The following is a 72,089-nucleotide window of genomic DNA, read 5'->3' as shown; positions in this document are numbered from 1 at the left end:
TCTGGTCCAACCCCCTGCTCAAAGCAGGATTCGCTAAATCATCCCAGTTAGATGTCTGTCCAGCCTCTGTTTGAAGACTTCCATTGAAGGAGAACTCACCACTTCTCGTGGCAGCCTGTTCCACTCATTGATCACTCTAACTGTCAAAAAGTTTTTTCTAATATCTAATCTGTGTCTCCTCCCATTCAGCTTCATCCCATTGCTTCTAGTCTTTCCTTGTGCAAATGAGAATAAAGTTGATCCTTCTACAATGTGACAGCCCTTTAGATATTTGTAGACAGCTATTAAGTCTCCTCTCAGTCTTCTCTTTTGCAAACTAAACATTCCCAAATCCTGCAACCTTTCCTCATAAGACAGGGTTTGCAGACCGGTCACCATTCTGGTCGCTCTTTTCTGAACTTGCTCCAGTTTGTTGATGTCTTTTTTAAAATGTGGTGCCCAAAATTGGACACAATATTCCAGATGAGGTCTGACCAAAGAGGAGTAGAGGGAAATAATTACTTCACGTGATCTAGACTGTATGCTTCTGTTAATACATCCTAGAATTGCATTTGCCTTTTTTGCTGCTGCATCACACTGTTGACTCATATTCAGTCTGTGATCTATTAGTATACCCAAGTCTTTTTCACATGTGCTGTCACTTAGCCCTATTCCTCCCATTCTATATATGCTTTTTTCATTTTTATTGCCCAGATGTAGTACTTTGCATTTCTCCCTGTTAAAAACCATTCTGTTAGTTGCTGCCCACTTCTCCAGTTTATTTAAATCTTTTTGAATCCTCTCTCTCTCTTCTCTAGTATTAGCTATCCCTCCTAGCTTTGTGTCATCAGCAAATTTAATCAGTTTACCCTCAATTCCTTCATCTAAATCATTGATAAAGATGTTGAACAATACAGGGCCCAGGACAGAGCCCTGTGGTACCCCACTTGAGACATTCTTCCAACTGGATGTGCAGCCATTTACGACCACTCTTTGGGTCCGATCACTAAGCCAGTTATGAATCCACCTAACAGTTGCCTTGTCCATTCCATACTTAGTCATTTTTTCAATAAGGATTGTATGAGAGACTTTGTCAAATGCTTTGCTGAAGTCAAGATATACTATATCTACAGCATTTCCTTGATCCACCCAATCAGTAATACCGTCATAGAAGGAAATTAAATTAGTCTGACATGACTTATTAGTTACAAACCCATGCTGACTCTGTTTAATCACTTCATTCTTATCCAAGTATTGACATACATGTTGTTTAATAATTTGTTCAAAGATCTTTCCTGGTATAGAAGTCAGACTCACCGGCCTATAGTTGCCTGGGTCCACCTTCTTCCCCTTTTTGAAGATAGGAACAACATTTGCTCTTCTCCAGTCTTCTGGCACTTCTCCTGTTCTCCAAGAATTTTCAAAGATTATGGAGAGGGGTTCAAAAATTTCTTCTGCTATCTCCTTCAGTACTCTGGGGTGTAATTCATCTGGACCTGGAGACTTGAATTCATTTAGGTTAGCTAAGTGTTTCCTCACTATCTTTCTGTTTATAAATATCCTGGATTCTTCTATTCCCTTAATAGGACAGTGACTAACAGTTGATGTTACATTTCCTTTCTGAGAGAAAACAGATGCAAAATAGGAATTTAAAAGTTCAGCCTTCTCAACATCCTGTCTTACCATTTCATCATTTTCATCCTGTAAAAATCCTATAGCATCTTTGACTTTTCTTTTACTTTTGACATATCCCCAAAATCCTTTATTATTGCTTTTGACATCTCTTGCAAGTCTCAATTCATTTTCAGCTTTAGATAATCTGATTTGTGCCCTGCAGGTTCTGCAGACAGCATTATATTCTTCTTTAGATATGCCTCCCTCTTTCCATTTTATAAACATTTTTTTCTTCCTTTTTAGCATGTGCTTAAGTTCTGTGTTCATCCATCCTGGTTTCCTTAAATGCTTCCTATTCTTCCCTCTTTTCGGAATTGTTAACAACTGTGCTTTGAGAATTTCATTTTTCAAGATTTCCCATCCTTCCTGGACATTTTTGTCTTTAAGGATATCCAGCCATTGGATCCCTCCAATTCTCTTTCTGAATCCCTTAAAATCTGCCTTTCTGAAATCTAACCTTGACGTCTGAGTCTTCACAGGTCTTCCGCCTCTAGTTATCCAAAATTCTAAAATAGCATGGTCGCTACCTCCTAGGGTCCCAGCCACTTTTACCTCCTCAACCATTTCCTCCCTGTTTATAAGGATTAGATCCAAGGTAGCAGTTCCCCTTGTTTTCTCCTTTACCTTTTGGAAGATAAAGTTGTCAGCAAGAGAGGATAAGAATTTCCTTGACCTGTTAGTTTTGCCTGAGAGAGATTCCCAACAAATGTCTGGATAGTTGAAATCTCCCATGACAACTATGTCATATTTTTTGGAGAACTTGGCCATTTGATGCATAAAGAGTTCATCCATATCTACAGCTTGCACAGGCGGCCTGTAGTAAATGCCTACAATGGTGTCCTTTCCATTGTTCTGTCCTTGTATTCTTACCCTAACAGTTTCCACAGAACTCCCAGTCTCTGAAGCTTCAATCTCTGTGCAGATATACGCATTTCTAACGGGGGGTGAGAGCTGTGGGGGTCCAGGATTGGGGATATGTCGCCAGCAGTGAGGAGAAGCAGAGAAAGGGAGAGCAGATGGGAGAAGGAGAGTGGGCAGCTTGTTTTATGTTTCATTCGGACAGATTTGAGGTTGAGGAGCAGTTCAGCAGAGGAGTACAGGTGGGGAGGAAAGAGGGAAGGGGAGATGTTTATTTGGTTAGAGGGTGCTGGAGTTTGGGGATAGCAAAGGAGAGTGAGGACTAAAGGAGCAAACACTGTGAGGGCATATGTAAACATGGTGAAGGAGTAGGAGGGTGAATAGAAAAGCTGGATAGAAGTAATAAGAAGGGCTTACTCAGCAGACATACCCAAAAGAGACAGGTACATAGTGTGGGGTCCTGACTCCTGCCGAGACTAACTGCTGTAGTAATAACTGCATCTTCACGATACTTTTGTGTTATGAATTAGTCACCGAAGGAGGAAAAAGCAAAAATACAAGCTAAGTCCAGAAAACCGGAGAGGTTGGTAGCTATCGGATTGCAGACCCCTGATCCTATCTACAACAACTAACAGTAGCCGTGGGGGGTTCCTACGATGCCCTAGACCCCTCGAACACAGCCGGAGAACTAAATAGGCCTAAAGAAAGAAAGGGGAAATCTAAACTGCCCCAGAGCAGACCCCAAAGCAATAGGCAGCCCCCAACATATACTGACGGTGAAGCAAGATGAAAACACTAACACAGATAGAAAGATAGGTTGAGCAAACGATGGGGCCCAAGCTAACTAAAAGGACAGGATAGAAAAGCTGCTGTCTGCAATCCGTAAAAAACCCTACCAAAAAATGTCCCAACCGTCTGATAGGAAAAACAGGCCCTGAAGTCGCTAGGACTTCAAAAAGACTATATCAGCACTCAGGTAAATTCTGAAGACAGAGCAAAGAGACAAACTGATCAGAGACAAAAATGGAACTCAGCACACCCCCGAACGCGGATGGCTGAACTCCAAAAAACAAGGTAAACAAAACAAAACTAATAAGTTCAATAGCAGAGCAAAAACTTATCTTTGGGAAGAAGGAAACAGACTGGTCTCCAAGAATCCAGCAGAGAAATCACCAGCGACTCAGAAGGGCGTCGGCTGCCTTATATCCAGTCAGAATTTCCTGTTACCCAGTCATCATCTACCAGATCAGGTGTTTGGTAATCAGCCTCACTACCTTCCTTCACCAGAAGAGTGAGTTCATCAGACATCGACGGTGAAGGGGAAAATGAACTCACAACAGAGTCGCCTTAAGGCATAAACATAAATGCCGAGCCTGTTGACCTCACAGGTCTCAGCGGTGTGCACGCACGGTATATGGTCACAGGACTCGGGCCCAAGACACAGGGTCGGTGTCCGTCTAGACCTACCGTGCGTGCGGTGTCGCTACCACAAGTGCTGCTGACCGCAGCGCAGCAACTGACTCAGCCGCTATACCACAATGCCCAGGAGGGGCGCACTGTTGGACGCTAGCTCTGTGGAGATGAGCACTGTGGCTTGTAGCATGCCACTAACTGGCACTGACTATAAGGCTAAGTCCCTATCCACACACGTAATATCAGAGGGAGGGGATCTTAATGAGTCATTCGTAGGTTCATGCATCATCATCATTCACACAGTAGCAATTAGAGACTACACTAGCGCATGGCCAAGCGGCCATGTGGACGTTTTATAGCCATGCGGGACCTTCCAGATCTCTGGGATGGACCAATCAGATCAGGAGAAGGACCTGAGCACGTGACTCCCGATTTCCAATGGGAGATCGTCTCATGAGCATGCCCAGTAGCGTGACGAGAGGATTAAGCCACTGGAGTGGCTTGCTGACCCAGAGGTGGCAGCAACAACCAGTCCTACAGAGCTGGCCTGAGCAGAGCGCCTGCGACACTGAGATTGCTGTGAAGGCTCCTGAGTGGTCGGAGAAGAATGGGAGACCGCAGGATGCAAGCCTCTAGATTCCCGCTGTGAAGCTGCAGGAACCCGATGCCTAACAGTCAGTTCCTGCTGAGAGCAGCACCTGAGAAGCCTCATTATAATAATAATAATAATTTTATTTCTATATGATCATAAGCCTGTTAAATACATGTCCCTCAACATAGCCTAAGAAGAGAAATTAGTAGCACACAATTTTAGGGAAGATAAACCCATTCCTGGGTTGAAGTATGCTCACACACCAGAGTGAGGGTGGATCCTAGAGTCTGAGCCAGGGCCTTGGCAGCAGGGAGAAAGATGGTGTGGGATAGGTTCCCACGCGTATCGCCACATTGCCACAATTGTGGCTTCCTCAGGGAAAAAGATAGCATAAAATTGTGTGCTACTAGTTTCTCTTCTTAGGCTATGTTGAGGGGCCTGTATTTAACAGGCTTATTACTTTCTTCTCACATGCCTTTCTGTGTTTCTCTGGGCCCATATGGTACTATTGTTATGCGCTTCAAAGCCATTTAAGTTTCTTTTGTTATCTTTTATAAAATCTGTGCGCTATTGGTATTTTTACCTTTGGCCATTGCTGAGAGACTTGCATTCAACAGGTTAAATTACGCTCTTCTCATACGCCTTTTTTTCTGTGGATCTCTGGGCCCACATTGTATTTCTCATATGCACTTTATAGCCACTGAAGTATTATCTGATGCTGCTACATATATATTATATTTATGATGTGCAATACCTTTGACAGTGGCTTTATTTACTTATCTGGTTCTTTGGGATATTAGTAGGTGTGGTAAGTCATTGCTTCTATAATAAGGCATGACTCATTGTAGGTCCTTTTTGCATTTTAAGGCCTCATACCCATTGGCGATTTAAAAAACGGTCCGATTTCTGGACAGGAAAAAAGGGTGGAGTGTTATGCCAGTGTCATGCGATTTCTATGCGATTTTTAATTTTTCCATCCGTTTTACATCCGTTTTTTTCCCAGCAACTCTTTTTCTACAGTCATTTACAGGACCATTTACAGTGTTCTATACCACAGAATGGTGATGTATCCGTTTAAAACGGATGGAAAACGGATGGTCCGTTTTTGGTCCGTTTTTGGTCCGTTTTTGGTCCGTTTTTTTAATCGCACCCATTGACTTCTATTGGCGAAAATCGCTGCAAATCGCAGCATGCTGTGATTTTATTTCTCAGACCGATTTTGGCTGAGAAAAAAATCGCAAGTGAGATGTCACCCATTCACTAACATTGGTCAGAGTGCTGCAATCGTCCGATTTTATCGCCAGTGAGTATGAGGCCTTAGGGTGTGTGCACACGCAGCGGAATGCTCTGCGGATTGTTGGCGCAGATTTAGTAAAATCTGCAGGTAAATCAGAAGACCTGCGGTTTTACCTGCGGATTACCCTGCGGTTTATCACCTCTACAATGGAGCAGATGGCAAACCGCAGCGGAATCCGCAGAAAGAATTGACATGTCAATTCTTTCTGTGGATTGAAAACCACAGCAAAACCGCGTGGAAAAATCCGCACCGTCTGCACTGCGGTTTTCGTTTTCCATAGGGTTATAATGCTACTGTACACCGCAGCAGAATCCACAGCGTGTGCACACACCCTAAATGTTTTTAATATGCATTGTGTCTGTGTGCTTTTTTGCTTTTTGTGATATTGTCTAATAAAGTGTCATTATTCTTTATATATACAATTGAGGTGCTCCTTTGTATATGGGCATGATCTTTTTTCTTGCTCTTCTATATCATGTTTTTTCCAGGCCCTTAGTGAGCCCTCTTGTTTTGACATTTATGAGCGGTGCCCTCCACTTCTCCACTACAATAAATGCATTTCTTTATGTAAATTAAAAAAAAAACAATAAAAGTACAAATACTTGTTATCACCGCGTCCGTAATGACCCGACTTATAAAACTATCCCACTAAGTTAACCCCTTTAGTGAACCCCATAAAAAAAAAACAAGGCAAAGTAAAATGCTTTATTATCATACCGCCGAACAAAAAATGGAATAACACGCGATCAAAAAGATGGATATAAATAAATATGGTACCGCTGAAAACATCATCTTGTCCCGCAAAAAACAAGCGTCATCAGCAAAATAAAAAAGTTATAGCTCTCAGAATAAAGCGATGCAAAAATATTTTTTTTCTTATATAAAATAGTTTTTATTGTATAAAAGCGCCAAAACATAAAAAAGGAGGTATCACTGTAATCGTACTGACCCGAAGAATAAAATTGCTTCATCAATTTTACCACACGTGGAACGGTGTAAACGCACCCCCCCCAAAAGAAATTCATGAATTGCTTGTTTTTGTTCATTCTGCCTCCCAAAAATCATAATGAAAAGCGATAAAAAAAAGTCATGTGCCCGAAAATTGTACCAATAAAAACGTCAACTCGTCCCACAAAAAACAAGACCTAACATGACTCTTTGGGCCAAAATATGTAAAAATTCTAGCTCTCAAAATGTGGTGATGCAAAAACTAATTTTTGCAATAAGAAGCATCTTTTAGCGTGTGACAGCGGCCAAACATAAAAACCCACTATAAAAACCCACTATAAATAGTAAATCAAACCCCCCTTTATCACCTCCTTAGTTAGGGAAAAGTAATAAAATAAAAAAAATGAATTTATTTCCATTTTCCCATTAGGGTTAGGGTTAGGGCTAACGTTAGGGTTGAGGCTAACATTAGGGTTAGGATTGGGGCTAAAGTTAGGGTTAGGGTTGGGGCTAAAGTTAGTGTTTGGCTTAGGGTTGGGGCTAAAGTTAGGGTTAGGTTTGGGGATAAAGTTAGGCTTAGGGTTTGGATTAGGCTTAGGGTTAGGGCTTGTATTAGGGTTAGGATTAGGGTTAGGGGTGTGTTAGGGTTAGGGGTGGAGGTAGAATTGGTGGGTTTCCACTGTTTAGGCACATCAGAGGCTCTCCAAACGCGACATTGTGTCCGATCTCAATTCCAGCCAATTCTACTTTGAAAAAGTCAAATGGTGCTACTTCCCTTCCAAAAATCCCAGAACCAGATGGGAGACTTAATGAATAGCCTGCATAGAACTGGGACCACCGTAACAATGACTACCATCAGTAACGCACTACGCCGCCAGGGACTCAGATCCTGCAGTGCCAGATGTGCCCCTCTGCTTAAGCCAGTACATGTCCAAGTTTACTAGAGAGCATTTTGATTATCCAGAAGAGTACTGGGAAAATGTCATATGGTCTGATAAAACCAAAGTAGAACTGTTTGGTAGAAACAAAACTTGTGTTTGTAGGAGACAGAATGCTGAGTTGCATCCAAAGAAAACCATACCTACTGTGAAACATGGGAGTGACAACATCATGCTTTGGGGCTGTTTCTCTGCAAATAGACCAGTCCAGGACGACTGATCTGTGTACATGAAAGAATGAATGGGGCCATGTATAGTGAGATTTCGAGTGCAAACCTCCTTCCATCAGCAAAGGCTTTGAAGATGAAACATAGATGGGTATTTCAGCATGATAATGATCCCACAGCCAGGGCAATGAAGGAATGGCTTTGTAAGAAGCATATGAAGGTCCTGGAGTGGCCTGCCCAGTCTCCAGATCTCAACCCCATAGAAAAACTTTGGAGGATTTGAAAATCCATGTTACCCAGCGACAAGCCCAAAACATCACTGCTCTAGAGGAGATCTGCATGGAGGAATGGGCCAACATACCAACAACAGTGTGTGGCAACCTTGTGAAGACTAAAGGTACTGTCACACTTAGCGATGCACCAGCGATCCCGACCAGCGATATGACGCGGTCAAAATCGCTGGTGCATCGCTAAGTGGTCGCTAGTGAGCTGCCACACAGGCAGAGCTCACCAGCGGCATCGCAGGGGTCGGGGGTCGCTACTTACCTGTCAGACGAGGCGATGAAGATGTCCTCCCGCCCGCATCCATGCCTCGCTCGTCTCCACAACAGGAAGCTGACGACGAGAAACGGCCCAGGACGTTCTCGCGCAATCAGCGATAACCAGCGGGGGAGCGGTCGGAGGTAAGTATCAGACATAGCGATATCGCTAGCAATATCGCTATAACATCACAAAAACCAGTGACGTTATAGCGATATTGCTAGCGATATCGCTTAGTGTGACAGGCCCTTTACAGAAAACATTTGACCTCTGTCATTGCCTACAAAAGATATATAACAAAATATTGAGATGAACTTTTGTTATTGAACAAATACTTATTTTCCACCACAATTTGCAAAATAAATCTTACCGAATCAGACAAGGTGATTTTCTGGATTTGTTTTCTCTTTTTGTCTCTCATAGTTGTGGTCTACCTACTGTATGATGTTAATTACAGGCTTCTCTCAGCTTTTTAAGTGGGAGAACCGGCACAATTGGTGGCTGACTAAATACATTTTTCCCCACTGTATGTAAATCAAATACGTGACACGGGAGAATCCTCTCAGCGCACTGTGCACATGAGGTGAAGATTCACAAGTATGCCGTCACAGAGTAACTGCAGATTTGTAGCCTAAAGCCAAACAAGTCCTTTATCATAGCCCCTTCAAACCATAAGCCAACAGGCTACACATGCTGGCTGCCATTTATACGGACTTTGAACGCACTTTTTTAGGGATCAGTGTGGTTCTCAGCAGGCGGATGGCACAATTATCACCCAACCTGTGGATAGTGATACATGTTGTTCTCACTAGGCTTTTCAATCCGGATGTCACATTCACATGTTATTACGTATTCTTCCTTATGGGGTGATCTGATATCCTTGGTAGATATTATTATAATCAAATTGACTTCTCGATTTAATACAAAACTGTGTGGTCATAGTCTTGAAAATCCATCTTGAGCACGTTGAGCGCTTTCCTGTAGCCATAGACGTTTCAGTTTCCAGGGCTTAGAGTACAGCGCTCCCTCGGGGGCAGTTACTGCTTCCCTGTAGATTTTTATTATAGACACATAATGTATATGGAAAATAGGACTCTTCACGTTTCCACTGATAACTAATCTTCTTGAAAATGACTCTCACATCCCTCATAACCTGGATATTGACTGTATTCCAGATGTGCCATTTTATTTTTAGAATGTGCTGGCCAAGATTTTTTTTCCTTATTCCCATAAAGAATATTTTCCATGTTCTTCCCTCCACCTCTTTTTCCATTGACACATGTAAAGTTTGAACTTTTCTCATGTGTGATCTTATATCCATATGATACGGATACAAAGCATATTGTTGCCGCTGCTTGCCTAGCTTTCCGTGCTGATCAGATTTCCAGTCCGGTATTCACCATGAGTTAAATGCCATTAGCATTAGCATGCTTTCTTCTCCTTCTGCGTTTCCATCTTGACCCGCTTTAGAACGCTTGCCACTCCTTATGGCGTTACAAGACGTATTTCTTACATGCTCTAAATTAGATAGTGATGTTTCCTACTCAAAAATAGAAATAGTTCATGTCCTACTCTCGTCGGCTGCATCCAAAACGGAGACACTCGGAAATAATAATAACAATAATAATAATAATAATAATAATACAATTGCACAAACAGTTAAATGTGTGATAAAGTAATGACAGGAAGGTTTTCTGAAAAAAGATGCAAAAAGTTAGGAGTAGGAATGGGTTGCGCTATAAGGTTATCTACAAAAAAGCTTAAAAAAGGGTGCCAAAAAATGCCCTAATTATGGGATGCCTTAGCTGCCTTCTTATAATGGGGCGCAGGGTAAAGAAAAAATGTTTTATCACCAATATAAAGAGCCAAATTGATCTAATATATAAAGCTGAATGTGTGTGTGTGTATATGTTTGTATGTGTGTATGTCCGGGATTGGCATCTGCACCGTCGCAGCTACAGCCACAAAATTTTGCACAGTCACATGTCTGGACCCCGAGAGCGTCATAGGCTATATTGTGAGGTGAATTTTAACCCCGCGCATTCCAATTCACCAAACAATTTTGCTCCTAGGTACTGTACATAAGGGGGGAAAAGTGTATGTATGTATGTATGTGTGGATGTCCAGGATTGGCATGTGCACCGTCGCAGCTACAGCCGCAAAATTTTGCACAGTCACATGTCTGGACCCCGAGAGCGTCATAGGCTATGTTGTGAGGTGAAATTTTAACCTCACGCGTTCCAATTCACCAAACAATTTTGCTCCTAGGTACTGTACATAATGGGGAAAAAGTGTATGTATGTATGTATGTATGTGTGGATGTCCAGGATTGGCATGTGCACCGTCGCAGCTACAGCCACAACATTTTGCACAGTCACACGTCTGGACCCCGAGAGCGTCATAGGCTATGTTGTGAGGTGAAATTTTAACCTCGCGCGTTCCAATTCACCAAACAATTTTACCTGTTATTCTTATCATTTCTATGGTGTTATCGTCCTTCTGTAAAGCTGGAAATAACACAATTTATTACCATGCCAACACAGACCACCCACTGACACAGACTGCAGGGGGAGCCCAGTATCACACAGTATAGGATTAGATACACGGCTCAGTAGTCAGTATCACACAGGATAGGATTAGATACACAGCTCAGCAGTCAGTATCACACAGGAGAGGATTAGACACATGGCTCAGCAGTCAGTATCACACAGGATAGGATTAGATACACAGCTCAGCAGTCAGTATCTCACAGGATAGGAATAGATACACGGCTCAGCAGTCAGTATCACACAGGATAGGGTTGGATACACGGCTCAGCAGACGGTATCACACCGGATAGGATTAGATACACAGCTCAGCAGTCAGTGTCACACAGGATAGGATTAGATGCATGGCTAAGCAGTCAGTAACACACATGATAGGATTAGGTACACTGCTCAGCAGTCAGTATCACCCAGGATAGGGTTGGATACACGGTTCAGCAGACGGTATCACACAGGATAGGATTAGATACACTGCCCAGCAGTCAGTGTCACACAGGATAGGATTAGATGCACGGCTAAGCAGTCAGTAACACACGATAGGATTAGATACACAGCTCAGCAGAAAGTATCACACAGGAGAGGATTAGGTACACAGCTCAGCAGACATTATCACACAGGATAGGGTTAGATACACAGCTCAGAAACAGGATGTGCCAAAGGAGAGGTCATTTTCATTCCAAGAATTCCACTCATTCCATCTGATTTTTTTTTTTATTTTAAATGCCTCCAGTTTCCAGTTCAACTGCTATTTGCAATGTCCATTAACAATGCTCAGGGACAGTCCTTGAAAGTAGTAGGGATCGATTTGCAATCTCCATGCTTTTCTCATGGTCATCTTTACGTGGTCTGTTCAAGAGTTGGAACTGCCAAAAATCTGTTCATCTTTGCACCAAAAGGAAAAAACAAAAATGTTGTTTATCAAAAGGCTCTTGAATGAGTTGAAAATAAAATACTATCAACACTTGGGTAATCGTTTAGTTAATTCGTGTTGCAAATCTGTAGTGTTGAATATATGATGTGAAATGTTTTTATGTGCAATATAATCATTATAATTTGTTATAACTAACCACAGTTGGTTACTATGCCCAGGCAACGCCGGGCTCTTCAGCTAGTAAACAAGTAAAATCTAAATAAATAAAAATCACTTTTTCATAAATATATAAAAAAAACACACATATATATATATAGAGAGAGAGAGAGAGAGAAAGAAAGAGAGCATAATACGGACCACTCGGACGTTTAAAGTCTATGGTGGTCCAGAAGTAGTTAATTAAAAATGCAGTTTATTTCTATTTACATTACACCTATAGAATTTAATACTATATCTATGTCTACTACAGTATTTATATACATATATAATATTTATATTTAATTTATTTTATATTTTCTATTATATAAATATGTAATATATATAATATCATACAAAATAAAGAATAAATTAAATATAAATTTGTATGATATTATATATGCATATATATATATCATAGAAAATATAAAATAAATTAAATATATATATTATATATGTATATACAGTGGGTACGGAAAGTATTCAGACCCCTTAAAATTTTTCACTCTTTGTTTCATTGCAGCCATTTGGTAAATTCAAAAAAGTTTATTTTTCCCTCATTAATGTACACTCTGCACCCCATCTTGACTGAAAAAAAACAGAAATGTAGACATTTTTGCAAATTTCTTAAAAAAGAAAAAACTGAAATATCACATTTCCATAAGTTTTCAGACCCTGTACTAAGTAATGAGTAGAAGCACCTTTTGAGCTAGTGCAGCCATGAGTCTTCTTGGGAATGATGCAACAAGTTTTTCACACATGGATTTGGGGATCCTGTCATTCTTCCTTGCAGATCCTCTCCAGTTCCATCAGATTGGATGGTGAACGTTGGTGGACAGCCATTTTCAGGTCTCTCCAGAGATGCTTAATTGGGTTTAGGTCAGGGCTCTGGCTGGGCCAGTCAAGAATGGTCACAGATTTGTTCTGAAGCCACTACTTTGTTATTTTTGCTGTGTGCTATGCAGTCTCCATCGCCACTGTAACTGGGACATATATATATATATATATATATATATATATATATATATATATATATACTACTTACAGGGGATATAAGGTAAAAATATTTAAATGTTGAAATTTCCCTCCCCCAAAAAAGGTCTATTATGACATCTCAATATGTCAAATAAATGAAAAATGAGTCCAAAATGTAACAGTGATTGATACAGAAAGAAGAACAAATTTTAAAATGTATATTAGTGGTCCTTTGTTGTCATGAAGTAAAAAAAAGGTCAATAAAGACAGGTATTTCTTCTGTTTTCCCATTGCCATCACCCAATATTGACAAAAAACTAAAATAACAGAATGAAAATGAAATAAAAATGAATCCCCACGTATCACAAAAAAATGCAAAAATAATATGAATGTCCAAATGAGAATAAAATTTACAGTTCTTAAATGGGGTTGTCCGGGCTTTTCACATACTCTCAGTAGATATCTGGGCTGCAGAATTATGACAATAAGTAATTTACTTTCTGTCACTAGTTTGCACGGTTTTCCAGATATTCTGAACAGAACGTCCAAGGGGGGGTGTTATGGCATTGAAATGAGAACTAGTCGTAACCTCCTACTCTACTCCAAACATGCCCTCTATAGCAACAACCCCACCCTCCATAGCTACAGGCCCTCCCCGTCCACATGAAGCAGCCCTCATCACACAGTAACGAATTCTTCCCCTCCAGCAGCCTCAGTGGAGAGAGCTGCTCCTCCCCCCAGACACACACTGTCCTGTATTCTGGGACACTCCATGATTACAATACATAACTCATTATCAGTAATTCCTTCCCTCACTGTCCCAGGCTGCTGGCAGCAGTGAGAACAGACTGTGTGATGGCCAGTGATGGGGGTCTGCAGCTTCTAATCTGCACAGGGGATGGCAGTCACTGATGTAATCTGTTCTGTGACAAAGCCTCTGCTGTGTGAATGAGACAGCTCTGTGTCACTGATGTCTTCACACAGCAGCAGATTTGGTGCAGTGTATGTGTGAGCACTGTGTCTCTAATGACACAAATACTGATGGGAGCAGCCTGTCCAATCAGCAGCTGTAACAGTGTGAAGTGTTGGGGCGTGTATGTACAGTGGGGAAAAAAAGTATTTAGTCAGTCAGCAATAGTGCAAGTTCCACCACTTAAAAAGATGAGAGGCGTCTGTAATTTACATAGGTAGACCTCAACTATGGGAGACAAACTGAGAAAAAAAAATCCAGAAAATCACATTGTCTGTTTTTTTTTCATTTTATTTGAATATTATGGTGGAAAATAAGTATTTGGTCAGAAACAAGCAATCAAGATTTCTGGCTCTCACAGACCTGTAACTTCTTCTTTAAGAGTCTCCTCTTTCCTCCACTCATTACCTGTAGTAATGGCACCTGTTTAAACTTGTTATCAGTATAAAAAAACACCTGTGCACACCCTCAAACAGTCTGACTCCAAACTCCACTATGGTGAAGACCAAAGAGCTGTCAAAGGACACCAGAAACAAAATTGTAGCCCTGCACCAGGCTGGGAAGACTGAATCTGCAATAGCCAACCAGCTTGGAGTGAAGAAATCAACTGTGGGAGCAATAATTAGAAAATGGAAGACATACAAGACCACTGATAATCTCCCTCGATCTGGTGCTCCACGCAAAATCCCACCCCGTGGGGTCAGAATGATCACAAGAACGGTGAGCAAAAATCCCAGAACCACGCGGGGGGACCTAGTGAATGAACTGCAGAGAGCTGGGACCAATGTAACAAGGCCTACCATAAGTAACACACTACGCCACCATGGACTCAGATCCTGCAGTGCCAGACGTGTCCCACTGCTTAAGCCTGTACATGTCCGGGCCCGTCTGAAGTTTGCTAGAGAGCATTTGGATGATGCAGAGGAGTTTTGGGAGAATGTCCTATGGTCTAATGAAACCAAACTGGAACTGTTTGGTAGAAACACAACTTGTCGTGTTTGGAGGAAAAAGAATACTGAGTTGCATCCATCAAACACCATACCTACTGTAAAGCATGGTGGTGGAAACATCATGCTTTGGGGCTGTTTCTCTGCAAAGGGGCCAGGACGACTGATCCGGGTACATGAAAGAATGAATGGGGCCATGTATCGTGAGATTTTGAGTGCAAACCTCCTTCCATCAGCAAGGGCATTGAAGATGAAACGTGGCTGGGTCTTTCAACATGACAATGATCCAAAGCACACCGCCAGGGCAATGAAGGAGTGGCTTCATAAGAAGCATTTCAAGGTCCTGGAGTGGCCTAGCCAGTCTCCAGATCTCAACCCTATAGAAAACCTTTGGAGGGAGTTGAAAGTCCGTGTTGCCAAGCGAAAAGCCAAAAACATCACTGCTCTAGAGGAGATCTGCATGGAGGAATGGGCCAACATACCAACAACAGTGTGTGGCAACCTTGTGAAGACTTACAGAAAACGTTTGACCTCTGTCATTGCCAACAAAGGATATATCACAAAGTATTGAGATGAAATTTTGTTTCTGACCAAATACTTATTTTCCACCATAATATGCAAATAAAATGAAAAAAAAACAGACAATGTGATTTTCTGGATTTTTTTTTCTCAGTTTGTCTCCCATAGTTGAGGTCTACCTATGATGTAAATTACAGACGCCTCTCATCTTTTTAAGTGGTGGAACTTGCACTATTGCTGACTGACTAAATACTTTTTTTCCCCACTGTATGTATGTATTGTGCTGCTTTCACAAATACAGGATCACTGCTGTGTTCTTTCCAATGCTGGAATAATGATAAAGATGAGTGCTGGTGCAGTTTACTGCCTGCCAATGAGTGGGCAGTGGGTGGTGCTGGTCACTGGAGCTTGCTGGGATTTTGGTGGAGCTTGGCACATACACTTCACCAAATCTGCTGCTGGGTGAAGACATCATTGACACAGAGCTGTCTCATTCACACAGCAGAGGCTTTGTCACACAACAGATTACATCAGTGACTGCCATCCCCTGTGCAGATTAGAAGCTGCAGACCCCCATCACTGGCCATCACACAGTCTGTTCTCACTGCTGCCAGCAGCCTGGGACAGTGAGGGAAGGAATTACTGATAATGAGTTATGTATTGTAATCATGGAGTGTCCCAGAATACAGGACGTTTTTCCCTCCTCCTCACTAGTTTCACTTTCCATAGATAACCGTTCAGTGTGTGTCTGGGGGAGGAGCAGCTCTCTGCTCTCTGCACTGAAGCTGCTGTTGGGGAAGAATTCATTACTGTGTGATGAGGGCTGCTTCATGTGGACGGGGAGGGCCTGTATCTATGGACAGGGCTGCCACTAGGAATTTCGGGGCCCCATACTGGCAAAATTTTCTGGGCCCCCTTGAAACTCTGCCCAGGCTCCACCCCAGCCCCTCCTTCACCCCTCAAACTGTCCACAGTCCCACCTCTCTCTTGGAAAAACTGCACTTCTCATCAATCACACATTAACAGTTCCCATTACCAGATCACACATCTAGCCAGCAGCTCTTGTTTCGGCCAAAAGATTTTTTAAATCTGCCACCACGACAAGGTAGAGTCTTTTGGCCAGGCCCTACTCTACTCTAACCTATTAAACATTTGCTAAAATATCCAATACAATTTAGGGACATTTTTTATTTATTTTTCAATTTTTAAAATGACCAATAATCACATCCAAAGGGACAAATACCACTGCACCATGTCCCAAACACATATTACCACCACATGGTGACCAATAATACCACATACAAGTAACAAATACTGCCACACCATGACCAGACCACATATTACCACCAGTGGCAGAATAATAGCAGATACAAGGAACAAATACCATGGCACCATGCCCAGACCACATATTACCACCACATGGTGACTGAATACTACAATACTGATCATTAATAAAAAAAACATAATACTATCACCATAAGTGCTATTATACACAGGAGAGCTGTACTTAGCATGTTGTGTCTGTGTACAGGTACTACAGTGATCACCGGTGACATTATGCACAGGACCTCTGTATATAGTGCCAGTGTACAGGTAATACAGTGATCACTGGTGACATTGTACAAAGGCACTCTGTATATAGTGTATAGTGTACAGGTAATACAGTGACCACTAGTGACATTATACACAGGAGCTCTGTATATAGTGTCAGTGTACAGATAACACAGTGATTACTGGTGACATTGTACAAAGGCACTCTGTATATAGTGTATAGTGTCAGTGTACAGGTAACACACTGACTCACCATTGACATCTCTAAGTGAAGTCCTTCATCTTTGTTTTTCATCTTTCATCCAGCACACACCGCCATCACGTCTTCCAGCCAGGGCTCATCTCTGCAGGAAATAACAGATTTATCTAGAGCTCCGCTTGCAGAACACATTACTTATTTTTTCCCAACTTCTACACTATACCAGATGAAGAAAAAAGCGACATAGTGTTGTTCTGCACAGTAACAGGACCGCCCCCCCATTTAAGACAGTATCCTCAAAAAAATAAAATAAATACATCACTGCATTAATAATATCCCTTAATTAGCCCCTATGGTAATAATATCCCCCATCCTGGCCCCCGTGTGTCTCATTCCTGGCTTCAGCCATATTTTCTCTCATCCTGCCCTCATGAGTATCCATCCTGCCCCCATATGATCTCCCAATCCTGCCCCGTCTACATCGTATCCATCCTGCCCCATGATCCTGCACCATGTGTCTCCCATCCTGCCCCCTGTGTCTCACATTCTGCCCCGTCCTGTGTCTCACTGTCACATTCTGCCCCCTCCTGTGTCTTACTGTCACATTCTGCCCCCGTGCCTCACATTCTGCCCCGTCCTGTGTCTCACTGTCACATTCTGCCCCCTCCTGTGTCTTACTGTCACATTCTGCCCCCGTGCCTCACATTTTGCCCCTCCTGTGTCTCACTATCACATTCTGCCCCCTCCTGTGTCCTATTTTCACATTCTGCGCCTTCATGTGTCTTACTGTCACATTCTGCCCCGTGCCTCACATTCTGCCCCCTCCTGTGTCTCACTGTCACATTCTGCCCACTCCTGTGTCTTACTGTCACATTCTGACCCCCTCCTGTGTCTCACTGTCACATTCTGCCCCCTCCTGTGTCTTACTGTCATTTTCTGCCCCATGTCCATTCTGCCCCATGTCCATTCTGCCCCCGTGTCTCACATTCTGCCCCCTCCTATGTCATTACTGTCACATTCTGCCCCCTCCTGTGTCTCACTGTCGCATTCTGCCCCCTCCTGTGTCTCACTGTCACATTCTGCCCCCTCCTGTGTCTTACTGTCACATTCTGCCCCATCCTGTCATACTGGCACATTCTGCCCCCATGTCTGCATTCTGCCCCCATCATGTCTTCCATTATGCCCCATGTCTTGCATTCTGCCCCATCATGTCTGCATTCTGCCCCCATCATGTCTTGCATTCTGCCCCATTATGTCTGCATTCTGCCCCCATGTCTTGCATTCTGCCCCATCAAGTCTGCATTCTGCCCCCATCATGTCTGCATTCTGCCCCCATCATGTCTGCATTCTGCCCCCATGTCTTGCATTCTGCCTCCATCATGTCTGCATTCTGCCCCATATCTGCATTCTGCCCCCATCATGTCAGCATTCTGCCCCCATGTCTTGCATTCTGCCCCCATGTCTTGCATTCTGCCCCATCATGTCTGCATCCTGCCCCATCATGTCTTGCATTCTACCCCCATGTCTTGCATTCTGCCCCATAATATCTGCATTCTGCCCCCATCATGTCTGCATTCTGCCCCCATGTCTTGCATTCTGCCCCATGTCTTGCATTCTGCCCCATCATGTCTTGCATTCTGCCCCCATGTCTGCATTCTGCCCCATCATGTCTTGCATTCTGCCCCCATCATGTCTTGCATTCTGCCCCATCATGTCTTGCATTCTTCCCCATCATGTCTGGCATTCTGCCCCCATGTCTCACATTCTGCACCCATCATGTCTTGCATTCTACCCCCATCATGTCTGAATTCTGCCCCATCATGTCTGCATTCTGCCCCGATCATGTCTGCATTCTGCCCCCATCATGTCTGCATTCTGCCCCATCATGTCTGTATTCTGCCCCATCATGTCTGCATTCTGCCCCATGTCTGCATTCTGCCCCCATCATGTCTTGCATTCTGCCCCCATCATGTCTTGCATTCTGCCCCATTATGTCTTGCATTCTGCCCCTATCATGTCTTGCATTCTGCCCCCATCATGTCTCGCATTCTGCCCCCATCATGTCTTGCATTCTACCCCCATCATGTCTGCATTCTGCCCCATCATGTCTGCATTCTGCCCCCATCATGTCTGCATTCTGCCCCATCATGTCTGCATTCTGCCCCCATGTCTCCATATTTGCCCCTCTGTGTCTCCAGTCCTGCTCCCGAGTCTCCATTCCGCCAGGGAAACATATTGCCCCTTTCAATAATAAAATAAAATAAAAACTTTTTTCTTACCTGGCCTCGCTCCTGTGTTGAAGATGTGTCAGGATCCTGTCAGCGCCGGCGTGCAGCCTCAGCTGAGCAGGGACTCACCCGCACTGTAGGGGTACCGGGGTCAGGTACAGCCAGAAAGTACCGATACACAGGACCTGTGGACGCTGAAGTTAGCAAGCAGACACAGGACCTACGATCATGTGACTAAGGGGGCGGGGCTTAGCGTCCTGCTTAGTGAGATGGCAAGACACCATACAGGATTACTCAGAGTCAGGCAAAACGAGGTTCATACACAGAGATAGCAGAAACGTACCAGGGATGAGACAGAACGGATAGTCAGGGCCAAGCAGAAGTCAAAACCAAACGGACATAGAAGGTACCAAGCAGAATCCAAAACAATATCCAGAGAACAGACCGAGTCATACACAGAGAATCAAGCAACCAGAACACAGCACAAACACACTCAGGGGCCACCACACAATGCCAAGGGCAAGAGTATAACTGACAGGGATGGGACCATCCTGAGGCTATAAGAAGCCTCTCCCAGAACCAGGGAGAGGCCACAATCATAGCCCCAGGTGTGCAGGTAAGCCTGCACCGGGATCACAACCTTTAACCCCAGAAATGCCAGTCATCAGCACTGGTTCCAGACATTAACCCCACGTGTGCGAGTCAACCCAGCACTGAGATCATGACAAGATGGAGCTGCAGCTGTCTGAGCTGAAAGGACCTGTGGTGACGTCATCGTCATGTGATCAGGGGGCGGGCTGCTCAATGGTGAAGGCCTGTGGTAATGATGACGTCACCACAGGTCCTTCAGCTCTTCTATAGCTCTGATGTCGGCCGCTGTGGCGGCTCTGCTGATGTGTGCGCTGCAGGCTCAGCGCAGAGCACACTTGGGGCCCGACCGGCGATTGCAGCACACACTTGGGGCCCGCCTGGCGCCCCATGACACGCAGCACTTGGGGCCCGATGACTGGAAGCACAGGAGCGGGGCCCCTGATATGCGGGGTCCCCTTCTGTACTGCTGTTCACGGGCCCCATACAGCAGTAAGGGCTGTCATGCCCTGATGGCGGCCCTGGCTATGGTGGGTGGGGTTGTTGCTATAGAGGGCATGTTTGGAGTAGAGTAGGAGGTTACGACTAGTTCTCATTTCCATGCCATAACACACCCCCCTTGGACGTTCTGTTCAGAATATCTAGAAAACCGTGCAAACTAGTGACAGAAAGTAAATTACTTATTGTCATAATTCTGCAGCCCAGATATGTACTGAGATTATGTGAAAAGCCCGGACAACCCCTTTAAACTGAATGTAGGAAAAACACAGAAAATGTGCTTGGTCAGTGACAAATGGGGGGAGAAATGGACTGAACTAGTTAAAGAGAGGTGAATTACAAGAGATGTTCACTAAAATATTTTATAATTTTTTTAAAAAGGGCACACGGTCTGAAAATAAAAAAAAAACAAGCTAGGCATTTAATGGCTGAATTTTCCTACAGTGCCCCAGAAGGCAAAATAAAATATTACACGTTTTTTGGTGAAACGTATTTATCATGATTCCTCTGCTCAGTGTGTCTTGGCACCCAATGAGTGACAACTTAGTCGTCCAATCTGGTGCAAGGTGGTGCTGAGCTTTGAGTATTTGGATAGACAGCTCAGTCGTCCAATCTGAAACAGGGAGGTGCTGAGGTTCCTTCAGGTGTTCCAGATTCTAAGTGTTTACCCATCTACTTAGGTAAACTGTCAGTCCTAGATCTCTGCCAGTCATAGCATTTATTCGGTGGTGTATGTTTGCCCTATATTCCTGTGCTCTGTTTGTTGATCAGTTGCTGCCTGACCTTGAACTGCGTTCTGACCATCCATTTGCCTAGCACCTTTGCTCTGATCTGCAATCTTCCTGGTATTCTGACCTCGGACCATGATCTGACTGGGTCTTTGTCTTTCCTCTTTAGTTTACTACATGCTTTCTTGGTTTCTGACCTGAACGTTTGACTACCCTGACAGCTTTTCCATGACTAGTGATTAGAGTCACAGTATGGACTTCTGTTGTTTACAGTATATGACCATGGTCCTCCAGAGCTGCTGAGAACTCAACTATTATCTGTAGCTAATAAGACTAACCCATCTCTATCGACTAAACATGTCCTAAATAATTATTTTTCTTATCCCTTTAATATTGTAATTCTTTTTTTTATCTGTATTTGATTTATTCATTTTTGTAATGCAAATTTTACATGATTTCGTTTTGCTTTTTCTTTATTTCAATAATTTAATTTAGAAAATTCCACATTAACTTGAAGCAACTATCATGTTGTCTTGCATGTAAAGTATATACGCACTTCTTACCCTTTTGAGGTTAGGTTATTCAGATGGGTGGGTCCGGCACAAATACCAAGCCGAGATAAATGGAAAGAAATTACTTGTTTTTGTGTGTGTGTGCAACATAACATCTGAATTTTTGACATTTGGGAAACGTGGAAAGTAAGGAAATGAAATGAGAACTAAATGTAATTATCCCTTAATACAGCGACGCATAGAAAAGGGATGCTTGGCGGAGCCTTGCTCACTGCAAAATGCAAAGAAACCATATTCGAAACACTTGAAGCCAGATGTACATTCGGGTTGCTTAAGTTTAAAACATAAGAGTTGACATGGGAGTTATGTGCCACGTTGACCATTGCAGGTTTTCAACTAAAGCATCTTACTCTTACTTTTCCATAGTAAAATCAAAGGTACAAATAAAAAGGAATGGTTTGTATGGTTTGGATTCAGAAAACCAAGAAAAACTGTGAAGTGGGTGACTTTGTCCTAAATTATGATAGTAAAAAAATCTTTAATTGGGTGTCAAGCCCATTAAATTTTAGAAGAAGCACATTCTATAGTAAGTTCCCAGTCAATAGTGTCATAGGGGCCCACATTACTCTCGAATTTTGACTGAAAAGACTTCGAAGATTCATGGTAGCTCTTCTAGGCATACAGTCATACAATGTACTAATAATTACCATACAGTGCCTATTATACAATGTAGTGGCCAAAATACTAGTGCTATACGCTGGCCAAATAGCATTAGCTAAAAGTTATGCGACCTGCACTGCATAATTATAACCTACACAGTCTTAAAAGAGGGTGTGTCACTTGCCAGTAATATGTAATTGTTGTATCTGGTCTGAATGCCGCTGTTCTCCTGAATCGGATGTTGTTTTTCTTTTGTTCCTGCGTCTCTGCATTCCTGAGATATGGCTCCTCTTTCTGGTATGCAAATTTAGTCTTGTTAGCCAAGTGGACATGGTCCTCAGGAACACACCCACTAAGAAGATTTCAAGACCACACCCACTTGAGTTATCAAGACTAGATTGTGATACAAGGAAGAAGAAGCCATATCTTAGGAATGGAGAGTCACAGAAACAAAAAATGACCAATGCCGGATTCAGAAAAACAGTGGCCTTTTTTTTCCTGTTAAAAAAAATTAGATGGTGACCATAAATAACAACATATAGTGCTTGATGTTCTCTCCTCCAAAGCTATTCCCCTGAAGTTCTTCACAAACATGTCCCTTAGTTTGGTTGAGTATGCATGTGCTCCTAAAGCAGTGAGAAGAGTAAGCCACCATTAATGACATTTTACTCCCTGTGAAAACAAAGGATTGGACATGCTGAACTCCAACATGCCCCATCCGTCTTTATCACAGCACCTGTAAAGAAAAGTGGAAACACATCCGTATACATTTGATGGTTGGTCAGTACTGCTGAAAATGTCAGGTTCAGCACCGTTTGGCTAATGTGCATGGCTTCTTTTACAGAACTGCTCCCCTTTCACGTGGCAGTAGGGCTTTTGCGCCCTCTCTGGGTTCTGGAGGGATTACAACCTGGCTGCATAATGGCCTTCCTATTGCTGGCTTGCTCCTCCGATCTCATTAAATTCTTGACCAGATTTGGATCTTTTTGTATGGACACCACACTATTAGGGTTAATGTACTTTTTTTTTAGAAATCATGAATAATATCTTGACACATTAATTATTTTACATTCGGATATTTCACAAGAAGTATTTATGTAAAAAAAAAGTGTTAATGTAGAAGAAGAAAGCATTGATCTATTTCCCACAAGTTGGAAGAATCTTCTTGTGGATTGTGAGAACGATCCCTGTTCACTCTCAGCCATCCTTGTTCTAATTAAAGCTTAGTCATCGGCATACTTGGGGTTTTTCTAAATATTGTTTCTCTGTCTTTTGGTGCCAATATGAGTGTACAATTAAAATGTTAAATATGTAGGAACTTTGCCAATTTGTCAGATCCAGCACGTTACAATTTTCCAACAACACCCATGGATTGGCATGTTTGGGTTCACAAATGCTCCATCAACAGGAAAAGGTGGTTGAGGCGAGTGAGTGATTCAGAATTTAGAACAGCTTTGAAAATCTTACTTCATTGGTCAAATACCATTATTGTTATTACTACCAGGGATTGGCACAGCATCTTTTGTGAAAGAATTTGTATTAGTGCCAAATTTAGTTGTAAATACCATAGTGCTTCTCTTAGTCATAGGATTTTTTTACTATTAGCCCTCATTATTGCACAATGCTACACAACTCATAAAGGGTCAAACTTTTTCTATACAGCCATTCCTCATGGGCGGGATGAACCTGTATAGAGCTCCTCCCCTTCACTGACACTACAAGCGGGGGCGTGGTTGTAGGGTCATACAATAGTGAGGAGCACACAAGTATTAGTTAGACTTGTTCTGGGATGGTGTGAAACTGCTTCAGGAAGAGGCCCTATACAGATGAGCTAAAAGGGGCCCCAATAGAGATGAGCTAATTGATATGATATGAATGATATTCATTACAAAGTTTTAGAAATTCGCTTATTCCGGTAAGTTCAAACAATTTGCAATTTGCTTTGTGCTCCATTTTACATATTACAGAAGATTGTATCAGCCAGAGAAGGAAAACATGTCATCCGGAGTGCTTCTCCATCTTGCCTTACAGCTATCAAATCATATGTTATATCAAAATCAGTAGGGACTATTGTAGTCTCTATAAAAAAAAGAGGCAGGGAATGCAGCGGCCATTTTGTGGTGAATATGGATAGTGAGAGGATGTCACAGTTCACAGATCAGCCATAGAGACAGAAAAAGATATAAAACACTGAAAGAAACATATAGACAGCGCAACAGAACACTAATGTGTGAAGAAAAGAAAACAGAATCATACAAGTTTTTCAGGGCAATCAAGCTTTGAATACTTTTAAATCTTGTCAAAATTTTGCGAATCTGGTGAATTTGATTTTCAAAAGATTCACTCATTTCTAGTCCTTTATTCTGCTTTTTATTATGGGCTCTCATTAGGTACAGCCCCTGTTTATGGGGCACTGAAGTATTGTAATTTGAGGCACTGCACAAAACCGAATTGAAGTAGGTTGCAGAAGTGAGGGTCGCTGGAGAACCCCCTTTAAGAGGTAACCTAATAATATAAAAACATGATTGCTTTAAATTTTAAAGACAGCACCCCACCTGTCCTCAGGTAGTGTGTGAAATTGCAGGTCAGCTCCAGTTCTTTTAACCCCTTTCCAACCTTGGGTGTAATAGTACGCCAATGTCGGAATCCTTCCCTTTGTTGGGGCTTCGACACTGAGCCCACATCTTTCCTGGCACATGTCAACTGTTTTGAACAGCTGACATTTGGCTCTAACACTCGCGGGTAGAATTGCAATTCACCCGCGGCTGTTAACCTGTTAAATGTCACTATCAATCTCTGTCAGCAGCATTTAACTCACGCTTACCGGAAGCGCACCAGAAATCATACCCATCGGTGACACCGTCACATGATCATGGGTCACCGATGGGTTGGCATGATAACCAGAGGTTTCCAACAGACCTCTGTTTGTCATAGCCATATTGCTATGAGCGCCGCCCGGTGGTCGGCGCTCATAGGAAGTGAGCATTTCTGCTACACACAGGCGATCAGACAACTGCAGCTTCTAGTATCCCATGGAGACTATTGAAGCATGTAAAATGAAAAAAAAAAATTTTAACCCCTTTCCGACGTTGGACATAATAGTATGCCCATGTCGGACACCCTCCCTTTGATGTGGTCTCCAGCTGTTCTGAACAGCTGACATGTACTCAGAATAGCAGCGGATGGAATCGCGATCCACCCACGGCCATTAACCCGTTAAATGCCACTGTCAAACTCTGACAGCGGCATTTAACACGTGCTTCCGGCCATTGGGCTAGAGATCCACCCACCAGTGACCCCCATCACATGATCGCGGGTCACAGGTGCGTTGGCATGACAACCTGAGGTCTCCTGGAGACCTCTATGGCTGTCATTGCCGGCTTGCTGTGAACACCACCCGGTGGTCGGTGCTCATAGAAAGTGAGAATTTTTACTACATAGAGGCGATTTGACTTTTAGTCTCACATGGAGACTATTGAAGCATGCCGAAAGTAAAAAAATGTTTTTAAAAATAATAAAATTAAAACATACTGTATAAAAGTTCAAATCACCCCCCTTTCGCCTCATTCAAAATAAAATAATAAAAAGAAAATCAACCATACACATATTTGGTATCGCCGCGTTCAGAATCGGCCGATCTATCAATAAAAAAAGATTAACCTGATCTCTAAATGGCATAGCGAGAAAAAAGTCAAAATGCCAGAATTTTGTCGCCGCGTCATTGCATTAAAATGCAATAACAGGCGATCAAAAGATTGCATCTGTACCAAAATGGTATCATTAACCCCTTAATCCCATATGATGTACTATCCCGTCCATGTGCCCTGGGACTTAATTCCCAGGGACGGGATAGTACGTCATAGCGATCAGCGGCGCCTACATGGTGAGCGCCGCTGATCGCGGCCGGGTGTCAGCTGATTATCACAGCTGACACCCGGCACAATGTGTCAGGGGCAGTCACGGATCGCCCCCGACACGTTAACCTCTTGCACACCGCGATCAAACACGATTGCAGTGTACCGGGGGTTAAAGGGAAGCATCGGCAGGGAGGGGGCTCCCTCCATGCTTTCCTGAGCCCCCCACGGCAGCACAATGTGCAGCGCTGCTGCTGGGGGCTCCTTCCCTGCAGGCCCCCGAATCCAACATGGTGACGGGGACCTTCGGGGGCCTGCAGGGAGCCGGCTTCCTCAGTGCCTGCAAAGCGCAGGCATGAGGAAGCCTGCTGCACTGGGTGTGATGTGACAGATCAGCGATCTGTCACAGGACAGTGATGTCCCACCTGGGACAATGTAATAAAGTAAAAAAAAAAAAGTGTTAAAATACTTTAAAAAAAAAATCGCCAAATAAATTAGAAAAAAAAAAATATTCCCCCAATAAATTCATTTTTTGGAAATAAAAAAAATAAATAAAAGTACACATATTTGGTATTGCCGCGTCCGTAACGACCTGCCCTATAAAACTGTCCCATTAGTTAACCCCTTTAGCGAACCCCTTAAAAAATAAAAATAAAAAAGAAGCAAAAAATAATGATTTATTATCATACCGCCAAACAAAAAGTGCAATAACGCGCGATCAAAAAGACGCATATAAATATTCATGGTACCGCTGAAAACATCATCTTGTCCCGCAAAAAACGAGCCACAATACAGCATCATCAGCAAAAAAATAAAAAAGTTATAGCTCGCTGAATAAAGCGATGCAAAAATAATTATTTTTTATATAAAATAGTTTTCATTGCATAAAACCGACAAAACATAAAAAAACGACCTAAATGAGGTATCGCTGTAACCGTACTGACCCGAAGAATAAAAGGGCTTTATGAGTTTTATCACACGCGGGACGGTGTAAACGTACCCCCCCAAAAGAAATTCATGAAGCGCTGGTTTTTGTTCATTCTGCGTCCCAAAAATCGGAATAAAAAACGATCAAAAGATGTCACGTGCCCAAACGTGATACCAATAAAAGCGTCAACTCGTCCCACAAAAAATAAGACCTCAAATAACTCGGTGGGTCAAAATACGGAAAAATTATAGCTCTCACTATGTGGTGATGCAAAAACTATTTTTACAATAAAAAGCGTCTTTTAGCGTGTGACAGCCGCCAAACATAAAAACCCGCCATAAATAGTAAATCAAACCCCCCGTTATCACCCCCTTAGTAAGGGAAAAATAATAAAACTAAAAGAAAATGTATTTATTTCCATTTTCCCATTAGGGTTAGGGCTAGGGCTAGGGTTAGGGCCAGGACTAGGGTTAGGGCTAGGGCTAGGGTTAGGGCTAGGGTTAGGGTTAGGGCTAGGGTTTGGGCTGAGATTAGGGTTAGGGGTGTGTTAGGGTTAGGGTTGGAGTTAGAATTGGGGGTTTACACTGTTTGGGCACATCAGGTGCTCTCCAAATGCAACTTGGCGTCTGATCTCAATTCCAGCCAATTCTGAGCTGAAAAAGTCAAATGGTGGTCCTTCCCTTCCAAGCTCTGCCATGCACCCAAACAGTGTTTTACCCCCACATATGGGGTATCAGCCTCCTGTTACCCTTAGGAAAATAAAAAATTGGGGGCAAAAATATAATTTTTGTGGAAAAAAATGATTTTTTTATTTTCACACCCAGGCGTTATAAACTTCTGTGAAACACTTGGGAGTTCAAAGTGCTCACCACACATCTAGGTAAGTTCTGTGGGGGGGTCTAGTTTCCAAAATGGGGTCACTTGTGGGGAGTTTCAATAGTTTAGGTACATCAGGGGCTCTCCAAACGCACATGACACCCGCAGACCATTCCATCAAAGTCTGCATTCCAAAACGTCACTACTTCCCTTCCGAGACCCGACGTGTGCCCATACAGTAGTTTTCTCCCACATATGGGATATCAGCATACTCAGGACAAATTGGAAAACAACTTTTGGGGTCCAATTTCTCCTAGTACCCTTGGGAAAATAAAAAAATTGGTGACTAAAAGATCATGTTTGTGAAAAAAATACGATTTTTTTATTTTCACGCCCGGGCGTTATAAACTTCTGTGAAGCACTGGGGGGTTCAAAGTGCTCACCACACATCTAGATAAGTTCCTTGGGGGGTCTAGTTTCCAAAATGGTGTCATTTGTGGGGGGTTTCCACTGTTTTGGAACATCAGGGGCTTTCCAAACGCGACATGGTGTCCGATCTCAATTCCAGCGAAAAACGTCAAATGGCGCTGCTTCCCTTCCGAGCTCTGCCATGCGCCCAAATAGTGGTTTACCCCCACATGTGGGGTATCAGCATACTCAGGACAAATTGCACAATAACTTTTAGGGTCCTGTTACCCTTGGGAAAATAAAAATTGGGGGTGAAAAGATCATTTTTTGTGGAAAAAATATGATTTTTTTAATTGTACCGCTGTACGTTATAAACTTCTGTGAAGCCCTTGTGGGTTTAAAGTTCTCACCACATATCTAGATAAGTTCCTTCGCGGGTCTAGTTTCCAAAATGGGGTCACTTGTGGGGGGTTTCCACTGTTTAGGTACATCAGGGGCTCTCCAAATGTGACATGGTGTCCGAGCTGAATTCCAGCCAATTTTGCATTGAAAAAGTCAAATGGCGCTCCTTCCCTTCTGAGCTCAACCATGCGCCGAAACAGTGGTTCCCGCCCACATATCAGGTATCAGCGTACTTAGGACAAATTGCACAATAAATTTTGCAGTCCAATTTCTCCTGTTACCCTTGGTAAAATAAAAAAAATTGAACCTAAAAATTTTTTTGTGAAAAAAAGTTAAATGTTCATTTTTTTTTTTAAATATTCAAAAAATTCCTGTGACACACCTAAAGGGTTAATGAACTTCTTGAATGTGGTTTTGAGCACCTTAAGGGGTGCAGTTTTTAGAATGGTGTCACTTTTGGGTATTTTCTATCATATAGACCCCTCAAAGTGGCTTCAAATGTGATGTGGTCCATAAAAATAAAATGGTGTTGCAAAAATGAGAAATCGCTGGTCAATTTTTAACCCTTATAACTTCCTAACAAAAAAAAATTTTGGTTCCAAAATTGTGCTGATGTAAAGTAAACATGTGGGAAATGTTATTTATTAAGTATTTTGTGTGACATATCTCTGTGATTTAAGGGCATAAAAATTCAAAGTTGGAAAATTGCAAAATTTTCAAAATTTTCGCCAAATTTCCATTTTTTTCACAAATAAACGCAAGTTATTTAAATGAAATTTTACCACTAACATGAAGTACAATATGTCACGAGAAAACGATGTCAGAATCACCGGGATCCATGGAAGCGTTTCAGAGTTATTACCTCATAAAGGGACAGTGGTCAGAATTGTAAAAATTGGCCCGGTCATGAACGTGCAAACCACCCTTGGGGCTTAAGGGTTTAATAATGTAAGCTCGGCGTGGAAAGAAAATAAGCCCTCACCCAACCCAGGATCACGAAAAATAGAGACACCACGGGTATCGGAAAATGGCACAATTGTTTTTCTCTTTTTTTAACAAAGTTTGGAAATTTTTTTCACCATTTAGATAAAAAAGAACCTAGACATGTTTGATGTCTATGAACTTTTAATGACCTGGAGAATCATAATAGCAGGTCAGTTTTAGCATTTAGTGAACCTAATAAAAAAGCAAAACAAAAAAATAACTGTGGGATTGCACTTTTTTGCAATTTCACAGCCCTTGGAATTTTTTTCCCATTTTCCAGTACACGATATGTTAAAACCAATGGTGTCATTCAAAAGTAAAATTTGTCCCACAAAAAACAAGCCCTCACATGGCCATTTTGACAGAAATAAGGGAAGCAAAAACCAAAAACACAAAAACGAAAATTCCTCTGGTCGTTATTGGGTTAATATAGAGGAGCTTCAATACAAGACAACCCATAAACTGGTGAGGCCCTATTTTGGGAGGCAATCAGCCATATTTTTCTTATCCTGGCCTCCCTCTTGAAATGATACCAGACAACTATCAAATACATGAACGGGATGTATTAATTTACTATTGTTCACATATTTGAAGTTCAAGAAACGGCTGGATATTTTAACAGATGTAGTCAGTCCACTTCCAGTTCCAGAGTTATGTCTGACCAAACTTTCCAATTGGTGATGAGTAGCAACAAGACTCAAGCCACAAGTCTATCTCAAAACAAAGCTATTTCTCAGATGAGGTCAGAAAAGGGCAAAGAGGTTTTATTCTTCCCAATTCAGGTTTAGGTGTTCTCTTTAGGGAAGGGAGAGTAAGCTGCCACCAAACATCTGCCTACCACAACTGGAAAAAAAGGATGGATCATGTTGAAAGTCAACTAGCACAGTCATTATTTTCCTCAATATCTGCCATCAGCAGAGAGTCAGGAGAACAATTTACAGTGCCCCTCACGATTGTGTCAGGAGGTGAGCGGCGCACATGGAGTCACATTTGCACATGCCGGTATACACACAATACCTGCAATCGTGCCCTTGTCTGTGGCGGTATGTGCAGACATTATGAATCCCACTCACCTCCTGTTGTGGAGGTAGTTAGATAGTCGAAAGATCCTGCAGAAACACTTGGCTCTGGCTAACTTTCATACAATGTGTAGTTTTCACTTTTTTGTTAGAAGTGTAGCTCTGGAGCACAAACAGCTATTGATTGGTGGATAAAATATTATATAGTTTTTCTTAGTGTCTTCTGATATTTATATGGAGTTTACATTGGTAACAGGGTTTAATTTGCTCCTCGACCTTAGATATTGCAACCATTAAACCATAGCCTGGAAAACCCATTTCTCAAACTCAACATGCTCAATCCTTCCTTACAGCGGCATCTACCTTTGAGACTGGTGATCTCCAGATATACTAGATGGTTGGTCAGCTCTCCCTGAATCTTTGGGTTCAGACCACATTTGCATTTTGATGAGTCCCATACCTTTAGATAGAGTCATATAGGGTAATAAGTGGTAAGGTAACCCCTTGCACTACGCTTGGTATCCTTATAATAGACCTTACCCATTGCTTATATTTTTGTTATTTACTGTTATTCACCTCTCTGGGATCCTGCTGCGGGCACTGGGTCCTCCATCTGCCTCCGGTTCTTATTGTACTTGTGTGCATCAGGTTGCAATGGCAACCCTGCATATGCCTCTAATGTCATGCCCATAGGCATGATAGGTCATATCAGGATGTAGCTCACCACCAGAGTATTTAGGTAGTTTGCATCCATGCCTCTATTGAACACAGCTTTCCTCTGCCAGCTCTTCATTAAACTCCTCAGGTCTGACCCTGTGTTTTTTCTGCCTGGACTCTGTGACAAACTAAGCTCTGCTGCTGAGTCATCTCTGCTATACTGATGTGCCAGTGCGTACTCCCTTGACTCTGTGACAAACTGAGCTCTGTTGTTGAGTCAATGATGGTGTTCTGCTGTGCCAGTTTTGCCTGCACTTCGTGACTAGCTAAGCTTTGCAGCCATTTGTTGTATTCCTATACCAGCTTGCCTGAACTCAAATCTTCATCGCTGAGTCTAACCTATTTCCTTCTGAAATGCAATGTACAACTCTGCTATGTCTGCTACCATTGCATCAACTCAGCCCTAATGCACCAATGTCGTCTACCCTAATTGTGTACCAGCTGCTTTTCTGGACATGGGAGCTTCGAGGATACACCTCATCAGGTGAGAAATAATATCTACATTTGAAGGCAAAAGGGAAAGAACGAACTATTACCATCCCGCCTCACTCATAATTGCATCGGCACGTGCCAAGGACATCTTACAAGCTTTGAAATATTTTTCATACTGAGAACATCCCGCAGACTTGAACGACATCTAGACCATTATTAAAAATCTTTACTTTGGCAAGAAAACTGAAAAAAAGTATAAAAAAAACAGATGGAAAATGTGCGGTCTTTCCTATTTATTGTCCTAGTCCGGTGAACTTCACTACCTCTACAGAGTGTGAAAATCCTCCATGGGAGGCCATAGACTTTCTAGCTATTAGCCCAGACTTAACCACCTCTTAAACAACTTCCGAAAGGAAATAACCGCTTTATTGTCTGTCCAGAAACTTTTCCAAGGAAGGGGAGACTATACACACCCAAATTCCTGCAGGTTAGAGGACGGAAAATTCATCTTTCATTGCTGATTTTGGAAAAAAAAATATTTTTCTGCCTATAAAAATAGATGCTTTTCTTGGTTGAAGCAACTGGGACTTCTCGCTAAGAGCCGGGGATGGTGGAAATATGTAGAAGGCAAAGAGACACAATTTTCATCAAAGAGACTGATAATAATCAAAAGAACACAGCAGATAAAAAAAAAAAGTGTCTCTGCCATTCATTCCAGCATTTTCCAATCTGTATTAAAAACTTCAGAACTCGTTTGATGTCTTATTTTATTACTACTAGCTCACGGCATTACCGGCACTATGATAGGTATGTGCATAATGCTTCATAACGGAACACATACAGATGTGTCCACCCTTAAAGTGAACCTGTCAGGAGGATTCTTCTGCTGAAACTAGTGGTATGACTGTATAGGTCGTAAAAAAAACAATACCGATTTTATAGTAATCCGACGTACCAGCACTGAGAAATCAAGCTTTAAAGCACATGCAAATTACAGTGAAAGTGCACTGGGTGAGGGCGTGCCTATATATGATGAGTACATCGACGCGCCCCCAATACGCATCCAGGTTAATTTGCGCATCACTTCAAAGCTTGATTTCTCAGCCCTGGCACATCAGTTTACTGCAAGAAGGTTATCATATTTATTGTTGTTTTAGGACCTACACAGCCATAACACTAATTTTAGTAATAAAATCATCCTGACAGCTTCCCTTCAACCTTTCTTAAGCTTGCTATTTGCTTTGTTTTGGATGCCCCAAAGTCACGGAGGCTCTAATCCCCAGCGAGCCATCAAAAGGATAAGACTCATGTGCCCTAATTTGTGTACTTGATGGAAATGTGCTATATGTTGTTGAATGTTGGTGATCCAATAGTCTTACCGGAGTATGGTACCTTCACCCTGTGTTACCTGAGTAGTATTCTGCCCATGGGAAAGGAGTACGGGCATCCAGTGAGATGAATCCTGGCCCATACGGACTTTCTAAAGACAGCCGAGCCAGCACCCACTGACTATCGTGTCTCCACAATGCTTGATCGTGGGGGTGCAACGCGAAGCACCCCTGACGATCAGCTGATCCTGTAACTACTCAGTTGGAAAGCTGGACAGGACAGCTCCATCAAGTGTATAATGACCACACCTGGGTACTGCATATGGGCACCTTATTTATATCAGTAGGGAGCAGATGTGCCTTACTGGCCGTGGCCAGTATTCCGTTGATGGAACTGTGTTGTGCAGCTCTGCAATTAAGCAATTCCAGCTGACACCGGCACCGGAAACAGCTGATTGTCGGGGGAGTGCCGGGTGTCGTACCCCCAATCAATCAAATATTGATGACCTATCATAAGGTCATCAAAGTTAAAGTCCAAGGCAATCCCTTTAATAGTAATCTGTCAGGATGATTTATTACTAAAACTAGTTGGATGTCTGCATAGTTCCAAGAACAACAATAAAAATGATACCTGGGTTGTAGTAATGTCAATGCTGAGAAATCAACACTTGGGCAGCATGAGAAATCAAGCTTTAAGCCCACATCCAAATTAGGCCAGAAGTGCATTGGAGGCGTGTCTACATAGTCTAATTTGCATGTGGCTTCTAAGCTTGATTTCTCACGTTTCTTCTGTACTTGATTTCTCAGCGCAGGTACATCCGATTACTACAAAAACAGGTATCATTTTTATTGTTGCACTACGACCTACACTGCCGTACCACTAGTTTTAGTAGTAAAATCAATCTGACAGGTTCTCTTTAATAGAATTTTTGTATTGGAACAGATGTTTTTGTTTTTGTAATGTTTTTTTCTTGTACATTTTGAAAATACCTTAACTCATGTCATCCAGCTATTTTCCTTCACTTACCTCTTGGTAACCTTGGCACTCTCAATGCAAAAGGGAGAAGAAGGAAAAAGCTTCACAGGGTAAACGATGAAGGGGAAGGTTAAAGAAATAAGTCTTTTCCTATTGGAAATACATGAAATTCCTAATCGAAGACCATGAGAAACCAATTTTCAATTTTATCGTATTTTCACAGCAGATTCTACGTAAGCCTTTCAAGTTATTCCAAGGTATGGAAGGAAGCGTGTCTGCTGCGGTAGAAAGGAGCAGGACATGAAAACAGCTTTCTTCACTCCAAGATAGTCTTCTCTGTACAGTCACCATTTAAAGGGATGATTTAAAGGGATATTCTGGTTTCAGCAAATATAACTTCCTAGTATAATGCAAAGTTAAAGGTAAAAAATCTACAAATCTACTTTTAGCATTATTTTCTTGAGCTCTGCTTCCTGTCATTGAATGGAAACTTTTGCTTACTTTCACAAGTAGACAATCTATCCAGCCTTTAACTATAAGGCGATGTTCACTTCTGTATTTGGAACTTCCATTGATGGTTCTCTCATAGGTGATGTTGCTGGATGAAAACCTCTTCTTCCTCTGAGTGTGGCAGGGGTGCTGACCCATCACTGCCATCAGCTGCTCTCCAAATGAGTTATTTGCAAAGTTTCAGAGCTTTCCACGTTGGACAAAATGATTAAGAAATTTTAAAAAAGTTTTGTTACTCTTTAAAGATGTTGGTTTCCAGAAACTATTCCTGGCCATTAATTGTCTTCTTCTTGTTCACTTGAATGGCATTTTTAGCATAGGGCTGTTTTTTGGGGAGAACAATAAAAAATGTTCTAATATGTTAAAATCTTTTTAACCTTTTGGTTAATTGTATGACGGATGGGCACACTTACTAAGGGAGCTGAGCTGCATACAACTGCTGTGAGTTACAGTTCAAACCAGAAGTTTACATACACTATATAAAAAGACACATATGCATGTTTTTCTCAATATCTGAAATGAAATCAGAATAAATCTTTCCCATTTTAGTTCAATTAGGATTATCATAATCTATTCTTTTATTTCTAAACACTGTTTTTAGGTGATCACTTTGTATCTCCGTTCATACTGCACCCACACACAAACGATACACCATTTGAAAGGTAAACTTGCCCCCTACAGCAAGAAAATAGCCAAACAAACCACACATCCACGATTTGATCACAAAATACAGTTTAAACATTAATTTTCATAAACTTTCAGTAAGGAAAAATGACCTGTAGGTGGCACCACACTACCCCAAAGCACACTACCACAAAGCTGCTTACTGACATCACAAACAAATCCAAACATTTGCCTTGGGGGCTTTCCAGCTTGCTCAAGTGCTTGCCCAGCCTATTTCAGGCACATTGGAGGATTGCACAATTCACTGCAGATGAGTCACATATACAAACATATTTGTATACATGCACTGCTTTTTCTGTGACTACTTCGACCCACACACACAAATTATACACCATTTCAAAGGTAAACTTGCTCTCTTCAGCAAGAAAATAGCCAAATAAACCACACATTCACGATTTTATCACTAAATACAGTTTAAACATTCATTTTCATAAACCCACAGAAAGACACAATGACCTGCAGGTGGCACCTCAACCGGAAGACATTTTTGGTCTCTACTTATCAAACAAATTTATTGTATTACCAATCTACATATATAAATACCTGTCTGTGTTCATCAGGTCATGAAATACATTTACATTTGACCAGCTTACTTTTTCTGAAATTGCCTGCGCCCCCGACGACCAATGTGCGAAAATTTTGCACGGGCCAAGCTAGTTATTAATATTTGTCAAATGCCAGAATAATGGGAGAGACAGAGAATGTTTTAAGGCATTTTTATTACATACAGCAAAGTCAAAAGTTTACATACACTAAGATTACTATGCCTTTAAACAATTCTGGACTGTCCATATGATGATATCATGTGTTTGGAAGCTTCTGATTTCTGTTTTTTGGCAACATCTGAGCTAATTAGAGACACACCTGTGGATGTATCTTAATGCACACCTAAAACACACTGCTTTTTTGTGTAGCATTGATATGGAAATTTGATTGGGTAGATATACCCTTGTGTATGCTGCGGCCTGCCCTAATTAGACAGAGTCTTATTGAGCGCTCAAAGGAAAAGAGGATGCTACACTTGGTTAGCAACAACTCATTCCAGCAGAACTCTGGAAGCTTTATTGTACATACATAAATTTATATATGCATGCAGTAAAGGGTGGTTACCCCATTTACATAAGGCTGAACGTCTCATCTAATTGGTTGGTTTAAATATATGAACATATATGGCAGTGTCCGGCATGAGGGTGACTTAAACATCATATGATTTACTCCTATGCATTGTCTTGCAATGTCAGCAAGACTCCGATATTGGCTTGGAACATCTGGCCCAACTTCCTCATTTCCCATGTCTGGTAGATATTTCACAAGACAATGAGACAATGCTATCACGTTGGTTCTCCAGACCGGCAGCATGGGGTTAGGTCATCTTCAGCAACTGATTACAAAGTTCAAGATAGCTGTGAATATGTATCTATGTGCGCATATGAGTATATATGAGTATATAGCATATAGCCTATAGCAGGCAAGTGAGATCTAGATGAAATACATAACTATATATTTCCATCAAAATCCCCCCTTAGATATCACTTGCCCTAAAATCCTACTCCTGTCCCAAAGCGCTGCAACTCTTTTATGCTGCCAGTGGGTTGACGCATGCCTAGCGCACACGTCCTCCTCCGCACAGACTTTCGCAAATGGGTGGTCAGATATGTCCCTAATGGGGTTCATTATATTGTAATCAAAGTCTCTTAGTTAGCAGTCTATGCAGTCAGTGATGTGTATTCTCTATCAGGTAGATAATTTATTCAGTCAGGTAGGGCATCCACAGCATCATTCAGCTCAGGTGTATCTTCTAGTATGAGGGCTTTTCCTGCAATGCGGTGCGTGGATCCAGGTGGGGGTTTCTCCTCCAGGTTGGTGGCGTAAGCACTTGGAGAAGGGCCATCAGATCTGGGATCGAGTGCTTCTCCTTATGGACTTTTTCCACCAACGCTCAGTCTCCTGACTTCAGCGCGTGCATACCAGGCACTGAATCTGGACCTGGCAATGAAGGAAAAACTCGAGAATGGACATTAGCAAGATTCTTGATAAATTTAATTACACAAGCAAACAAAGTATCACATTGCATAGTCAACTGCTGACTAAAGAATACCCCTAACCTGGGTTTAGGCCCAAATAAAATTTCATATTGGTGACAACTCTTTCTGAGCCTATGGAGTGTCTAATGCCATGGTTTGTCTGTCTCTTGGGCAAATTTTTTAGCATGCTGCTCTTAAGTGTCCCACTTAGTCTATGGTGCGGGATAGTGGGAAGTGTGTAGGCCTAAGTCTGACCCTACTGCTGATCAGAGCTCTTGTGTCATGTTTGCTGTGAATGTGGGTCCCTGATCACTTGCTATCACTCCTGGAACCCCCGTATCTGCACACTATTTTTGAGAGTAGCTTCTTTGCAGTAGTCTTCACCAACTGGTTCCTTACTGGGAAAGCTTCAGGCCAAATGATGTGGGGGAACTTTTCCCACTTGTCCAATGTGGCATTTTGTCGGAGGCCAGACAGCTGCTGGAAATTTGGCTGTTAAGGTGGGAGTCGAGTCCAATCAGGTCATTCATCTGTGTCTTCAATTCTGTGCAGGGCCATGTGCCCATTGAACCCCGTAGGGTACATACTTTGAGGTAGACTGGGTCTGTCTTGAGGTAGACGTTTGAGGTAGACGTTTGAAGTAGACGTTTGAGGTAGACGTTTGAGGTAGACGTTTGAGGTAGACGTTTGAGGTAGACGTTTGATGTAGACATTTGAGGTAGATGGGTTTTTTGGAGCCCAGTGCTTTGTCCCTTCAGCACCCAGCTTTCCTTCTCCTTTCAAGTCTGGTCCTGCTACTTCTTGTACAGGTTTCAGGAAGTCATTTTGTCAGGTTTCCTCGTCTTCAGTCGTCATGTAGTAGCCATCCGGCTCTACGACCTCTCCCATTTTTCCATATTGTCTTCCTCTGGCTGCTTCTTTGGCTGCCACGTCTGCCATGTTGATGCCCCGTGTCTCTACTGTGTTCAGTTTTCCGTGTGTCTTGACCTTTAACACTGCCACCACTTTTAGTTAAAGAGTGTCCAGCAGGTCTCTGACGGCTCCATGATGCTTCACGGTTGACCCGCTTGCTGTGATGAAGTCTCTTGCAGCCCAGATGGGTCTGAAGTTGTGTGCTATGCCATGTGAGTACCTGGAATCAGTATAGACTTTTGCAGTTTTGTCCTTCGCAATCTGGCAAACTTCTGGACCATAGGATGTCTTCTGCAAAACTGGAGCCATCTACGGTATCTTGCAGATATTTCTCTGAAGAGTCTGTATCCACAGAGTCCGTATCTGCATCCCCCCCTTGGGAGTGGAAGTAGAGACAGGTAACGGCTGAGAGCACTGAAGAGTGGTGGAGAGCGGATCTCCAGTGGTTGTCCAAGAATGAAATCAACAGCCTTGTCAGGAGGGCGTGTGCTGCAAATATTGTTTTTATGCAGGAGGGCCCCCCTTGCAACTGGATCCAGGCTGGCTGAGAGGTAGTCTAGAAGCCTCTGGTTTTCCTCCGTGGGTCTGTTTTAAGATGCCAGTAGCATGACCTCCTCCATCCTTGTCCTTCTTTTTCCGTTCGGCAAAGACGGGATGTCTTCCCGTAGTCAGGGAGGCCTGGCACAGAGACTATGGAGTTTTTCAGTTTCCTGCACGAGGTGAAGGCTGCAATGCGTTGATGCAATTGTACAGAGGCTGCATTATGCCTGGAGCACTAGGGATCCAAGTTCTGCAGTACGAGACTAGACCAAGGAAGACTTGCATCTTTGGAGTTGTGGAGGAAGCCTGCTTCTCCTCAACGGTCTTCCGGTCATCTGTCAAGCGATTCGTCTGGCGGGCAATATGGTGTCTTCAGGGACGTAACTTGTTTCTGACACCAGTGGACTCTGTTCTTCCAGAACTTGTGTTGCTGCTCCACCAGGTAGAGTAGAGGAGACAAGGAAAGGGCTGTGCAGGTAGCGATGTTGATGACTCCTGCATGTTCTGCAATCCAGTTGACGAGGATGGAGGACAATGCTTTGGTGAGCTGTGAAAGGCTGTTCTGGGCCCTCTTAGGCATCACTGTCCATGTGCTCTGCACCCCCCTTGTGCGTTTTCAGGAACTGGTCATTCCGGCTGAAGGGGGAACATTGAGGGGAGCATTGGACAGATCCATTACTGTGAGCACCGTTGCTGTGGCTGGCACGTTTGTCAGCAGAGTGTGCAGATCTGGTACAACTGGGGTTTCAAACACGGTTGATTCGTTCACAGCCTAAATAATAATAATAAATAATTAATTTTATTTTTATAGCGCCGACATATTCCGCAGCACTTTACATTTCAGAGGGGATTTGTACAGACAATAGACATTACAGCATAACAATAATCACATACAGTAGATTATAACAAATACCAAGAGGAAAGAGGGCCCTGCTCGCAAGCTTACAGTCTATGAGGAAAGAGGTAGACACGAAAGGTGGGTGGTAACAGTTGCCGTGATTTTATGGACCAGCCATAATGTTAAGTGTGTAACAGTACAATCACAGAGGGCTAATGGATGCATAAAGCATGTGGGAACATGATGCGGGAAATCTGGTTATGGTAAAACTTTTGGCTGTGCCACACAGGGATAGATTAGGTTAATGTGTTGAGGTGGTAGGCCAGTCTGAATAAATGCGTTTTCAGGGCACGCTTAAAATTGTGGGAATTGGGGACTAATCGAATTGACCTGGGAAGTGCATTCCAAAGAATTGGCACGGCACGTGTAAAGTCTTGGAGACGGGAGTGGGAGGTTCTGACTATTGAGGATGCTAACCTCAGGTCATCAGAAGAACGGAAAGCGTGGGTAGGGTGGTATACTGAAACAAGGGAGGAGATGTAAGGTAGTGCTGAGCTATGGAGGGCTTTGTGGGTGAGGGTAATAAGCTTATACTGAATTCTGGAGTGGATGGGTAGCCAGTGTAATGACTGGCACAAGGTAGAGGCATCGGTGTAACGATTCGTGAGGAATATGATCCTGGCTGCAGCATTCAAGACAGATTGGAGAGGGGAGAGTTTGGTAAGAGGGAGACCGATTAGAAGAGAGATACAATAGTCGAGACGAGAATGAATAAGAGAAACAGTAAGAGTTTTTGCAAAGCCAAAAGTAAGAAAAGGTCGAATTCTAGAAATGTTTTTGAGGTGCAGATGACAAGAGCGAGCCAGTGATCGAATGTGGGGGGCAAAGGAAAGCTCGGAATCAAGTATGACCCCAAGACAGCGGGCCTATTGCTGGGAAGTAATAGTGGAACCACACACAGAAATGACAATGTCGGGTATAGGTACATTAGTAGAGGAAGGAAACACCAGGATGTTATGAGTTCATTTTCCCCTTCACCATTGAGGTCTGATGAACTCCCTCTTCTGGTGAAGGAAGGTAGTGAGGCTGATTACCAAGCACCTGAGCTGGGAGAGGATGACTGGGCGACGGGGATCTCTGACTGGATAAAAGGCAGCCGACGCCCTTCCTCATCGCTGGTGATTTCTCTGTGGAATTCTAGGAGACCAGTCTGATTCCTGCTCCTCAAAAGCTAAGTTTTCTGCTTTGCCTTTTTGCTTTTGTGTTTTGGTTTTAGTTTGCCTTGCTTTTCTGGATTCTGCCATTCCCTGCTGGGGTGAGCTGAATTCCTTTTTTGTCGGTTTGCTCTGTCTTCAGAAAATACCTGAGTACTGACATAGTCTTTTTGAAGCCTAGCGTCTTCAGGGCCTTTTTTCCCTGTCAGTCTGTTGGCTCTTATTTTCATAGGGTTTTTCGTGGATTGCAGACAGCAGCTTTCCTATCCTGTCCTGTCTAGTTAGCTTGGGCCCCATCATTTGCTCAGTCTATCTTTCTATCTGTGTTAGTGTTTTTTCTTCTTGCTTCACCGTCATTATATGTTGGGGGCTGCCTATTGCTTTGGGGTCTGCTCTGGGGCAGTTTAGATTTCCCTTTCTGTCTTTAGGCTAGGCAGTTCTCCGGCTGTGATCGAGGGGTCTAGGGCATCGTAGGAACCCCCCACGGCTACTGCTAGTTGTTGTTGATAGGTTCAGGGGTCTGCAATCCGATAGCTGCCAACTTCTCTGGTTTTCTGGACTTAGCTAGCATTTCTGTTTTTGCCTCCTACGGTGACTCGTTCATAACAGAATCACCAGCCATACCGCAGATCCTAGGGTACTCAATAGCAGGAAAGAATTAAAAAAAAGAAAAAAAAAAAGGGTGTATATTTTTTCCTCTATATCTCTGAGGCCGTAGGGGGAATTTTTTTTTTCTCTCAATGGAGATAAAGCAATTGTCTGATCGTGTGGAGCAGCTCGCTGTGGAAGTGCGGGGAATTTCCGCCTACCTTGCTCATTCACATGCTGCTGAACCACAGATCCCTACTCCTGATGTGTTTTTTGGGGATCAGTCTAAATTTTTGAATTTCAAAAATAATTGTAAATTATTTTTTGCCTTGAGGCCTAACTCGTCAGGGAGCTCCGCGCAGCAGGTTAAAATTGTCATCTCTTTGCTGCATGGCGATCCCCAGGATTGGGCGTTTTCTTTGAAACTAGATGATCCTAGTCTGACTAATGTGAACGCATTTTTTCAAGCCTTGGGGTTGTTGTATGACGAACCTAATGCTATTGATCAGGCTGAAAAGACCCTGTTGGCATTGAGCCAGGGTCGAGATTCTGCAGCATTGTACTGTCAAAAATTCCAAAAGTGGGCGGTCCTTACTGCCTGGAATGATAATGCCTTGGCAGCTCTCTTTCGGAAGGGTTTGTCAGAAGCCGTAAAAGATACTATGGTGGGATTTCCTGTTCCCTCTGGTATGGACGATTCTATGTCATTAGCCATTCAGGTTGATCGGCGTTTACGTGAACGCAGGACTGCATGAGAGGTGTTGCCACCTGTTGAACAAGTATCTGAACCTATACAATGTGATAGAGTTTTGTCCTTGGAGCAACGTCAGGCGTTCAGAAAGCGTAATAAGCTGTGTTTTTTTTGTGGAGATGCCTCGCATATTATTTCTGTCTGTCCTAAACGAGAGAAACGTTTTGCACACACGTTTTCTGTGGGTGGTGTTCAACCTAAGTTTCTTCTGGCAATTACTCTGATCTGCTCCCTGTCCACATTTTCCGCCAAGGCTTTTGTGGATTCGGGAGCAGCCCTGAACCTAATGGACTTGGATTTTGCTAAACGTTGTGGATTTCCTTTGACACCTCTGCGGACGCCTATCCCTTTGAGGGGGATTGATGCTACTCCTTTGGCGAAAAATAAACCTCAGTTTTAGACCCAGGTGGTAATGCGGGTCGCCCCAAACCATCAAGAAAATTGCAGATTTTTGGTGTTGCATAATTTGCATCATACCATTGTTCTGGGGTTTCCCTGGTTGCAAATTCATAATCCAGTTTTGGCCTGGAAATCTGTGTCTGTGGTGAGTTGGGGTTGTCGGTGTGCCCTTAGTGAGGCTCCGGTTTTTTCCACCTCTCCTCAGTCCCATGATGTTCCTGACTATTTGGCGGACTTTTATGATGTATTTAGTGAGAATGAGTCTGCGTCCTTGCCTCCTCATAGGAGTTATGACTGTGCAATTGAACTGAGCCCGGGGTGTAAATTTCCCAAGGGTCGGCTCTTCAATTTATCTGTACCCGAGCATGAGGCTATGCGATCCTACATTAAGGAGGCGTTGGAGAAGGGTCATATTAGACCATCCTCTTCACCATTAGGTGCTGGGTTTTTTTTCGTGGCCAAAAAGGATGGTTCATTAAGGCCTTGTATTGATTATCGTGCCCTCAACAAAATTACTATTAAATATCAGTATCCATTACCCCTGATTTCGGATCTATTCTCCAGAGTTAAAGGTGCTTGCTGGTTTACCAAACTTGACCTCAGGGGGGCGTATAATCTTATCCGCATTAAGCATGGGGATGAATGGAAGACGGCATTTAATACTCCAGAGGGACATTTTGAGTACCTGGTGATGCCTTTTGGGCTCACTAATGCCCCTTCTGTCTTCCAGTGCTTCATGAACGACATTTTCCGAGACTTTGTGGATACATTTTTGATTATCTATCTGGATGATATTTTGATCTTCTCCAAGGATTGGGATTCTCATGTGGAACATGTTCGGACGGTGTTCCGGATCTTGAGGGAGAATTCCCTGTATGTCAAAGGATCGAAATGCCTTTTTGGGGTACAGAGGATTTCATTTTTGGGATTTATTTTGTCTCCGTCAACTATTGAAATGGATCCGGCCAAGGTACAGGCCATTTATGATTGGGTTCAGCCCACTTCTTTGAAGGCCCTTCAGAAGTTTTTGGGTTTTGCTAATTTTTATCGGAAATTTATAGCAAAATTGTCTAGTATTGCCAAGCCATTGACTGATCTGTCTAAGAAGGGTGCTGATGTGTTGAATTGGTCTCCGGAGGCTGTTTCTTCCTTTCAGGAGCTCAAGCAAAGATTCACTTCTGCCCCGGTTTTGCGGCAACCAGATGTCTCACTCCCGTTCCAGGTAGAGGTGGACGCTTCTGAGATTGGTGCAGGAGCTGTTTTGTCCCAAAAGGATCCTGTAACATCTAAAATGAATCCCTGTGCTTTCTTTTCCCGAAAGTTCTCCCCATCTGAACGTAACTATGATGTGGGGAATCGGGAACTGTTGGCCATGAAATGAGCATTTGAGGAGTGGAGACATTGGTTGGAGGGAGCTAAACATCAAGTTGTGGTCCTCACTAACCACAAGAATTTGATTTACCTGGAGTCGGCCAAACGCTTGAACCCTAGGCAGGCTAGATGGGCCTTGTTTTTTACACGTTTTGATTTTGTGGTCTCTTTTCTTCCTGGCACTAAGAATGTCAAGGCTGACGCTCTTTCTAGGAGCTTCTTTGCTGATTCTCCTGTGGTGACCAAGCCTGCTACCATCTTAGGCGAAGGGGTAGTTCTTTCTGCCATCTCGCCCGATTTGAGACGTGCTCTGGAAGAGTTCCAGGAGGACAAACCTGAGCGTTGTCCCAGTGGAAAGTTGTATGTTCCTGACCAGTGGAAGAAGAGAGTGATGTCTGAAGTTCATTGCTCTGCATTGGCTGGTCATCCAGGTATTTTTGGTACTAGGGATCTGGTGAGTCGGTCTTTTTGGTGGCCCGCCTTGTCTCGTGATGTCAGGAATTTTGTGCAGTCCTGTGGGACTTGCTCCCGGTCTAAACCTTGTTCTCGCTCTAGTGGGTTGTTGATGCCTTTGCCGGTCCCCAGGAGGCCATGGACCCATATTTCAATGGATTTCATCTCTGAAATGCCTGTCTCTCAGAGAATGACTGTTATTTGGGTGATTTGTGATAGGTTCTCTAAGATGGTTCATCTTGTACCACTCCCTAAGTTGCCATCTTCTTCTGAGTTGGTGCCCCTGTTTTTGTAACAGGTGGTTCGTTTGCACGGGATTCCTGAGAACATTGTATCTGACAGAGGAGTTCAGTTTGTGTCTAGATTTTGGAGGACGTTCTGTTCCAAGCTGGGAATTCAGTTGTCCTTCTCCTCTGCGTTTCACCCTCAGACCAATGGGCAGACGGAGAGAACAAATCAGACATTGGAGTCGTATTTGAGATGTTTTATTTCCGCTGATCAGGATGATTGGGTTTCATTTTTGCCCTTGGCCGAATTTGCTTTAAATAATAGAGCTAGTTCTGCCACTTTGATGTCACCTTTTTTTTGTAACTTTGGGTTTCATCCTCGATTTTCTTCAGGGCAGGTGGAGCCTTCTGCCTGCCCAGGTGTTGACACTGTGGTGGAGAGAATGCACCAGATCTGGGACCAAGTGGTGGATAAGTTATCTCTCTCCCAGGAAAAGGCCCAGCGGTCTTCCAACCGACATAGGACTGTTGGTCCCCAGTTTAAGGTGGGTGATATAGTTTGGTTATCATCAAAAAATATCGCTATGATGGTAGCTTCTCCTAAGTTTAAGCCTAGATTTATTGGGCCTTACAAGATTTTGGCGATCATTAATCCGGTCTCTTTTCGGTTGGCTCTTCCTGTCACATTTAAAATCCATAATGTGTTTCATAAGTCCTTGTTGAAGAGGTTTGTTGAACCAGTAGTTCCTGGGGTGGCACCTCCGGACCCTGTATTGGTTGAAGGTAACATGGAATATGAGGTAGAGAAGATACTGGATTCCCGTCTGGCTAGACGGAGACTCCAGTATTTGGTTAAGTGGAAGGGTTATGGTCAGGAGGATAATTCCTGGGTCTCTGCCTCTGATATTCATGCCAAAAGATTGGTGCGTGCCTTTCATCGGGCTCACCCTGATCGCCCTGGTGGCGTGGATGAGGGTTCGGTGACCCCCTCCTCAAGGGGGAGGTACTGTTATGAGTTCATTTTCCCCTTCACCATTGAGGTCTGATGAACTCCCTCTTCTGGTGAAGGAAGGTAGTGAGGCTGATTACCAAGCACCTGAGCTGGGAGAGGATGACTGGGCGACGGGGATCTCTGACTGGATATAAGGCAGCCGACGCCCTTCCTCCTCGCTGGTGATTTCTCTGTGGAATTCTAGGAGACCAGTCTGATTCCTGCTCCTCAAAAGCTAAGTTTTCTGCTTTGCCTTTTTGCTTTTGTGTTTTGGTTTTAGTTTGCCTTGCTTTTCTGGATTCTGCCATTTCCTGCTGGGGTGAGCTGAATTCCTTTTTTGTCGGTTGCTCTGTCTTCAGAAAATACCTGAGTACTGACATAGTCTTTTTGAAGCCTAGCGTCTTCAGGGCCTTTTTTCCCTGTCAGTCTGTTGGCTCTTATTTTCATAGGGTTTTTCGTGGATTGCAGACAGCAGCTTTCCTATCCTGTCCTGTCTAGTTAGCTTGGGCCCCATCATTTGCTCAGTCTATCTTTCTATCTGTGTTAGTGTTTTTTCTTCTTGCTTCACCGTCATTATATGTTGGGGGCTGTCTATTGCTTTGGGGTCTGCTCTGGGGCAGTTTAGATTTCCCTTTCTGTCTTTAGGCTAGGCAATTCTCCGGCTGTGATCGAGGGGTCTAGGGCAACGTAGGAACCCCCCACGGCTACTGCTAGTTGTTGTTGATAGGTTCAGGGGTCTGCAATCCGATAGCTGCCAACTTCTCTGGTTTTCTGGACTTAGCTAGCATTTCTGTTTTTACCTCCTACGGTGACTCATTCATAACACCAGGAGTTCAGTCTTTGACAGGTTCAGTTTCAGATATAGTGAGGACATGATATTAGACACAGCGTTTAGACAATCGCCGGTGTTTTCTAGAAAGGCTGGCGTGATATCAGGAGAAGAAGCGTATAATTTGGTGTCATCAGCATAGAGATGGTACTGGAAACCAAATCTACTGATTGTTTGACCAATAGGGGCAGTGTACAAGGAGAAGAGGAGGGGGCCTAGAACCGATCCATGAGGGACCCCAACAGTAAGGGGAAGGTGAAAGGAGGAGGAACTGGCAAAAGATACAGTAAAGGAGCGGTCGGAGAGATAGCAGGAGAACCATGAGAGAACGGTGTCCTTGAGGCCAATGGAATGGAGCATAGTGAGGAGGAGCTGATGATCCACAGTGTTGAATGCTGCAGAGAGATCCTAGAGAATTAGCATGGAGTAATGACCATTTGATTTAGCTGTTAGCAGATCATTAGAGACTTTAGTGAGGGCAGTTTCAGTGGAGTGTAAAGAGCGGAAACTGGATTGGAGAGGGTCGAGAACAGAGTTTTCTGAGAGATAGCGGATAAGACGGTAGTGGACCAGGCGTTCCAGGAGTTTAGAGATGAAGGGAAGATTAGAGACAGGTCTATAGTTAGCGGCACAGTTTTGGTCGAGGGATGTTTTTTTAAGTAGTGGATGTATGATGGCATGCTTAAATGAGGAGGGAAAAATACCAGAAGAGAGAGAGAGGTTAAATATTTTAGTTAGGTGAGGGGTCACAGCAGGGGAAAGGGACTGGAGGAGATGTGACGGAAATGGGTCACTGGTGCAAGTGGTTGGGCGAGAAGATGCAAGGAGCCTGCTTACTTCTTCTTCTGTGACTGGTTCAAAATCAGAGACTGAGCTAAATGCAGTGAGGGAGGGAGGACAGTGCATGGTATGAGGTGATTGGGAGATAATTTCCTGTTGAATCTGGTCAATTTTTTCTTTGAAGTAATTGGCCAGATCGTCAGATCGGAGCTCCATGGTTGGGGCCTGTACTCTTGGGTTGAGTAGAGAATGAAAAGTGTCAAAGAGACGCTTCGGGTTATTGGACAGTGAGGTGATGAGGGTGTTGAAATAGGCTTGTTTGGAGAGGTGAAGGGCAGTGTGGTATGTTCTAAGCATAAACTTAAAATGGATGAAATCTTCGTGTAGATTGGATTTTCTCCACAGACGTTCGGCGCACATGGAGCACCGCTGCAGGAAACGTGTTTGCACCGTGGGCCAGGGTTGTCGCCGTCTGCGTTGTGGTGTTCTATTTACAGGGGAGGCAAATTCATCCAGGGCACTTTGAAGTGTTTCATTGTAATGCTTCAATGCAGAATCAGGACATGAGAGGGAGGAGATATGGGCCAATGAAGACTGCAAGTTCTTCATAAGTTTCTGGGTGTTAATGGCCTGTATGTTTCTATAAGTCTGGACAGTGGGGGTGACCTGAGCAGCCTGGCAGTTCTTGATAGAGAATGAAAGAAGATTGTGGTCAGAGAGCGGGAGAGGTTAGTTTGCAAAATCATCCACTGAACAAAGCTGAGAGAAGACCAAGTCGAGGGAGTTTCCGTCTTCATGCATTGGAGAATTAGTAAGCTGCAAAAGGCCAAATGAGGAGGTTAGAGATAAAAGGTGAGTAGCAGATGGTGAGAGGGGAAGAGCAATGGGGATGTTGAAATCTCCCATGATGAGGGTAGGGATGTCACAGGAGAGAAAACGTGGAAGCCAAGTGGCAAAATGATCCAAGAACTGATGGGAGGGGCCGGGAGGACGAGATACCACCGCCACTCGCATGGAGAAGGGGGTGTAGAGTCTGACGGCATGGACCTCAAAAGAAGGGAAGACTAGTGAGGGTAGTTGAGGGATAACCTGAAATGTACATTTTGGTGATAGAAGCAGACCAACGCCTCCACCTGCTCTATTGTCTGATCTTGGGGTATAGCCTTCAGGTTATACACCATTCAGTCCAGTCTGGTCTTGCTCTTCACAATGCCGTGAGTGACTCCCATCTTCTGGCACAGGGCCGGCAGGGAAGCAAGCCGTTTACTGGACTCCTCTTCATCAGAGATGACGTCCAGCTGAGCTTTCTTGCTCTCACAGGGGGTCTTTTTGCTGGGTTGTCTTCTTTACCAGCCTGCAGCCATTCCTTTCACCCAGCTTGTTCTCAGGTCAGCATTTGTTAACCAGTTTGAGGAGCTGAGTGGCTGTCTTCTGGTCCAGGGCCTGGATAAACTTCAGGGAGCACCTTCAGAATCTTGTCCAAGATGATCCTCTGGCGCTGGAGCCGGAAGCAGTGCAGCCATTCCACGAAGCGGGTATGGTCCCTCTGGGTTGAGAGTTTCCTGGCCCATGCAAAAGTTCTTAGGCCATTTCTTGAACAGCGGTTCCACTTAAACCTCCAGTAGGTCAGAGGCAGTTTGGCTCTGGGTGATGAGCAGGGGATGCTGGGCCTTGTGAGCGTACGGGGTTCCAGACTTGAGTGACACCCGCACTGGAGCAACTTGAAGTCTCCCGTGGACCATAGGCTTCCGGGTACTATGTCCAGCACCTCCTTGGGTAGGCTTGCACCGGTTGTTTGAGGCTCTTGTAGGGCCACCAGCATGATTGATTCTTCTTGGGTCAGGGGTGGAGATGTCATGGTCATATCTTCATGGAACACTTTGGTCACCTTCAGTTCCTGCAGTAGGTCTGCTCTCATCAGGTGAGGTGGGCAGGTCTCCACCATAAACTGGAACAGGATGAAGTGTCCTGGCTGTGTCCACATGCTCAGGGGTCTGTAAGCTGGGAATGTCTGCTTTGACCTTCAGTCCCCACACAAGACACATGATAGGCTGGTGGGGTCGGGGAGTTCCACATGCCTCATCACACTTCTGACTGCACCAGTGTCCACAAGGAAAAATATGACAACCCCCAGTGATTTGAGGTATTGGGTCCGCTGATGGGGTTTCATATGTCAGGGGGTGACGTCTTGTGGACCTGGCTTGCCTCTGTCCTATGGACAGGGTTCTTCACTGTTTTCTGTGTTTCTTTCTTGGCCTATTCCTCTGCGTGATGCCCTGGGTTGCCGGGGTACTGTGCACTGGTTCCGGAAATGGCAAAGGTTGCCACAGTTGTAACACCTGACAGGTCTGCTGTCCCTGCAGGGTGGTTGCTCTTCCACATCAGTGGCAACCATAAGAGGGACTGTCCTCCGCATTCCTGGGTGGGACTCAATTCTTCTGGCAACTGCGAGCAGGGCATCTACTGCTATTAACCTGTACTCAGGCCTGGCCACTATCAGCAGTTTCTTGATTGTTTCTCTTAGTCCATGCACAAAGGCCTGTGCCAACATTTGTCCGTGTATCTGATCATGAATAGTGAAGCCTAAAACTTGGAATACTTGCCTCACTCTGCCATGAAACTTGTCTACAGACTCTGTCTCGGCCTGGCTCATGTTATGTAGGCTGAGTGCTTGTCTGGCTTTGGCCCACTCTCTGAGCTGTTCAATTAGCTTTGATCCTGACTCCCAGGAGTGCACATCTAATCCTGATGGAAGCTTGAAGTGTTCCTTCATGATTGGCCAGAGTGTTTCACCTACTTTTATTTCCATTATGGACCAGAGATCATTCCAGGTTGCAGCATATGTCTGGTGACTGCTGCATTCTTTGGTAAAATGGCATGGGGTCCATATCTGGGTCTGGCAGATTTCTCAGAACACTGAACACCTGACTAGGGGTGAAGGGCACATAGTGTAAGAGTTCTGGCTCTATCTGCCCCTGCCTACTTGGTGTCTGTGAGTTTCCCCTAGTACTAGGCAGCATGTATGATGTCCCCTCTTCATATTCATCAGAGGAGGAACTGTGCCATTGTGTGTTTGTCCTTCTGTGTGGGCACTTCCCCCCTCTGAGACTGCAGCTCCGTCTGGCACATAGGATCCTCATTCTCAGACCTAGCAGGTGCAGTCTCTGATGGCCCACACCTCCCTTCTGCTAGCTGTTGTATCGGGGGGGCACCTGTGGTGTTATGTGTGGGGAGTGTTTCACTTTCTTCTCCCGGTATCATAGCTGGCTCTTTAGAGAGGGTACCCTGTGGAGATAGGGACACCTCATTGTCTGGATTTGGCACTGGGCCAGCTGGTGACAATGAACGGAGAGGTGGAAGGGAGATAGAGAATGCGGAGCAGGGAGGGGTGGAGGACAGATTGGGAAGATGAGGAATGAGAGATAGGGGAGGAGAGGATAAAGGAGACAGAAGAGGAGGAGAGAGTGAAGACGAGGGGGATGAGGGAGGAGAGAGATGAGAGAGATGGGAGGAGGGAATAGTGGGGAGAGAGGAGATGGAGGGAGGAGAGAGATGAGAGAGATGGGAGGAGGGAAGAGTGGGGAGAGAGGAGATGGAGGGGGGAGCGGACTCCTTCCCCTTTTCTGCAGTCAAAGAACACATGCTTAGATTTGTGGTGCCTCTCAGATGGCACAGATCAGAATTCCACTGAAAACACTTTTTTCTTCTTTTGTACACGTAAAAAATAATCCTTTCCTGTTCACATTAACTCTCAGTACCTTCTACGCTGTAAAATCTGCTGTCACTTTAAAAAATGCAGACGGCAATTAAGCTCAACTAGCTACTTCCTTTTTTCTTTTCAATACATTATGCCATGCTACAGCTTAAAAGCTGTTCTCGCAAAACCACATACTTAACTTTCTAAATAACACCTACTGTGTCTGTTCCAAAAAGTGCAAAAAGGGTGATTAAAAAAAATTCAAAAACTTCACAACCCCTTTTTTAAACTTGCTTAAAAAAGGAAGGGAAAAAAAATATTTATTAAATAAAAACATCAAAAGAAAATGAAAAACTAATAAAAACTCAGAAAATGGAGAAAAGAAAACAGAAAGAGTAATCAAAATGTTGGTAAACCTTGAAAAAAAAAACACTTCAAAATGAAATAAAAAATCCAAAATTCAGTACAGTTTCCAACAATACAAATGTCCGTGCACAAATGCAGGATACACACACTTCTCTTTTTTTCTCTGCCTGCGTCTGTCAGTAAAATCTTCTGAGAACAATGAAAGAGGGAAAAAAAAACAAACTGAGACAACAATATGTACTCTAAAAACTCAGCTTTCCCAAAAATTCTCACACTACAGTAAAAAGACTTCTACCAAATGCAAGATAAAACAGGGAAAAGCAGAGTACAGAACAAATGTGACAATATGAAAAATTATCAGGGACGCACCCTATAGGCAAAAGAGGAAGTGTAAAAGAAAAGGAAAAAACTTTTTCTACTTCAGGTCTTCATGGAAACCAGCAGTGAATTCACAGGTTGATGCACATATAGACGTCCGGGGAGAAATCAAATCCCTTTTTTGCGACACGTATGACAAACAGCTGCTGGTAACCGATAACTGCCAATCACACTGGGTGCACTGCGCTGGTGACCCAGGAATGTTAACACACTGTACCAGACGTCCTGCTTGGCTCGCCGGTAACAGGAATGAGTGATAACTCCCACAAAATTGCCACCACCTGATACCTACCTGGGTGGCTTCTCCTGTCCTCCCTATGTACAGGTGTGTTGGTGGCAACCTGTCAAGTAATTTGGCTTGCAATATCTCCCCCAAGCTAACACCACCACATGCCTGGTGATTTGGGCGCTCCTGTCCCTTCCTATGTACGGGTGTATTTGTTGTGATAGCTTGATAGGAGATTTGCCTTATGATAACTCTCTAAGACCCCATCACCTGATACCTGGGTGGCTTCTCCTGTCCTCCCTATTTCCAGGTGTATTTGTGAGGACTTATCTGAGCGATTCAACTCCCCTTCTATCGGTTTCCCAGCAACCACAAGCACAAATCAGTCACAGTTTCCACCAGCTCTCTCCCGAATCTAGACACACAGGACCACCCCGACCGGCTAGAGTTACTGACCCAGACTGGGCCCAGGGGACATTCAGGTAAGATAACTAGATTTTCTTACCTTACTTATGGAGCTGCGCAAATCTCCGTCCCCATGAGCCAAGGCCTTAGCCAGCACCTCTGTCCTCTCTGGTCAGCAGGGTCCTCGTGCGTTTCGTCCACAGCCCCACGTTGGGCGCCAAAATGATATGGAAATTTGATTGGGTAGATATACCCTTGTGTATGCTGCGGCCTGTCCTAATTAGACAGAGTCTTATTGAGCGCTCAAAGGAAAAGAGGAAGCTACACTTGGTTAGCAACAACTCATTCCAGCAGAACTCTGGAAGCTTTATTGTACATACATATATTTATAGATGCATGCAGTAAAGGGTGGTTACCCCATTTACATAAGGCTGAACTTCTCATCTAATTGGTTGGTTTAAATATATGAACATATATGGCAGTGTCCGGCATGAGGGTGACTTAAACATCATATGATTTACTCCTATGCATTGTCTTGCAATGTCAGCAAGACTCCGATATCGGCTTGGAACATCTGGCCCAACTTCCTAATTTCCCATGTCTGGTAGATATTTCACAAGACAATGAGACAATGCTATCACGTTGGTTCTCCAAACGGGCAGCATGGGGTTAGGTCATCTTCAGCAACTGATTACAAAGTTCAAGATAGCTGTGAATATGTATCTATGTGTGCATATGAGTATATGGAGTATATATGAGTATATAGCATATAGCCTATAGCAGGCAAGTGAGATCTAGATGAAGTACATAAATATATATTTCTATCACAGCATCATGGGAAAGTCTAAAGAAATCAGCCAAGATATCAGGAAGACAATTGTGGACTTGCACAAGTCTGGCACATCCTTGGGTACAATTTCAAGATACCTGTAGGTGCCTCGTTCATCTGTACAAACACTTATATGCAAGTACAAACAAGATGGGAATCTCCAGCCAGCATACTGCTCAGGAAGGAGACGGGTTCTGTGTCCCAGGGATGAACATGCTTTGGTTCGACATGTGCACATCAACCCTGGGACAAAAGCAAAAGACCTTGTGAAGATGATGGCGAAAGCTGGTAAGATTGTGTCAATATCCACAGTGAAACAAGTACTGTATCAACATGGGCTGAAAGGACACTCTGCCAGGAAGAAGCCATTACTCCAAAAGAAACATAAAAAAGCCAGATTAATGTTTGCAAATGCACTCAGGAACAAAGACCTTAATTTTTGGAGGCATGTCCTGTGGTCTGATGAAACTAAAGTTGAACTTTTTGGGCATAATGACCATTGTTACGGTTGGAGGAAAAAGGGAAACATGGGGGTTGCAACATCATGTTGTGGGGTTGTTTTGCTGCAGGAGGGACTGGTGCACTTCACAAAATAGATGGCATCATGAGAAAAGAAGATTACAGTATGTGGCAATACTGAAGCAACACCTCAAGACATCAGCCAGGAAGTTAAACCTTGGGTGGAAATGGGTCTTCCAAATGGACAATGACCCAAAGCATACTGCCAAAATGGTAACAAAGTGGCTTAAGGATAGCAAAGTCAATGTTTTGGAGCGGCCATCACAAAGTGCTGATCTCAATCCTATTGAAAATTTATTGGCGAAGCCGAAAAAAACGGTGAAAGCAAGGCGACCTACCACCCTGGATCAGTTACACCAGTTTTGTCAAGAGGAATGGGACCAAATTCTGACCAACTATTGTGAGAAGCTTGTGGAAGGATAACCCAAATGTTTCACCCAAGTCATTCAGTTTAAGGACAATGGTACCAAATACTAATGAAAGGCATGAATACTTTTGACTTTGCAGTAAGTAATAAAAATGTCTTAATACATTCTCTCTCCCATTATTCTGGCATTTGGCAAATGTTAATAATTATGGTAATAATAATTGACCTATAACGGGAAAGGTTTACTCTGATTTCATGTCAGATATTGAGAAAAAAATGCATATGTGTCTTTTTATATAGTGTATGTAAACTTCTGGTTTCAACTGTAGCTCCATCATAACAGTTTAACTTCTTAGATGCTGCTTTCAATAATGGAAGTAGCATTTTGGAGGTTGGGAATGAATTGAAGGTAATACCCAAAACAGCACAATCACAGGTTGTGGCAGTCGAGGGTGCACTAAAAGTTACTGTATATTACTATTAATTTGAAGTTTGTTCACACACTTTTAAGTTCCATAAATTCAGGGGTTAAGATCTTATTATAAACTTAGAGGATAACCATTTTGAATTGGTTATCTGCTTTGCGTTCGATAATCCCTTATAGTTAGATAGATTCTTTGATACAAAAAAAAAATCTCAGTGTTCTCTTTCTGCAAACTCAGAAATAAGCTTTATTTTGTTGGGAAATCTGGCAAGAAGTGTCCAGTTTCCATTCTGCACCTTCATTAGATGCCTATTTAGAAAATTGGCTTATCTGTGTAATACAGATATGCTTTTTGTAACAACTTTCAGCTCTTCAGAGAAGTAGAGGAAGATCCTGAAGAGAGGACCCTTCCTCCTATTTCCTCTATTAACTCAAAACTTACTAATAGGGTTATGAAAATGTATTTCCTGTCTTGGAGGTGCAATTCAAGGTAGACCTGTTTCCAGGTCAAAGTGTCCAGTTTTTGCTCTAATTTAATTCTCGCTGTTCCTTTTGAGTTTTCTGGGGTTTTTTATTTTTTATAATCTGCCATACGGCTCCAGAGATATAGGCGTCTTTATTTAGTGCTAAAGTCCAAAGTTTTTATGAGGGGGCGTGGCTCACAGGGTATTTTTGCAGAGCATCCTAAAGTCACGCCCCAGAGGATTCTATGAGCCACACCCCCTTGATAAAAACTACAAAAACCAGCACACAATAAACTTACCCTTATCTCTGGAATCATATGGCAGATGTAAAAAAAAAATGGAATACTCAGGAAAACAGTGGGAATAAAGTTAGAGCAATTACAGTTTTTACCCTGTGTCAGGTCCTAAAATGTAAAAACAACTCTCCTTAGCTAAAGATAAGTCCAGTCTTAGGTATAAGCTTAAAGGGATTCTCTGAAATACAGTATTGATGACATTTTCTTTAGATAGGCCATCAACCCTGTGATGACACAGCATTTTATCTTAATTAAGCAGATATCTAATTTCAGTTAGCCATGAGGAATAGACTGTTATCTATATGCTGACTTTTGAATTTATGTGTTTGTTCTTCAGTTGGTCAAGAACCATACACTGTCGTCATATGAGTCTTAAGCGTTGATTTCTTATATTTTTGAATGGCTCATGTTTGCCTCTTATATCAGCTCCTATGACTTATTGTCTGCTATCTTTGCAAGACAGTGATGCAGGGTCATTGAACAATGGATGTTTGCTTAATATTTTGAATGACCATTGTGTAGGCCATGTGGCTTGGTGACTTGCAAAACAAAGAAGTAAAAACTATGCAAATTGATTAAATAGTGAAACAGTGCCAATTAATCTCACCACATGTTTATCTTGACATCTGGATGCTGGCTTGAAAGGACACCATTTGTGAGCTATATAAGTGAGATATGCCACTAACAATATACATCCAGAGAGCCAAGAGATCAAGAGATTCAAATAACCAGAGACTCTTTACAAAACCACAGCCAGGAACACTGTACAGGATAACTGCCAGATCAGGTGCCATCACAAGAGACACAGACTTGACATTCTACAAGATGGCAGCTTAGGGGACCACGGTTCCATCTGAAAAAATACAGATCTGCTCCATTGACCATGACTGAACCATGAATACAGTTGAGATAGTCAGGATATGGACCCACTTGTCACCTGAGCCCCATGGATACATTTGGGAAACCAGGAATGGCACCCATCAGCCACCTAGCTCCATGGAGATGTTCAATGAAGCCAGGTTGTGATCCTCTGGTCACCTGGCCTTGTACTTCAATACACTGACATCTTCCTAAGCTGTGGAATGCACTGTTACCTCCTCTCTGTGTTTGCCACAGGTGGGGTAGTCGACCCTGGAAGCTCTGAAGTCACAACTGCTCTTATCCCAGCGATTCAGTGGATGTATGACATTCTGCAATTTTGCCCCATCTTGGGGATTTTGATGGGATTGTTCTATATGCTATTATTTATTGGTGGCTCAATAAATTATTGCTACACTGTTTTACCCTCACCCTGTGTTGTCTGAGTAGTATTCTGCCAACGAGAAAAGAGAACGGGCTTTCAGTGGGATAATCCCTGGTCCATGAGGTTTCGGCTAGCAAACTAGGGCACCCGCTGACTACACAAACTCTAAAAAAAGAAGAGGTCCACTTCAGTCTAGTTTGCAATGCGTCCCTTTCATGTTTACCATCTCTCTATACCTTTGTTACTTGTTACAGCCAATATTGCAGTTTTCCACAGCTAGGTCCTATTTAACTTACTGGGATGTCTCTATGCTTGGAAAACAATGAAGAGGGACCTATGTATCAGCCAATCAGTGGGATTTCCAGCAGTTCGACCCCTAATGATCTGCTATTTCTAAGTAAATACCATAGATTGTAGTCCTACAAAAGGTCATTTAACCCCTTTCTGTCATGTGACGTACTATCCCGTCCATGTGTCCTAGGACTTAATTCCCAGGGACGGGATAGTACGTCACAGCGATCAGCGGCGCCCACGTGGTGAGCGCCGCTGATCATGGCCGGGTGTCAGCTGATTATCACAGCTGACACCCGGCACAATGTGTCAGGGGCGGTCACAGACCGCCCCCGACATGTTAACCCTTTGCACACCCCGATGACATGTTAACCTCTTGCACACCCCAATCAAACACGATCGCGGTGTACCGGGGATTAAAGGGAAGCATCGGCAGGGAGGGGGCTCCCTCCGTGCTTCCCTGAGCCCACCACAGCAGCGCAATGTGCAGCGCTGCTGCGGGAGGCTCCATCCCTGCAGGTCCCCGAATCCAAGATGGCGACGGGGACCTTCGAGGGCTTGCAGGGAGCTGGCTTCCTCCTGCCTGCAGAGCGCAGGCAAGGAGGAAGCCTTGTGCAGTGCCTGTGACAGATCGCTGATCTGTCACAGTGATCTGTCACATGACAGCTATGTCCCTCCTGGGACAATGAAATAAAGTTAAAAAAAAAAGAAATTCATGAAGCGCTGGTTTTTGTTCATTCTGCGTCCCAAAAATTGGAATAAAAAGCGATCAAAAGATGTCACATGCCCGAAAATGATACAAAAAAAGTCAACTCGTCCCGCAAAAAATAAGACCTCACATGATTCTGTGGCTCAAAATATGGAAAAATTATAGCTCTCAATATGTGGTGATGCAAAAACTATTTTTACAATAAAAAGCGTCTTTTAGCGTGCGACAACTGCCAAAAATAAAAACCCGCCATAAATAGTAAATCAAACCCCCCGTTATCACCCCCTTAGTTAGGGAAAAATAATAAAATTAAAAGAAAATGTATTTATTTCCATTTTATCATTAGGGTTAGGGTTAGGGCTAGGGCTATGGCTAAGATTAGGGCTAGGGTTAGGGCTAGGGCTAGGGTTAGGGTTAGGGCTAGGGTTAGGGGTGTGTTGGGGTTAGAGTTGGAGTTATAATTGGGGGGTTTCACTGTTTGGGCACATCAGGTGCTCTCCAAATGCAACATGGCGTCTGATCTCAATTCCAGCCAATTCTGCGTTGAAAAAGTCAAACGGTGTTCCTTCCCTTCCAAGCTCTGCCATGCGCCCAAACAGTGTTTTACCCCCACATATAGGGTATCAGCCTACTCAGTACAAATTGCAAAACAACTTTTGGGGTCCAATTTCTCCTGTTACCCTTATAAAAATAAAAAATTGGGGGCAAAAATATCATTTTTGTGGAAAAAAATGATTTTTTTATTTTCACACCCGGGCGTTATAAACTTCTGTGAAGCACTTGGGGGTTCAAAGTGCTCACCACACATCTAGATTAGGTCCGTGGGGTGTCTAGTTTCCAAAATAGGGTCACTTGTGGGGAGTTTCAATAGTTTAGGCACATCAGAGGCTCTCCAAACGCACATGACACCCACAGAGCATTCCATCAAAGTCTGCATTCCAAAACGTCTCTACTTTTCTTCCGAGCCCCGACGTGTGCCCATACAGTAGTTTTCTCCCACTTATGAGGTATCAGCGTACTCAGGACAAATTGGACAACAACTTTTGGGGTCCAATTTCTCCTGTTACCCTTGAGAAAATAAAAAAATTGGGTACTAAATGATCATGTTTGTGGAAAAAATGCGATTTTTTTATTTTCATGCCCGGGCATTATAAATTTCTGTGAAGGACTGGGGGGTTCAAAGTGCTGTTTTCAGCAAGTGATCTACTAGCTAGAAATAATATCTTCACCAGCAAGCTAGACAAATACAAGAAATTAAAACTAATAAACTTTATTCTAAATAGATTAAAAAAAGGACTTAGTCCATTTTAAAAAATGCACATGTACAAAAACACAAACACAAACATAAAACCGCTGAATGCGGTAAGACCAAACTTCAGAAACTTTCCGGTTTACTCTTAGTGTCGTAGTCCAAATAGTACATAGGCACTCCTTCAGAGTATCCGCTTAGTATAAATTTGTTTGGAACAAGCACTCTCTTATAGTGCCATAAATTGTCTATATTAAATCCATTGCTTTTGAATCGATGTGTTACTACTGTGTTACATCTATCATTCACACTCACAATGATTTTTGACAATTTTTTACAACAGCCTATATTATACACAATGGCATGGCACACAATCTGAGCTTCTTCAACTAAGGTGTGAACCTATACATTGCTCTAGTTATGCAGTTCACCACCTCCACAGACTTCTTTTAGAAAAAATAACGTATATCATGGAGAGATCTCACCCAGATATTTTTCAGTAATGGGTTCCTCCATGTGACGCTCCCTTCTCCCTACGCGTTTCACCGTCCAGATCATCAGGGGAGTCTCTGGGTCAAACCTAATGCCTTCATAGAAAAAGTGCCATCACAGGGCTGTTCATTTGGTTGCTTTTTATAACATGCACTCATTAGTATGTTCCCGCCTCCTACAAGTAGGTGGGTGTATGCCCATGACCACTTCCTGTTGATGTGTTACTATAGTGATAGGCCTATTGCTCATATGTTTCTAATGCCACCTTCTGACTCATTCAAATAAAGCCTTTATCACAAGTATACTCAGACATATATGATTGCGCAGGAATCAACCTTCTCATAAGGTATACACTCATGCGCGCTCTATATACTTCATTCAGCTTATTGGGTTGCCTGGTAACGCGCTGACGCCACTCCTCTCTCCTTCCTTTCTTGCGTGGGCACACCGAGCCTGCGCGCTCTTCCATGTCAGTTCCAACCCTCCTTCCTACGTCAGAGCGCTTGTTTCCTCCCATCGCTGAGTCACCATCCAGGGACACAACGCGCCTGCGCACTCCATATGCAGCCGCTTCTTACAAGCTCCATCCTCTAAGTGCATATAATCCCATCACAGGGTTATCACCCGGGAACACTTGTATATCTATCTACCCTTCATATGCGCTTCATCTAGTACTTTCCTTGCGTCTGTCAACTTATGTCAATTTTCATATAAGTATAATTAGCGTTATTTAGCGAAGCGACAGTATATGTAAACTTTAGTATTTTTTTTAAAAAAACGATATCGATCTATACCCGCATATAGTTACGATTAACATATTTTAGCGTTATATGGCAGATGTCCCCTGCTATTTAATAATACATGGCATATATACACTTTAATCACTATTAGTAACGGAATTGTTCCCTCTACAATCCCCAGGATACATGTGGGCATAGATTTTACCCTTGTGTAAGATATATAACAGTCATTTTGGGCATACTTCACAGATTCATCATCCGATATTGAGATCTTTAAGTAATAAATCTAGAGTATTAAACTCTGTTTCAATACTCCTTGATCTTCTCTTTTCAACTATCTCAATCGATCACCTAGGGCTATATACAGTACTTGACTTGGACTTGATACATCTCCCTTCGAGATGAAACTTCTTGTCGTCTCTTTGTCTCACTCTAGTTTAATTAACGGCTTAACTCCGCACTTAAGGGAACAAAAAAAAAAAAAAAAGGACCATAAGTCCTATTAAAAAGGTGTAACCCCTTCGGTCTCCCTCCTGAGTAACCCCACTACCCTTTAACCCCTATACAGGGATCTGGCTTTACGTGGGGCACAGTGGAGCTTGTCCTCTGGGGTTCAGTACTCATTATATGTGGTAGGATAAGTTATAAAAAAGCCGCAAAGGATAGTTGGTCGTTCAGGCCTGTTGGTTGGAGTGTCCTCAACCAGAAAATCCATTTACATTCCTTCTGGAGGATCACTCTATCCCAATCTCCTCCTCTATGGGGGTAGGGAACTTTCTCTATCCCAATAAATTGGATTTTACTATAATCACCTTGATGTATCCTATTGATGTGGTTCGCTATGGCTGTATCTCTTCGATTCACCACATCACCAACATGTTCACGTATCCTCTTCCTGAACTCTCTTCTGGTTTTCCCTACATATTCCATCCCACATATACAAGTTGCCTTATAAATCACCCCACTGGTGCGACAATTAATAAACTGTCTAATGGTGTAAGTTTTCTTGTTGTTCGTACTCATAAAAGTCTTCCCTTGCGTTACTGACTGACATGCTATACAGTTGCCGCATCTATAGCACCCTTTTACCTCCCTTTCTAACCAGGTGCGTGTTGGAATCTCTCTAAAATGACTGTGCATGAGTCTATCTTTTAAAGATTTATTCTTTTTATATGTCACTTGCGGTTTAGAGCCTAACGTTTTCTCGATATCTGTATCCATTTTAAGGACTGGCCAGTGTCGTTCTAAAATTTCTTTAAATTTTTCTGACCCATTCGAGAACTTGGTAATAAAACGTGTAACCTCTTTGTCCTCTTTTCTTTCTCCCTTCCTTAATAGTTCTTTTCGATCTTTCTTTAAAGATTCCCCATAAGCGGCCTTCAGAACGTGATCTGGGTATCCTCTCTCCCGGAATCTCTCCCTCATGTCATCAGCCTGTTCTTTAAATTTCTGAGGGTTTGAGCAGTTACGGCGTAACCTCAAATATTGTCCTTTTGGTATCCCTCTTTTTTGTGGAAGAGGATGATTGCTCTCCCATCTTAGAAGTGAGTTAGTAGCTGTTGGTTTCCTATAATTGCTCGTTTCTAGGATTCCATCAATTCCCTTTTTGACACACACATCCAAAAATCTCATTTCTGATCTATGCACCTCATATGTGAATCTAAGGCCTAAATCATTGCAATTAAGGTCATTCACAAAAGAGACAAACTCAGATTCTGTACTCCTCCAAATCACAAAAATATCATCAATATAGCGTAGCCATAGGGCTACGCTATCATGTCGAGAATTCATATCGTTAAACACAATCTTTTCTTCCCACCAGCCCAGGAGCAAATTTGCATAAGTGGGCGCACAAGGGCAGCCCATTGCAGTGCCCCTGAGCTGGTGGAAGTACTTATTCCCAAAGAGAAAGACATTATTTGTAAGACAGAATTTCAAAGCTTTTAAAACGAAATCGTTATGTTTCATAAAGAAGCGTCCCCGAGATTTAAGATAGTATTCCACGGCCATCAGGCCTTTTTCATGGGGTATCGAGGAGTACAATGCCTCCACATCTATGCTCCCAAAAATCATGTCTTCCTCAAGGCATATACCATCTAATCTACATAGTAGATCACCTGTATCTCTAATATATGAACTCAAGTTCGTTACAAAAGGTCTTAATATCTGGTCAAGATACATTCCTAGATTCTGGGTCACACTATTAATACCTGCCACTATAGGTCGACCTTTTAAAGGGGTTAGACCTTTATGGATTTTTGGGAGGCAATAAAAAGTCGCCATAGTAGGATGTAAGGGAATCAAGAAGTCTTTTTCTTTTTTATCGATGACTTCCGAGTCAAAGCCTTCATTAACTAACGTCCTAAGAGAATCAGATATACTCACTATGGGGTTAGATGATAATATCTCATAACTCAACCTATCTTCTAATATAGAAAGGCACATGTTCCTATAACTAGATGTATCCATAACAACAATGTTCCCTCCTTTGTCGGAACTTTTTATAATGACACTCCTGTCATTCTCAAGTCTCTTAAGACTTTCCATCTCCTCTTTCCCCAAGTTATAGAACCTTGAGTTCAAAAGATCTCCTGATTTCATCAAATCATTTGTAACAAGATTAACAAAGATATCAATTGAGTTAACATCACCTGTGGGAGGGGGCATAACCGTACTTTTTTTCTTTAGATCTGTAAATGGGCCCTCGCCTTTAAGATTAGGATTATCATCCCCCAGGTGAAACAGGAACCGTACATCCTGTAATAAATCTTCGGAGATACCCAGTTCTTGGGAAAACCTCTGATCTTGTTTAGAAAAATGCTTTTTCCATTTTAATTTACGGGCAAACAGGTGTAGATCTTTCACGGTTTCAAAGATGTCTATGTCTGATGTTGGTACAAAAGAAAGACCTTTACTAAGCACACACATCTCAGTTTCAGTCAGGGGGCGTTGTGATAAATTAATTACCTCTGGCCCTCTGGTCCGCTGTGTGGATTTAAGCGGTTTCTTAATGGATAACTTAGATCTAAAAAATCTCTCTTCGGTGACCTCTTATGGGAGCCTCTATTAAATTTACCCCTTTGTCCTCCTCTTCCTCTACCTCTGAAATGTCTTGACCTACTCTCCGTGTCAGAAAATTCTGCCTCTGATGAGGATATATCAGTTTCTATTGGTCTATTATTCCTGACTACTTGTACTGAGTAGGCTTTATTATCTCTAAACTCTTGGAGATCTCTATTATATAACTTGTGTTTCTTCTCTTTCAAATGGTACTGAAATTTTTCCAGAGTGTTTTGAAGATTGACCTCTTTTACCGAGAAGTCAGACTCACTCGAATATTTTTTCGTGATCTCAATCTGCTCTCTCAGAGATTCTGTAAGTTTGTTAAGGTTACTTTTTTCTTCCTCTAAGAGGAGTCTCATAAACCTGATCGAACTCTCTGTTGCCTCTTTTTCCCACTTAGTAAGTAGGGATGCACTCCTATATCTGAAACCTGGGGTGAGGGTAATCCTCAGATGGCGAGGTACAATACCTGATCGTATATAATTCTCAAGACTCTGAACCTCCCACCATGAGGCTATCTGATCCCTATAGATTTTGTCCAGTTCTTTGAAAGCCGCACTATATGTCGGGATATATCTTTTTTGTGTGAACACTTTATCAGAGAAAACTTCTTTAGCCTCTGTAATCCATAGGTTAGTATCAATACCTGTGTAACAACCCTGCTGGCATCACTGCATGGTCTCCCATCCCTCGCACACCAACTTACTTTCTGCTTCAAGCCATGCTGTGAATTCTGTCTGTTGCCAGCTCTGTGCCTCTGCTCTCCATGTTTCCAGACTGTGTGTATAGGGGGGCGGCGCCTGAACTCTCTGGTTCTTATGCAGTCTGGGTGCACCTGTGTAATCTGTCCCTGACCAATCACCTGGAGCCCTTGACTATTTAGTTTCGCCACTCCCACTGAAACATTGCCTGAGCAATGTCTATACTCAGTTAGTATCTCGCTGCTGAGGAAGCCAGGCCCTGTTCTGTGTGTCTCCTTCTCTGGAGGATTCTCTAGTCTTGCTTTGTACCCTGTCTGCCTACCAGGAGGCTGAATATCCTGGTCCTTGTGTCTTTGTCCCTGTGCCTCTGTCTGAACTCAGTCTTACCTCTGTCTGTCAGTCTCCTTGTTTGTGGTTCCTTCCATGCCGTGTCTTTCCTTGTGTCCACTTTATCTGTGCATCTGCACACTCGCAGCTCTGTCTGCACAGCTCCCTAGCTGCTCTGCCTGCTCCGCACTCCTGCGGCTCTGCCTGCTCCGCACTCCTGCGGCTCTGCCTGCTCCGCACTCCTGCGCCTCTGCCTGCTCCGCACTCCTGCGGCTCTGTCTGCCTGCTCCGCACTCCTGCGGCTCTGTCTACCTGCACCTCCTGTGTGAACAGGCCCAAACCTGTTCCTTCATACTCCATTCCTTCCTGCCTATATCCATACCTGTACCTCCTGTGTGAACAGGTCCAGATCCTGTTCCAGCATACACCACTCCCTCCTGCCTACACCTCCTGTGTGAACAGGTCCAGATCTTGTTCCAGAATACACTACTCCCTCCTGCCTACACCTCCTGTGTGAACAGGTCCCTACCTGCTCCTTTTCATACCACGCCAATCTGTCCTGTGTCTCCAAGCCGTGCCCGCCTATCCTGTGTCTCCAAGCCGTGCCCGCCTGTCCTGTGTCTCCAAGCCGTGCCCGCCTGTCCTGTGTCTCCAAGCCGTGCCCGCCTGTCCTGTGTCTCCAAGCCGTGCCCGCCTGTCCTGTGTCTCCAAGCCGTGCCCGCCTGTCCTGTGTCTCCAAGCCGTGCCCGCCTGTCCTGTGTCTCCAAGCCGTGCCCGCCTGTCCTGTGTCTCCAAGCTGTGCCCGCCTGCCCTGTGTCTCAGCCGTGCCTGCCGTGTCCACCTGCCTGCCTGTCTATAGCCTCTGTCAAGGTGTCCTGTTCCCGAGTGGGATCAGCAGCCACAGCCAGACACCACCCTGGAGTGGCACCCGGCAGCTACCTGCCGCACAAGCCTGACCTCACCATCAGAGGCTCCAGTGAAGACCAAGGAAGCTGCCGTAGTTACGCCCCTTCCAGGGTAGTCTGGTTTGTGGCACAGTGGGGCCACAACCCCCCGGCTCGCGCCATTCAGCCAAGGCGCGAGCGTGACAGTTTGCTCAGGCCATGGTCCCCGCTGAGTCCCATGTCCTTACGCTCGCAGAGCGTCATGAACCTGTGTTTCACCAGTATGAGCAACCAGAGGAATTTGTTCCGTCCTGCGTGGTTCCGATTGTGGAGACCTCTGAACCAATCATCGTCTCCAATGCCCTCTACAATCAGCTCCTGGCCTATGAAGAGCACAACCCAGCAGATCTGCCTAGGTTCTATGGGAACCCTAAAGAGTGCCAAGGGTTCCTGAAGAAATGCCTGCACTACATCCTGCAGAATGCAGCTTGTTTCCCCTCTGACCGGGTCAAGGTGGGATACATCATGTCCTACCTAGCTGGTGATGCCTTGATATGGATTTGTCCCCTTTGGGAAGCAGGGGACCCTGTCGTCATGAGCCTGGGGGCCTTCCTGGTGGCCTTCCGTAAAGTGTTCGACGTGCCTCGTCCAGCTGCTCTTGAAAAGTCTTTCTCTTCAAGCTTCCAGATACAGACCAGACAAGAGGAACCTATGGGTGAATCCTCTCATCCGTCTGTGACCGTCCCTGACACTCCTGTTCCTCAGCCTGCTAAGGCGGCCTCCCGTGTAAGGTCCAAGAGGTCTAAGAAAAAGCGGCTGGCAAGCTTACAGCCGCAATCTGGTCTCATGAAGGAACATCCCGACGGCCTCTGTTCTGTGAAGCCAATGACTGTTTCTCTGCCTTCTGGGAGCTTTGGTGTGTATAAACCGCCAGCCATACGGAGTCAGTGTGTCGTCTCTGTCATACAGCTCCCGAAGCCGACGTGGGCGTTGTCTCGAGGTGGCCGAGCCCTGTTGGAAAACAGTCTAGTCCTGCAGGGACAACTACAGCTCCAGGTCGGAGCTTTATACATGAAGAAGTTCATCTTCCATCTGCTGACTGGTATGCCCATGGGTCATTCTGATCCAGAGATTCTAGTACCCGTCTATGTCTGGAAACCTAGTAGGGCACCGCGCTTGAAACAATCAAGTGACAAGAAGTGTCTGGTTCCCTTGCGTCAGAGTCGGTCAGCAATGTCACCTTCTTCATCTGGTCTGCTAGTCGTCGAGTCAAGGGGTGATGACGTCTCCGAAGAAGGGGAGGCGGTGTCAGTCTCCTCACATGTCTCCTGCGACTATACCAGTGATCTGCTCCCAGGAGCATCCCTGTCTCTTGATTGTCCTCCCCTGGATTTCAGGCTGAAGATGGGTCCTAAATATATGCCTTCAACCCCTGTGTGGCCAGTGAGTGAAGATACTGAGACAGAGATTTTCTCACCCTCTAACCTGGTAGAGGAGGCCCAGTTTTTTCAGGGTAACAGGTGGAAGTGGCTCCCTGTATGTATGCCTCCAGCTTCCATTTGGCAGGTGGGTGAAGAGGTTGGAACAGTGACCCACATATCTCCGATTCTCACCAACCGGGAGGAGGAGGTCCAATTTTTCTAGCATGTCGGGCTGAAGTCGGACTTGGTGAAGGTGTCTGCTGTTTCTAGCTGGCCGGCTGATGTAGGGGTCAAAGCTTCCAGGTCCCTGCTCTCTGCCAATCAGGAGGAAGAAGTCTTTGTACCCTCTGTGTTGGAAACTGACTCCCTTAGGCACCAAGAACTGGGAACTGCTACCTTGGATCTAATCCTTATAAACAGGGAGGAAATGGTTGAGGAGGTAAAAGTGGCTGGGACCCTAGGAGGTAGCGACCATGCTATTTTAGAATTTTGGATAACTAGAGGTGGAAGACCTGTGAAGACTCAGACGTCAAGGTTAGATTTCAGAAAGGCAGATTTTAAGGGATTCAGAAAGAGAATTGGAGGGATCCAATGGCTGGATATCCTTAAAGACAAAAATGTCCAGGAAGGATGGGAAATCTTGAAAAATGAAATTCTCAAAGCACAGTTGTTAACAATTCCGAAAAGAGGGAAGAATAGGAAGCATTTAAGGAAACCAGGATGGATGAACACAGAACTTAAGCACATGCTAAAAAGGAAGAAAAAAATGTTTATAAAATGGAAAGAGGGAGGCATATCTAAAGAAGAATATAATGCTGTCTGCAGAACCTGCAGGGCACAAATCAGATTAGCTAAAGCTGAAAATGAACTGAGGCTTGCAAGAGATGTCAAAAGCAATAATAAAGGATTTTGGGGATATGTCAAAAGTAAAAGAAAAGTCAAAGATGCTATAGGATTTTTACAGGATGAAAATGATGAAATGGTAAGACAGGATGTTGAGAAGGCTGAACTTTTAAATTCCTATTTTGCATCTGTTTTCTCTCAGAAAGGAAATGGAACATCAACTGTTATTCACTGTCCTATTAAGGGAATAGAAGAATCCAGGATATCTATAAACAGAAAGATAGTGAGGAAACACTTAGCTAACCTAAATGAATTCAAGTCTCCAGGTCCAGATGAATTACACCCCAGAGTACTGAAGGAGATAGCAGAAGAAATTTTTGAACCCCTCTCCATAATCTTTGAAAATTCTTGGAGAACAGGAGAAGTGCCAGAAGACTGGAGAAGAGCAAATGTTGTTCCTATCTTCAAAAAGGGGAAGAAGGTGGACCCAGGCAACTATAGGCCGGTGAGTCTGACTTCTATACCAGGAAAGATCTTTGAACAAATTATTAAACAACATGTATGTCAATACCTGGATAAGAATGAAGTGATTAAACAGAGTCAGCATGGGTTTCTAACTAATAAGTCATGTCAGACTAACTTAATTTCCTTCTATGACGGTATCACTGATTGGGTGGATCAAGGAAATGCTGTAGATATAGTATATCTTGACTTCAGCAAAGCATTTGACAAAGTCTCTCATACAATCCTTATTGAAAAAATGACTAAGTATGGAATGGACAAGGCAACTGTTAGGTGGATTCATAACTGGCTTAGTGATCGGACCCAAAGAGTGGTCGTAAATGGCTGCACATCCAGTTGGAAGAATGTCTCAAGTGGGGTACCACAGGGCTCTGTCCTGGGCCCTGTATTGTTCAACATCTTTATCAACGATTTAGATGAAGGAATTGAGGGTAAACTGATTAAATTTGCTGATGACACAAAGCTAGGAGGGATAGCTAATACTAGAGAAGAGAGAGAGAGGATTCAAAAAGATTTAAATAAACTGGAGAAGTGGGCAGCAACTAACAGAATGGTTTTTAACAGGGAGAAATGCAAAGTACTACATCTGGGCAATAAAAATGAAAAAAGCATATATAGAATGGGAGGAATAGGGCTAAGTGACAGCACATGTGAAAAAGACTTGGGTATACTAATAGATCACAGACTGAATATGAGTCAACAGTGTGATGCAGTAGCAAAAAAGGCAAATGCAATTCTAGGATGTATTAACAGAAGCATACAGTCTAGATCACGTGAAGTCATTATTTCCCTCTACTCCTCTTTGGTCAGACCTCATCGGGAATATTGTGTCCAGTTTTGGGCACCACATTTTAAAAAAGACATCAACAAACTGGAGCAAGTTCAGAAAAGAGCGACCAGAATGGTGACCGGTCTGCAAACCCTGTCTTATGAGGAAAGGTTGCAGGATTTGGGAATGTTTAGTTTGCAAAAGAGAAGACTGAGAGGAGACTTAATAGCTGTCTACAAATATCTAAAGGGCTGTCACATTGTAGAAGGATCAACTTTATTCTCATTTGCACAAGGAAAGACTAGAAGCAATGGGATGAAACTGAATGGGAAGAGACACAGATTAGATATTAGAAAAAACTTTTTGACAGTTAGAGTGATCAATGAGTGGAACAGGCTGCCACGAGAAGTGGTGAGTTCTCCTTCAATGGAAGTCTTCAAACAGAGGCTGGACAGACATCTGACTGGGATGATTTAGCGAATCCTGCTTTGAGCAGGGGGTTGGACCAGATGGCCCAGGAGGTCCCTTCCAACTCTACGATTCTATGATTCTATGATTCTAAGAAACCGGGCAATCTGTGATTCCTGATGGCACACATACTCCACCCTACCTGAAGGATGTCATGTCAACCTGGACTGTGTGTGGTCCCGTACTCCTTCTTCTGGTCATTCTGGCAGGCTTGAGGAAGAGGGGCCGTAAAGGGGGGGTACTGTAACAACCCTGCTGGCATCACTGCATGGTCTCCCATCCCTCGCACACCAACTTACTTTCTGCTTCAAGCCATGCTGTGAATTCTGTCTGTTGCCAGCTCTGTGCCTCTGCTCTCCATGTTTCCAGACTGTGTGTATAGGGGGGCGGCGCCTGAACTCTCTGGTTCTTATGCAGTCTGGGTGCACCTGTGTAATCTGTCCCTGACCAATCACCTGGAGCCCTTGACTATTTAGTTTCGCCACTCCCACTGAAACATTGCCTGAGCAATGTCTATACTCAGTTAGTATCTCGCTGCTGAGGAAGCCAGGCCCTGTTCTGTGTGTCTCCTTCTCTGGAGGATTCTCTAGTCTTGCTTTGTACCCTGTCTGCCTACCAGGAGGCTGAATATCCTGGTCCTTGTGTCTTTGTCCCTGTGCCTCTGTCTGAACTCAGTCTTACCTCTGCCTGTCAGTCTCCTTGTTTGTGGTTCCTTCCCTGCCATGTCTTTCCTTGTGTCCACTTTATCTGTGCATCTGCACACTCGCAGCTCTGTCTGCACAGCTCCCTAGCTGCTCTGCCTGCTCCGCACTCCTGCGGCTCTGCCTGCTCCGCACTCCTGCGGCTCTGCCTGCTCCGCACTCCTGCGCCTCTGCCTGCTCCGCACTCCTGCGGCTCTGTCTGCCTGCTCCGCACTCCTGCGGCTCTGTCTACCTGCACCTCCTGTGTGAACAGGCCCAAACCTGTTCCTTCATACTCCATTCCTTCCTGCCTATATCCATACCTGTACCTCCTGTGTGAACAGGTCCAGATCCTGTTCCAGCATACACCACTCCCTCCTGCCTACACCTCCTGTGTGAACAGGTCCAGATCTTGTTCCAGAATACACTACTCCTCCTGCCTACACCTCCTGTGTGAACAGGTCCCTACCTGCTCCTTTTCATACCACGCCAATCTGTCCTGTGTCTCCAAGCCGTGCCCGCCTATCCTGTGTCTCCAAGCCGTGCCCGCCTGTCCTGTGTCTCCAAGCCGTGCCCGCCTGTCCTGTGTCTCCAAGCCGTGCCCGCCTGTCCTGTGTCTCCAAGCCGTGCCCACCTGTCCTGTGTCTCCAAGCCGTGCCCGCCTGTCCTGTGTCTCCAAGCCGTGCCCGGCTGTCCTGTGTCTCCAAGCCGTGCCCGCCTGTCCTGTGTCTCCAAGCCTGCCCGCCTGTCCTGTGTCTCCAAGCTGTGCCCGCCTGCCCTGTGTCTCAGCCGTGCCTGCCGTGTCCACCTGCCTGCCTGTCTATAGCCTCTGTCAAGGTGTCCTGTTCCCGAGTGGGATCAGCAGCCACAGCCAGACACCACCCTGGAGTGGCACCCGGCAGCTACCTGCCGCACAAGCCTGACCTCACCATCAGAGGCTCCAGTGAAGACCAAGGAAGCTGCCGTAGTTACGCCCCTTCCAGGGTAGTCTGGTTTGTGGCACAGTGGGGCCACAACCCCCCGGCTCGCGCCATTCAGCCAAGGCGCGAGCGTGACAACCTGTAGTCAAGAAACCTGCCATAGCCTATACTTATACGGTTTTCAGCAAGTGATCTACTAGCTAGAAATAATATCTTCACCAGCAAGCTAGACAAATACAAGAAATTAAAACTAATAAACTTTATTCTAAATAGATTAAAAAAAGGACTTAGTCCATTTTAAAAAATGCACATGTACAAAAACACAAACACAAACATAAAACCGCTGAATGCGGTAAGACCAAACTTCAGAAACTTTCCGGTTTACTCTTAGTGTCGTAGTCCAAATAGTACATAGGCACTCCTTCAGAGTATCCGCTTAGTATAAATTTGTTTGGAACAAGCACTCTCTTATAGTGCCATAAATTGTCTATATTAAATCCATTGCTTTTGAATCGATGTGTTACTACTGTGTTACATCCATCATTCACACTCACAATGATTTTTGACAATTTTTTACAACAACAGCCTATATTATACACAATGGCATGGCACACAATCTGAGCTTCTTCAACTAAGGTGTGAACCTATACATTGCTCTAGTTATGCAGTTCACCACCTCCACAGACTTCTTTTAGAAAAAATAACGTATATCATGGAGAGATCTCACCCAGATATTTTTCTGTAATGGGTTCCTCCATGTGACGCTCCCTTCTCCCTACGCGTTTCACCGTCCAGATCATCAGGGGAGTCTCTGGGTCAAACCTAATGCCTTCATAGAAAAAGTGCCATCACAGGGCTGTTCATTTGGTTGCTTTTTATAACATGCACTCATTAGTATGTTCCCGCCTCCTACAAGTAGGTGGGTGTATGCCCATGACCACTTCCTGTTGATGTGTTACTATAGTGATAGGCCTATTGCTCATATGTTTCTAATGCCACCTTCTGACTCATTCAAATAAAGCCTTTATCACAAGTATACTCAGACATATATGATTGCGCAGGAATCAACCTTCTCATAAGGTATACAATCATGCGCGCTCTATATACTTCATTCAGCTTATCGGGTTGCCTGGTAACGCGCTGACGCCACTCCTCTCTCCTTCCTTTCTGGCGTGGGCACACCGCGCCTGCGCGCTCTTCCGTGTCAGGTCCAACCCTCCTTCCGACGTCAGAGCGCTTGTTTCCTCCCATCGCTGAGTCACCATCCAGGGACACAACGCGCCTGCGCACTCCATATGCAGCCGCTTCTTACAAGCTCCATCATCTAAGTGCATATAATCCCATCACAGGGTTATCACCCGGGAACACTTGTATATCTATCTACCCTTCATATGCGCTTCATCTAGTACTTTCCTTGCGTCTGTCAACTTA

Source organism: Dendrobates tinctorius, unplaced genomic scaffold, assembly GCF_039654945.1.
Source record: "Dendrobates tinctorius isolate UK_male_01 unplaced genomic scaffold, ASM3965494v1 ptg000014l, whole genome shotgun sequence".
Classification (NCBI taxonomy): domain Eukaryota; kingdom Metazoa; phylum Chordata; class Amphibia; order Anura; family Dendrobatidae; genus Dendrobates; species Dendrobates tinctorius.
Note: the sequence above shows the minus strand (reverse complement) of the source record.